At 45.0% G+C, this 70866-nt stretch overlaps 3 protein-coding genes across 7 annotated transcripts; 1 reads left to right on the forward strand and 2 right to left on the reverse strand.

The window, feature by feature from the left end:
- The first annotated feature begins 4928 nt into the window (after positions 1–4928).
- F12 (coagulation factor XII) lies at positions 4929–23428 on the forward strand. Of its 2 annotated transcripts, none has more exons than XM_054978340.1 (14): positions 4929–5041; positions 7573–7609; positions 12233–12332; positions 12756–12826; positions 13418–13525; positions 16569–16703; positions 17313–17417; positions 17974–18148; positions 18362–18462; positions 18550–18826; positions 18935–19071; positions 19787–19927; positions 20425–20573; positions 22522–23428. In XM_054978340.1, the coding sequence occupies exons 1-14, from the start codon at positions 4982–4984 to the stop codon at positions 22675–22677; spliced, it is 1752 nt and encodes a 583-aa protein (XP_054834315.1). In that variant the 5' UTR covers positions 4929–4981; the 3' UTR covers positions 22678–23428. The 2 variants fall into 2 exon arrangements, with proteins under 2 accessions (XP_054834315.1, XP_054834314.1); XM_054978339.1 differs by having other exon boundaries at positions 4930–5041; positions 18547–18826.
- A 9929-nt stretch (positions 23429–33357) lies between these two features.
- LOC129327617 (alpha-2Da adrenergic receptor-like) lies at positions 33358–34700 on the reverse strand. Its single transcript, XM_054976372.1, has 2 exons — positions 34646–34700; positions 33358–34601 (listed from the first exon to the last, which is right to left on the reverse strand). Exons 1-2 carry the CDS (start codon positions 34698–34700, stop codon positions 33358–33360), a joined length of 1299 nt encoding a protein of 432 aa, XP_054832347.1.
- Positions 34701–47242: 12542 nt separating this feature from the next.
- SLC34A1 (solute carrier family 34 member 1) lies at positions 47243–62548 on the reverse strand. 4 transcript variants are annotated; one of them, XM_054978727.1, is made up of 13 exons: positions 62462–62548; positions 61911–62027; positions 61009–61203; positions 58723–58851; positions 55246–55389; positions 53368–53479; positions 52834–53032; positions 51839–51934; positions 49619–49721; positions 49260–49427; positions 48934–49050; positions 48348–48472; positions 47243–48059 (listed from the first exon to the last, which is right to left on the reverse strand). In XM_054978727.1, the coding sequence occupies exons 2-13, from the start codon at positions 62011–62013 to the stop codon at positions 47511–47513; spliced, it is 2040 nt and encodes a 679-aa protein (XP_054834702.1). In that variant the 5' UTR covers positions 62014–62027; positions 62462–62548; the 3' UTR covers positions 47243–47510. The 4 variants fall into 4 exon arrangements, with proteins under 4 accessions (XP_054834702.1, XP_054834700.1, XP_054834701.1 ...); XM_054978725.1 differs by lacking the exon at positions 62462–62548 and having other exon boundaries at positions 61911–62332; XM_054978726.1 differs by lacking the exon at positions 62462–62548 and having other exon boundaries at positions 52834–53029; positions 61911–62331.
- Positions 62549–70866: the final 8318 nt, after the last annotated feature.

The following is a 70866-nucleotide window of genomic DNA, read 5'->3' on the forward strand; positions in this document are numbered from 1 at the left end:
CCCCTTTACCTGTCCACTGCCCCTGGTACTGGATTACCTTTTGACTCTACATTCACAAGGTCTCGCCTTTAGCAGCATTAAGGTACATATGGCTGCAATTTCTGCTTTTCATGAGCAGATTGATGGGAGGACTGTTTTTGCCCACTGGCTCTCTAAGCAATTTCTGAAAGGTCTGTTTAAGACTTTCCCTCCTAGGGCTCCACCGCTCAGTGGAGCTTGTCCCTAGTCCTTTCCCAATTGATGCTCCAACCCTTTGAGCCTCTGTCAACCTGTCCCTTGCCGCTGCTCACACAGAAGGTGGCCTTTCTGGTGGCGGTTACGTCCTCCAGACGGGTGGGGGAACTTACTGCCCTTCGCATTGACCCCCCATTTCTGCAGTTTTTCCCAGAAAAGGTTGTGCTCCACACCAGCATGGAATTCCGACCAAAGGTGGTTTTGAAGTTTCATTTACAACAAAAGGTGGTTCTCCCCTCCTTTTCCCCAACACCCTCTTCCCCGGGGGAACAGTCACTACACATTTTGGATGTTAAGCATGCTTTATTGTTTTATTTACATCGCACCACATGCATCAGGAAGTCTCCTGCTCTGTTCATGTGTTACTCTGGTTCTCGCAGAGGTCTTTTTGCTTCTGCCCAATCTATCGATGGATTGTGTCCACAGTTAAACTGTGTTACCGTCAGGTTGGAGTGCAGTGCCCTTTTTCGTTGACTGCCCATTCGGCTAGAGCACAAGCTGCTTCTGCTGCCTTCCTCCGTGGAGTCCCTCTTCAGGACGTCTGCCAGGCTGCAACTTGGTCTACACCAGACACCTTCATCAGACATTACTCTGTGGACGTGAATGCACGACGTGAATCAGCTGTTGGCACGGCTGTCCTGCATTCCTTATTCCACTGAACACTCACACCCGCCCCCATTGGTGAGATGCTCGCTATTCTCCCAATGTGGGGCTGCACAGAAGTACGACGATGATAAACAGGGTTTCTCACCTGTAACTGTTGATTGTTGAGTATCTTCTGTGCAGACACACATTCCTTCCCGCCTGCCCCGCTGTGAGTGCTGTTTTCTGTATGTGTTTGGCTCTCCGGTGGCTCAGGTGAACTGAGGGAATGCCGGGGACGCTCGAGCTGGTGGCCGCATTTTGGTGGGAACACCACCGCGCATGCGCGGCCCCACCAAGTGTCCCCTTTGACATCTCTAAAAGCTAGGCAAATCTTTCCGCGGCTGGCCTGCGCCTGCGCAGTCCCAATGTGTGTCTGCACAGAAGATACTCGACGATCAACAGTTACAGGTGAGAAACCCTTTTTTTCTTTCCCCCAGCTGCACTTATCATCCCCCACTCCCCACAGAAGCCCCACCCATGTGAAGGATTTTTGGATCCCTAAGAATGAAGAACAAATGGACAAGTGGTGAAAGTTGTATAGAGTTTGAGGGATTGGGTGACATTTACCTAGCCAGATGTCCCTGAGAGAGAGAAGAGTTGAGTGGCCTGTGCTTCAAGGTGGAAGAGACTCAAAAAGAGGTTCATGGGTGGAATGACAGATCTAAGCATCCACACATTTTGGGGTTGAAGGGCAGTCTATTTTATACCATGGAGCCTACCTTGGGGCAAGATTGCATCTTCTACCCCCAAAACAAAGATGTGAGTGCTTGGTCCTGGGGCAGGACAAAGGATTGTGAAATTGTCTCTGGGGCGAGACAAAGAGCTGTTGAATTTTTCCCAAAGTGGGACAATAAGCCAGTAAACCATCTCTGAGGTGTAACAAAGAATTAGGAAGGTTTGATTAAGTCTTTTCGGGCAAAACTAAAGTTATCAAATTATGACTGATGACCCATTAGGTGGATGGTTGAGGTTATCATCTCTCTAAACTGCCTAAGAATTGGAAAGTGGTTAAGATGAGGTCATTAGGGTGAGTTGCATTGATTAATTCAGGAACTCTGGGAAGGCCCTATTGTATCAGGTCCGCCTTGAGGGTGAGGGAGGGGGTCAAACTGGCCTTACCTGTTGCTTCCGATGTTTGCACGTTCCAGCAGGATCTGGCTTCCTGCTTGGGCAGCAGTTTCCATTTTGTCTGCCTTCATGGGCAGTGGCTTCCATGTTGTCTGCCTGCTTGGGCAGTAATTTTAATGCTGGAAACATATTTAGAGAAGAGGGTTCATGGCATATCCATAATCATAAGACTTCTAATATCACGGGGGTGGTTCTGACCACTTACAATAGAGTTGAGAGAGGATGCAGATAACCCTCCCCCAAGTAATTTTAGATAGGAATAAATTCTCTTTCCTCAATTCACCCAGGTAGGAAAAACATACCAGTCCAGTTCTGAATTTGGAAGCAAGTAACTTGTACGTCTGCTCCCCCACCCACCCAACACACACATTCCACCAAGGGGTAAAGGCAACTCTGTAGGCCATTAGAAATTTGGAGAAAAACATGTGGAAAGAGGGCTAATCTTCTCATCCCTGTGATGCAGTCCCTATCTTAACTGGAGGACCCTACAATTGCTATTTACCAGTTTAAAATGCTTGGTAGATTCTCTCTGCAAGGTTCTCACCTAGTTTGGCTCCAAAGTGCCCTGCCTTGGCTGGGAGCGCACAAGGAAGGGCCACATCAGGGAAGAAACTGACTGTTTTGGAGGGGAGGCCATCTGATTAGAGACACCTTCTTCCAACAGAGACCAGGGCCAGATTGAGCTCTTATTTACTGCAGCAGCTCAGATAGTTCCAGGTTCTTAAGACAAGGAGCGTCTCCTCAAGGGCCTGTTCTAGCTGTTGGAACCTTGCACTCTTGCAGCATTCTATGATTTCCTGGCAGACTCTCTGGCATCTCCAGTGAGTTGAGCTCAATTATTGAGCTTTCTGAGGCCGCTGTAGGGTTGCCAACCTCTATGTGGAGCCTGGAGATCTCCTGGAATTGCAACTGATCTCTAGATTACAGAGATCAGAAATGGCTGCTTTAGAGGGTAAACTCTATGGCATTATATACCACTGAGGTCCCTCCCTAAACCCCGTCCCCCTGAGGCTCCACCCCCAAATCTTCAGGAATCTCCCAGCCCACAGTTGGCAACAAGGGAAGGAGGTCTTGGAGTATATCAGATTCAGCTCTTGGGGGAACTAGGTTACTGGCTGTGGGGTTCAGGTCAGAGCTGCCTGCTATCGTCCCAAATTGTTCTTTCCTGGATGTTGTTTCTGGCTCAGACAGTCTTTCTCCCCAGCTGCCCCTCTCTTGTTTGGAACACCGCTGTATAATGGTCTGTGCGGCTCAGTTCCTTGTCAGAGATAGTGTCTGGATGGCAAAGAGTGGAAACAAAAGGACAAAGAAAGTTGTGAATTAACTGCAGGTGAGACATCTTTGGGCAAAGAGTCTTTCTTTCTCTGGGCATAATGGATCTGTTGGCTTATGAGAGTGTCTCCTTATGTTCTTCTTGTGTATAATGTATAACAAAGATTTCCAAAGAGATCATAACTCTTTGGTACGCTCTCATTCAAGGAAGTATTCTGGTCCTTCCTGCAAGATTTTAGTCCAGAAGCTATGAATTCACTATTCTGGAAGCAGCTGAGAAGAACCGCTGGCTTCCAGGTAGCTCAACGCCCAGCCTCTTTCAACCCAGATTTAAAGGAATCCTTACTTACAGTTAGATCCAGTGAACGAGACATGGTTCAATCAGAAGCAAGATACATCTTTATTGGTCCAGATTTATTTGTAGACTAGCGGTGAATTCATAATAGCTGTTGCATCCTTGCTTGAGGGGATAAGGTCCGAACAAAGGGAGGACAAGGACCATAAACTTTTAACACCTTCACAGGAAGCCTACAATAAACTTCTATATTGGAGGGGGGACTACAATTCCCATGAGTACCAATTGTTAAATGGACAGCACATAGTTCTGACTACACAGATACTGAGGCTTTCTAAGCTGTGGTTACAGTACAAGCACCTTAAAGACCAACCAGATTTTCCAGGGTGTAAACTTTCGAGAGTCAAGCTCCTTTTGTCAGATCCAAATAGGAAATAAGATCTATATCCCAGTTAGAAGATAGAAGGAATGTTGCAAAGAAGGGAGTCAGGATATAGTGGTAGGATGCAAAATGTAATCAGCTTGATTAGAACAGGGGAAGAAATGCTGAAAATTAGCATCTGTAGTAAGATAAGAATCCTATGTTCTTGCTCAGCCCTGGGGGGGGGGGCGGTCACTGTCTTTCTTGCATGGTTTCTGGAGCAAGACTAAAATAAGATTGGTAGCACCCTGGCAAAACTACTGGTCACATAGATATTAAATACATTCTTAGCACAGTTTACTAAATTTGAAGCTAAATATGAATGCCAGCTTTTGAATATTGTCTGATTTAAGTTGTTTCTGGAAATATTTGATGGAAAAGTTTGTCTTTGGAGAGGAAGACAGCAAAATGGGGCTGTTGTTAAGAGGAAATGCACCAATATGAAAATAGATAGGCAGATGAGGCAAGGCAATAGAAGCAATAGGTAGGCATAGTATGCAGCCCTAAACAGAATTATACCCTTTTAAGTCTATTGTCATCAATGGGCTTATAAGGATATAACTCTGTTTAGGGTTGCATTGATAATCCCTAACCTCCAGGTCCTCTGCCTGAAAGACCACCTTAGTTTTCTGAAACTTCCACAAATGCAGCCTACATATTACCAAGCTTTTGTCTTCATCAATACATATTTCTTCCTTCTTTCATAAACTTGTAGCTGCCATTCTCACAATACCAAAAGCCTGCTCTGCTTGTGAGGTAATGACATAAACACACAGAAAATGCACATGGTCTTGAAGGGAGGAGGGCATGAAATCTTTCAATTTCTGACTCCCAGTCTCTTTGCTTTGTTGCTGCACTGTCCTTCCCATTCTACCAATTAAATCCCACCCAAAGACCTTTGCCTTGAGCTGTATTGATCTAGGACTGTTTGCTTTGCCTGGAACAGAACACAAACCTCACCGCTTCATCCTTGCCCAGGCACTGCCATGAGATCCCTGCTGCTGCTGGTGGCGGTGGCGGTTCTGAGCCCAGTGGAGCCATTCCCGGTGAGATCCCAGCACAACCCTTTTCTATCTTCATCTCTCCCTTTCTGATTAGTTTCTTCTAGGCCCATTCTATCTTAGACCAAAAGTCTTTGCCCACTTCAACATGGGCCTAGACACAGGCACTTGTCCATTAGGCTAATAAAACATTTCCCAGGAGTCATGCTGAAGAGATGGTGGTGCAAGAGAGGGAAGAGGAGTTTTAGTAAAGGTTTCAAAGGTGTAGGAGTGGCTCAATCACTGGAAAATGGGGAGTAGACTTAGACTCCCCCAAATGCCTCTTGCCCATTCATTCCAGCCCTGTTCTTTGATCTGGTCCTCATAATTTACCAGCATCTGGGTGATGGTGTTCAGGGTTAGTGACTCAACTGATCGCAGAAAGAGGAACCAGGAAGCTTGGTTAGTTCTCATGTATTGTTTTATTACACAAGGTATGGCATCATCGCTCAATTATTTCAGAATACCCCAATGCTTTCCCCAGGTGTCCTCAGTGGAAACACTGCATTTTCTCTGCATTCAAACTGCTGTATTGTGTTGAACGGAAAATGTCACTGATTCCTTCCCCTCCCCACACACACCCCCCCACACTGCTAATTGAAGTAGTGTGTGGAACTGTGTGGAAGTTCTATGGGCAATGCCTGTGACTAGAAGTGGGCATGGACCAGAAAATGGACCAAAATTTAACACGGACCAGGATGTTTCAGCGTTCGCAAACCAGCAGGCTATGGAACGTCACAGGCCCCACAGACTTTTCACCAGTCTGTTGATCCATGGTCCATTAAAGCCTACCAGCAACGCTGGCAAGCGTCACGGAGAGTGCTTTAACATTTAAATCCCCCCTGTTCCAGCTGACTGACAGCCCACCAGTCAGCTGGAGCAAGGGGGGGGTTAAAGCGCTCCCAGTGGTAGCCAAGACCAATGAACTAGTCGGTTTGCAAACCAGCACTGGACCATGAAAAGTTTGTGGGCCATGGTCCGTGAAACACTACGGACCATGGACACATGGCCCGTGGGTTTTTCCCGGTCCATGCTCACCTCTACCTGTGACATCACTGGTGACTAACAACACATTCATATCCTCTTGCTGTGCCTATAAAATTCTGAAAACACATTAGAGGTTTTAAGTTATTCATTTATTTTTCTGCCAGTGTACTACTCCAGCGAGATGCAGTCTTTTAACCTCCTGATGGAGCCTGCTGGCAAAGATTGGCACGTCTTCCACCCCCAACACACAATATTGACCCACTCTTGTATGTACTTTTTAACAAATATAATTCAGGGCTTCATGTTTCCTTCTTCTGCACAGAAGCACAAATCTTTGTGCTTAAAAAAAATGCCAGTAGGGTCACTCCTGCTACATTTTATGGGAATGCATAAAGGAACAGCTGTGAAGGTCAGTGTGCTGAAGTAAAGAGGGAGAAGACAATGAAATTGCTCCTTTTTCATGGAGCTCAGCTTGGTGAGGAGGAAAAGGAGCCATTTCACCTCCTTGTCATTCCACACTTCAACCCCTCCTCCTCAGTGATTCTGTGCCCAGGGTCCAGAAAAAGCTGGAGCAATACAGAGGAGTGGTAGGATACTGTCCATTGTGAAGCCATAAGAAAATGGAGTGTTATGTGTGCCAGGTGATTATATTCTCCCCCTCCCCCACTCCATGAAAGCATTTAAAAGTGTCTATGAAAATTATCCTACAGAGCGCCTTAGAAGCTTTGATGATGGACCTTTCATTCCTTTTGAGGCCAGTTTAGTAAAAGCATATAGGCAGTCTTTTAAGTTTCACTGGAAACGACTCTTCAAGTCAAGGAGAAAGTGGAAAAGGTAGTATGACTTGTGCTGTAAAAGCAGGTATGCTGTAATAGCACAGGCCATTTCTGCATGGATTATCTACGCCAGGTTCAGTGCTGTTGGAAAGTGGTTTTTTTTCCTGCTTCCCCATAGCATCACGGTGCATTAAGATACCTCTGGGGATTTCCCCAGCTTTCTCTTGATTTTTCTAAAACGTGCTTTACTCCAAACTTTTATGTAAGATTGCAGTAAAACTTAGCTACTGCTCACATGGCAGCAAATTTCCCTGATCTTGTCCCTGTGGCAACACACGCACCAGAAGGCTTTTTATTATATTTAATTGGCACAGTATCATGATATTGATCTACTGCTGTAACAATACATGGAACAAGTTCTGTAAATACTCAGCTCTAAATTAAGGGAGGAGGAAAAGTCTCTAGCTCCTTCTCTTGCAGAGATATAAGGTAAAAGGGGTATCATCACAGAAGGGGCTAGAGTCTTACTTTAAAAAAAATGAAAGCTGAGAACTAACAGACCCTGTTCCACCCATTGTTACAATGGTATATTGATATAACAATATTCTAGTGCCAATTTTTCCAGGGGTTCTAGGGCAGAGAAACATTCCATGTGGAAGTCCTGTTGCCATTGTGCTTTATCTGCAGCCACATCAGCAATTGAGAAACCACAAAAGCTCATCCTTATGTGGAAACCACCATATTAATTTATCTAACTTATCAATTTTTTGCTAGACTTTACGTGGGAATCAACACCACAAGAAGCATGGCGGTGAGTATCAACTGTGCTTGCATCAAGGAACAGTAGCTCCTAGGACAAATTTCAAACATGGAGTCCTGTTGGGCCTTTAGATGACCCACAGAGTGATTAATTTCTAATCGCTTACTATAGTAGTACATAGAGTTGCTCGGTATCCAGTTGTCACCCAGGCAGTCTGGGATTTTCTTGGACTGCCCAGGTGAAACAGAGTAAAAATACCGAATGCCTGGCTCCTCCCTTGCAATGATCTCAGGGAAAAGAGGAGGGGCATGACCAGGGAAGAAAAGCAGGCAGTTTGCAAAGACCTGAGCAGTTGCATACCTAATCAAGCGCAAGAAAGTAATTTACAAGCTCCAGAGAGGTTGCTAAGCCAACAACTCTCTGCAATGAGCTTCTACAAAGCAAATCTCAGCCAGTGCAAAGCACAGCTCAGCTCAGCAAGCTCAATTAGAACCTGTGAAAGCAAGTCCAGAAGTGACATGGTTGTGCTGCCTGAGGGAGCATTTCTGTGCTTCATTTGGGGCTGATTTGGGCCCCCAATGGGCTGAATCAGCCCTATGCAGAGTACGGGAGCACTCATGCGGCCGGTGTAGTGACATCACTTCCAGAAGTGATGTCATCATGCCAGCTCCAGGGTATGTAAGCAAAGAAGACCTCGTGCCTGACACAAGGTAAGTGCCAGGGACTCCACTGTCCCAACGGGAGGTGAGGGGTACCTGGCAACCCTAGTGCATAAGTGAATTTGAATTCTAGGGCACCTGAGCAACCCAGGCTTTTCTATTTTACAAGGAGAAAAAATCTTCAGCCCACGAAAAGGGGGGAAGGAGATTGGCAAATGTCGGCAATTTGAATTGACTAGAAATGCTCTTTGCCTGGAAGGGAGAAATGCCACTTCCAGGAAATCAATAAAGAACAAAAATGTGCTCATATTGCATGGCTGGTTAGCATTGGAACTGAAGAAACAACAATGAATTTTTCCAAGGAGGAAGTTTAGTTGTTGCAAGCATCTTGAATTTGTCTTATAGATAATCAAGGTAATGATTTGAAACTGTGAATTCTATGGGTATTTTTGGCTCTAGGGTTTTCTTTTGCATACTCCTACTGGTGTTGCTGTAATTTGGGAAATGAGAACCTGCTCCTTGAACCCCTTATGTACTTGAATATAATAAATGGCTTCCCTTCTCATCTTTAGCTGAACTCTAACGTTTTATTTTATTTTTTATTAAAGCATTTAGAGTTGACCTGAAGAACCACCACCATCTGACATCCAACCATTCCAATTAGAGTTCTTACACTTCAAGATTCTCTGCTCTGCATAACAACTCTCTTTTAAATGCTCACGGGTCAGAGGTGGCCCTGCTACTGCTTTTCTCTGCTTCTCCCAAGCAGGGGCCCAATGCATCTCTCGCCATCTCCATACCTGTTTCCTCCTCGCAACAGTCTTGCGAGGGAGGACAGGCTGAGACTGTGGGAGCAGCCTGGTCACCCAGGGACCTGCTGTTGCACAAAAGTGCCTTCCCCCTTGCTCCTTCCAATTCGCCGAGCAAAAGAGAGATGAGACAGACAAGGGCTGATGTAAAGAACAACGTATATTTGCAAATAGGGTACAGGCTACAAGTGAGCTCAGAGTGTACCAGAGAACAAAGGAGCACATGCTATTTTTAAGGGCTTATAACATCATTTTGGAGAAACGAAGTCACATTCAAAATAAACATCTGATCTCTTTTACACCTTTAGATTGGCCATTCTCCATTTCTCAGTCTCGCGACATCTTTATTACCCTCCTTGTCTTCATGTTAGCATCTCTCTCTATTCTGTAACTTGTTACTTTTTTGCACACACACACTCTTTTCCAAAGGGGGGGGGGGACTCATAATTCTTCCTTTGTCTCTGCCTCTGCCTCTGCATTTCAGGAATGTCCAGTTATCTATCTTCTGAAGACTATACTTCTCCCTTCTTCTTTGGTATGTAGGCAGAGAGGCCCTGCAAGGACTAGTTATTTAAGACATGCATAGAGAATACATTTTATGTCTCTTACTAGTGTAAATTCATAATTACATGATTGATCCAAGGTCTCTACTAAAATTTGCTAATCCCACACTGCCTGCTGGCCAAACATGCTTCTGGATGCCAAAGGCTCTGTTGAGCCCTCGAGGCGGCTTCCCTAGACATGGCTTCGAAAGCTGTATGTGGGAGGGCCTCATTTTGCCTCCTCTCCCCCCTTGTTTTTCCAGAAGGAGGTGCGATGATGTCACTTCCAGAAGTGATGTCATCACACCAAGCCCAGGAGCATATGCGCACTTGGTGTGCACACAAAGATCATTCTTCATGTGAGTACCGCCCCCCTTTCCCGCTTTCTCCTGTGTCCAGTATTTTTGCAGAGACCATCTGGCAACCCTAGTAGTGCGATAATCAGTAGCCTTAAAGTAGATGCAGGGGAGACTTGTTGAAGGATGGGTTTTGAGGAGAATTGGCTAGTCACAAACAATTTTTTAATAAGAAATTGAGCAGATGATGCTTGAGTGCTGAAGAAGGAGAATGCTCAGCTCTTAGCGCTAAAGTGAACAAAAAGAGCCACAAAATCCTAAAGGGTTAGTGTGGGTGGTGGTGATGGTGATAGTCTTGCAAGTGTTTGTTTTTAATGGGAATGTAAAATGCTATGGAAGTCCTCCTGTGGGAGTGTTACAATATGAAGCACTCAGATTCTAAAATAGTCAGAAAAATGAAACTTTTTTTTAAAAAACTCGCTATAAAGACTATGACATAGACGTGTGGAAGAGGAGTGTATCCATGTCAACAGGGATGTCATGACTCATGAGCACTAGCCAGTTATACTCTCTCAGCCACAAAACACTTGATTTTTCAAACTGCATAATCCTCTGTCAGGCTTAAGCCCCACAACCTTGTACTTCCAAAAAAATAGTACTTTATTCTTCAGGACCAAAAGAAGGAGGGGGTATAATATCCAAGCAATTGTAAGCCCCATTACCTCTCACCACAGAAAAAGAAAGTGTTTGGGGAGAATCTAAATAAATCTGAGCCAATTATAAGTCCTAGTCTCAATACCAAGACTTCAAAGAAGTAAAAATAATACTCCTGGGCATGTGCAGAGCACCATTCCCTTGCTACACAATAACTACAAGTAACTACCTACTTAATGTTAGGAGATGAGTTTCTAGGCTGGAGCACATGGAAGGCAGATGGAACTCTGACATTTCTTATTTTAGCAATTAAAGCACTAGTTTAATAGCCATCATTCCCTTTCCTACCATTCTCGAAATTGTTTTGACTCTTATCCCACAAAATGATTCACACATATGCCCTCCAACATCTTTTGAGAGAAGAATATAGGTATCCATTAAAGGACTCACACTATGGTTATAAACAAATCATTTTTCTCTGTATAATTGATAATACATTATATGACAGATTTTTAAAAGCTTCCAGTACTTTTAGATACCTTTATTTTGTTTTCTTTCTGGACTCATAAAACTGCACTTCTATACAAATGTTACATTTTTTCAGAATATAAAGAAATCAGTAGTCACTAACTAAACATTAAATATTTCAACATGAAAAGTTCCTCACCAAAGCATACGGCATTTTACAGACAATAAAATATATATGGATGACATGCTGTATCTCTAGATCTGCCATCCTCTGTCTTCCACATAACTGAAAAACCAAATCAAACTAAAACAACCAATAATTGTTTTCAAAAATTGTTTTTGAAAACAAATTCCACTTCGACCTTACTGTTTCTGTCCAGAAGAGTGGTATACAAATGAACTGTTGTTGTTGTTGTTATACCTCCAAAAACCCCACTAGGAGTTGCCATAAGTCAACTATGACTTGAAGGCAGCATTTCATTTTCATTTAGAGGGAAGCAGGGTTGGTATGGGAGACCACCAAGGAAGGCCCTGCAGAGGAAGGCAATGACAAACCACCTCTGCTTCTCACTTGCCCTGAAAGCCCCCTTATTGGGGCAGCCATAAGTTGAGTGTGACTTGATGGCACTTTAGACACACGCAACTATTTAGATGCTTCTGGCAGTACCATTGACTGCAGTGGAAGGATGTAACTTTGTGCATATCATGTATCTGGATGAAATATTGTTACTGCCTCTAATGAGGCTGTGATTTTCTATTTGTGCTTTAGGGCTGCCAACTCTGGTTTGGGAAATTCCTGGAGTCTGGGGAGGGACCTCAGTGAGGTATAATGTCATAGAGTCCATCCTCCAAAGCAGACATTTTCTTCAGGAGAATTGATCTCTGTAGTCTGGAGATCAACTATAATTCTGGGGGATCTCCAGGCCCCACCTGGAGGTTGGCAACCCTTATAAGATGATGCTATGAGGAATAGAAATCCAGCCCTTACATTTTAGATTTTCATGCTACTTACAGTGCCTTTTGCCAGTAGTATCCTAAGGGTGCAGACTTCCCTATGCACAGAATAATTCCATGAGACTTATTATTTGAAAAGTTTGTTCTCTCGTTTCTAAGATACATGGAAGTGAGCAAAGCAGAGGGAATGGAACAATCATATGTGGGTTTTTATATTCCTTTTTGATGCAGTATGCATAACCCTCACTCTGAGCAGTCTGTCCTAAGCAGTCTGTCCACTTTTGCCTTGCAGAAATGGTTCCCAATGAGGAGCCTTGCCATTTTCCTTTTCGCTACCGACGTGAAATGCACCATTCCTGTGTCCCAGGCAGCATTGCTGGCCCTCAACCCTGGTAAGCATCTCTGGGGTAGGATGGAGAGAGGGGACTGTAGACTGGAGCATATCAACCTATGAAGCTGTCTTATACTGAGTCATGCTACTGGTCCATCTAACTCAGTAATGTCTTCTCTGATTGGTGGCAGCTGTCCTGGCTTCTAAGCAGAGAAAAGTCTCTCCCAATGTTGTACAGGAATCATTTTAAATTGGAGATGTCAGGGATTGAACCTGGGATCTTTTGCATGCAAAGCACACATTCTTACTTAGGCCTGCCCCTCCAAAGCATGCTGGAAGAGAAGAAGGAAATTATGTGCCTGGCCATTAGACCTACATCTTGAGGTGTACGGGGGGGGGGGGGAGTCATCACTTGCAACTTTCCATTTTGGCTTAGGTCCAGCTTCCAAATATTGGTTCCTTGACTCAAAGTCTTCCCTATCAGGTGTGCCACCACAGAGAACTTTGACCGAGACCAACAATGGAGGTACTGTGAGAAAGAGCAGAGGCCAAGAGGTGAGTCAACACTGAGAAGAGGACAACCTACCTGCAACATACGTAATGGAAGGCTCTCCACCATAGTGTTTGACCTCCAGTCCTCCACTCCATTCTATACTCCTTATGTACTTCTAGTCTTGTTCTAGATGGAATGTAAAATCTATGCCTTACTGAAGCTATTGTACAGTTTTGTTCAGTCACCTACAGCAGCAGAGTTGGAGTATCTGAGTAATCTCATCCTTGGCCTGGTTGAGGTTAAGTTGGGTGAGTCCCAACTTAACCTCCTTATTCAAAGACAGTAAAACTCTGAATACCTGGGCTAGGAGGCAACATCAGAGGAAGGCCTTGGCCTCTATGCCCTGTTTGTTGCATCTCCAGTGCTACTTGTTGGCCACTGTGTGAAACAGGATGCTGGGCAAGAAGGACCACTGATCTTATACAGTGGGGCACTTCTTAAGTTCTTTAAACAAGTATCACACGTTCATATGGTCACCAGCAGTGCTGTCCCCCAACAGCATGTGGTGCCCAGGTCTTGCTGTGGAATTCACATAGCCAAAATTCCCAGACTAGTTGCCTATTTGCATGACTGATCCTTACCTCTTTTTTCAGGACACTGTGACCCTAACCCATGCCGAAACGGTGCTAACTGTGAAGCTCGGCGGTCTGGGTTCCACTGCAGCTGTAATCCTGGTTTCTATGGGAAACACTGTGAGAAAGGTAACAGAGGCTGCATCCTGGGATTATGGGTCCTGCCTGACTTCTTGATAGCCTAATGCTGACCTTTAATAATTTGGCAAAACAAATTATGAACAACAAAAGGACTACCCTAGTCTTTGTACAAGGGCAAATTTGTTCTGAGTGCCAAGACCTCAGCCTACAGTGCACCAAACTAAATGGCTGAGAGCTGTTCCTTCACTGTAAATTGTCTGCTGGACTTTATAGTAGACATGGGCACGAACAGCATTACAAACGGAAAAAACCCATGAACAGACCATCATCTGTTCGCAAACAAGCCATTCCTGAGGCTCCAGTCTAAATGAACAAGTGGTTGTTGCAAGCCTCGTTCGTTGCCTTCGTCAGTCATTCATCAAGCCAGACAGTCTGGGGCCTTTCAATCAATTCCCCTGGCAACGGCAGGGACTGAACTCTGTCTGAACTCCTTCTGGCTTTCCTTCTGGCTTTAACCAATGTACTTCCAGCAGAGAGTCCCGTTTTTGCCACTGTTAAGAGAAAATGACAACAAAGGGGGAGACCCATGTATCATGCCTTTCCTGGGGTGCAATCTTTCTGAAACTTGGGGGGTCTTTGGAGGACAGTGAGGATTATGTCCCCTGCAAATTTGGTGGGCATTGGACATTGGGAAGGTCAGTTTCTGGGGTGTTTAAAGGACCCTATCCCTTGCACATGGCAGGAAAGGGCTGCCACCTGCCAGCTGATAGTTTAAAGGGATCTTTAAAGGGCCACGAACAACGAACATGTTTGTGAACACGGTCATGTTCACCAATGTTCGTTGTTCGTGGATGGCAATGAACAACGAACAGCTTGTTTGGTGGGTTTTTTCCGTTCATGCCCATGTCTACTTTATAGTCCCACCATCAGGTTTAACACCATCTTATTGTTATGGCACCAAATTGACCAAAGCAAGCTGTGATGGACTCAGCTTTAAATGCTAGGATTGCCAGGCAGTAAAGAGGGGAGGACGATAGACATGTCCTGCCCCGCCCCCTGCCTACGGCGTGGCTAGCCTTAGATGGCAGTTGGTGATAGAATGTTGAGGTGACAGTTCGTGCTACTAGAGGGAGGGGTTGACAGTTGGAGTAAACTGAAGAGTGAAAGGAGTTGGAGCCTGGCTTCTGACCAGAGAGGGTCAGCCAGAGAGTCCTTGGTGTGAGGAAGTAAAGAGAATGTGTACTCTTACAAGAGAAATCATAATGTTTATGAAGCACTTTTAGTCCTTGGACTAAAGTGGAACAGACAGCACTAACTTCTGTGTAGACACAAGAGATCTGGGGATTATAGTGGGCCAAGGAAGTGGGTAAAAAGGAGTCTCCCCTCCAGCAACAGGAACAGGGTTATAGCTGGGGCATAACTATAACTCCTGCCCAGTATCTTAAAAAAGTTTTGACTCAGTGGAGTACCCTGAGGTCTGCAGAAAAGGGGAAGCCATGCTGTGTAAGTGTTAAACTTGGAGCACCTAACTTGCGAAGGAGTGCCAACCTCAGAAAGAACTCACATTAACAACTTTTAAGTCTGATAACACCAACATCTCTCATACAAGCCAGCAACTTAAGAACCACACCAAGTGTTTTGTGCCTCACACCACTGAAGTGTTCAATCCAAAAACTTCTAAGAGCCAAGCTACAAGTGATGCCTGACATGAGGAGGACATGTGTCAGTTTCCTGAAAATTTTGACAGGAAGTGTAGGCACCTTGTTTGACTGCCACTGCCAAACTCATCTTCCCAGTCACTGGGGGCTGGAGTTTGCCAAGGAATTCACACAGTTAACAACATAAAACCCATCTAACTTGCAGAGTTGAAGTGCCTGCATAGAGATTGCTAATATTTACCACATACATTTATTACAAGCCAAGGCTGTTGGCAGCGGAGTGCAGGGAGCTCACCTTCTGCCAGTCCAAGGGAGCTCCTGGCAGTTGCCACTGCTCCAAGCCCCGTTACGCCGTTTTGCCGCTGGCTGGCAAAGCTGCCAGCAGCCAGGACAGTTGGGAGCCCTCTACCAGTGGCAGCGCAGGAAGCTTCCCATGCCTGCTTTGTGCCCGCCGCCTGCTGCTGCCTCATCAACTGGAGGAAGCCTCTGCAGCTACCCTTCCACCCTGTCTCAGACCAGAGAGCCACGCGAGATCTAGCAAGAGGCAGGGCATCTCAGGAAGCTTTCCATGCCTTGCCCACCTCATGCCTGCTTCGTGCCCACCACAGCCCACCCGGTCTTTGTGTGCCCTGCCTGCTGCCATGTCATCATCCGGAGGAAGCCTCTGTGGGTCCCCTCCCGCAGGATCTGGCAGGAGGTGGGGGGCTCTCAACAGCCAGCCAGAGGAAGAAAACGGTTGGGCTGGAAGGGATGCGCTGCCACTGGTGGGTGAAGCAGGCACAGGGCGGGCAAGGCATGGGAAGCTGGGAAGAAGCTGAGCTGGCAGCAGCAGTCAAACAAGGTGCCTACACTTCCCATCAAAACTTTCAGGAAACTGCCATGTATTCTCATGTCAGGCGTCACTTGTAGCTTGGCTCTAAGTTACTTCAGTTTTAAACACCTGCCTACATGCCTTCTTATTTTACCTACTTGTAAATAAACCTTCTGTTTCATTTTGAATCTCCATAGCTGCCTCTGTCAGTTTTTTTGTAAGGGAAGTGCAAACCCCTGATCTTTCCCCTACTTAGACTTGGCTGGGTAACCATACCATTTATATGTTCCTTAAGGGTGGGACAAGAAAGAAAGTTGAAGCTAAACTTCAACCACGCTAATAAATGCTTCCCAGCTCAGTATTCAGCTTCATACACTTGGTGAGGAAAAGTTTTACCTCAGAGTAAAGGAAGGTAAGCCCAAGCCTGAGTTAGTTGAGGGTTTCTAACACAAGCTTTTAATGACCATGAGATAGTACCAGCAGTTTTGAGTAACCTTGGGATTTGTAATGCACTCAAGTATGGGTCAAGGGTTTCCTATAAGTGAGGAGCTGCTGTCTCCAGAGGGCAGGTTGCACTGAGTGAGGTATCTTATCTGAATCCCCCCATAACCTTGCTTTGTAGAAAGCTGCTTTGAATCTCCGGGGCGCCTTCACATTGGTGAGAAGGAGACCTGGCTGCGGTTTCAGCCTGCTGGGCTGGAGGAGTGCCATTGTACTGGAAAGAAGAAGATGGGTTGCAAGCCTGTGCATGGAAGGGGTCAGTGTTTGGGGGGCAGGGGGGGAGGAACAGGAGATATGTATCACTTAGGCCACAATGTAATGCCTGGAGTTGGAGGGGTGGTTTAGATGAGAGTTACAGTGCAGGGATGGGGGTATTTAACAGTTTTCCTATGTGTCATTTCCCAAATCGAGATCACTCCTTTTCCATGAATTCCTGTTATATATCTAAAGTGAACTTCTGTACATCTAATTTTTATGGACAGGGTTTCAAGGCCAGAAAACACGATTTCCAGGGAACCATTCACCTTGGTCTCCCCATGCTATAGGTTGTAGAGTTATCTCACTGCACAGAAAGCAAAGGAGGGATAGAGCATAAAAGGAGTGCAAACACAGCCATTTGCTAGTGGAATGAATATCAAAAGAATAATGTCAGAACTTGAGAGAAGGAATGGAACAATTTCACAAAGAGTGACTTTTCATTGATTAATGGCTCAACAGGACAAGATCCATCATAGCTGAGACATAAAAAGGAGGCAGTTATACTAGGCTATTAAAGAAAGTCTGGACTGGTGTATTATCAGATGAAATGATTCTTGAACCAGGATCATCATTAGTAGATGTGTGTTTGTTTTCCTCTAACTCACAGCATGTGCAGACAACCCTTGTTTGAATGGAGGCCACTGCATAGTGCTGAAGCAAGACTGGGTCTGCAGCTGTCCTGGGAGGTTTTCTGGACCACTTTGTGACATAGGTACTCAAAGGGTAGAAATGCTTGTGCTTTTAAATTAATTTTCACTCATGAAACAATTGCCTAGACTGGGAAAAGTGACTCACTTTATATCTATACCTTGTTTTGGAATTTTTATGCTTATCACAGTGGGGAAAATTGAAGCTACTCAGGGTATTTCAAATTGGAGAAATGATCTGGGTGGGGGGCTTAAACCTCCCTTTCTCAGGCACAGGATCCTGATTGGAATCTAGTCTCCACATACCTGACAAAAAATTCCGGGAACTCTCATCATGGAACTCTCAGCATCGTGTCTAGTTGGCCCTTCTGCTGAGTCAGATCATTGGTTCATCCATCTCAGTATTTGCATATTATGGTTGGCAGTGACTCTTCAGGGTCTCATACAGAGGAAGATATTTCACTGCTGCCTGAGATCCTTTAACTGCTAAGAGACAAAAACACAGTGTTCTTCCTCTGGGCCATGGCCTCTGCCCAGAATGGTGCACTAGTGAGAAGTAGTTGTCTTGTTAGGAAAGGGCAGCCCCTACCATTTTTAATCTCTGGTCTTCTTGCTCTCTAGATCACTCTCACACCTGCTACAGTGGGAATGGGCACCTGTACCGAGGTATGGCTCAAAGCACTCTCTCAGGGGAGCCCTGCCTGCCTTGGGACTCTCCCATTCTGTTTCATGAGTTCTCCAGCAACACCGTGAACAATGCTGTCAGCCTGGGTCTGGGGGCACATGCATTCTGCAGGTGAGTGGTGTTTTTAATGTATATATACCAAGTAAGAGATAATAAGAGGGATATGATAGAACCATCCAGCTGGGGCAAAATTCCAGGGATGGGAACAGCCAGAACTACACTCAAGGAGTGGGGCATAGAAGAACAGGAACAAATGATGGAAAGGATAAGACTTACTGAACATGGATATTGCTTGAGAGAGAACTCAACACTTTCTTTGTGCAGAAACCCTGATAATGACAGCCAGCCATGGTGTTACGTGCTGCAAGGGAAGCAGCTCACCTGGGGATTCTGCAATGTCACCCATTGTCATCCCCACACTAACAGTAAGGCATGCCATTCTTTCTGGATGGAATGAATGGGGTGTTGGTGAATGAGCCAGAAATGAATGAGCCTTGCTACTTTTTCAGCAGATAGTGAGACCACAATGAACGTGGGACAGGATATGGAACCCGTGACAGAGTCCCCAGTCAGAACCAATGGTACCCAGTCTGGTGCTGGCTCAGTTCCAGGATGTGGGCAACGCTATACAAAGACATCCTCCCAGAGAAGTCGTGTGGTGGGGGGCATGGTAGCCCTTTCTGATGCCCATCCGTACATGGCAGCCATGTATGTGGGGGAGCAGTTCTGTGGAGGGAGCCTTATTGCATCCTGCTGGGTCCTGACTGCTGCACATTGTCTGGAGAGAAGGCAAGTCTTGCTATCGTTCCCCCGAACTACTAAAAGGCCTGATAGTGAATCTATAGCATCCAGCTCTGATGCTGAAGGACTTCACTGATCACAAATTCTGTGTTCTAGGCCAGATGTCTCCCAGATCTCAGTTGTGCTGGGCCAGGCCCTCTACAACATCACCACCAAAGGCTCCATGAAATTTCAAGTACAGGCGTATCAACTGCATGAGAACTACTCTGAGATCAACAAGCACCATGACATTGGTGAGAGCCTCTCCCTGTACATCTCTCTCCCCCACCCCCCAACCACATGGTAACCATCTTTGCTTATGCCCCATACATCCACAGAACATACAGTCCTACTTCTGTGCCTAAAACCTTTATGGATTACCTTTTCGTTCTCTCTGTATCTTCCAACCCACCCAGAAATGTCTTTGCTTAACCTTTCTAGAGTCTAAAGGATCCATATGGATGTCGGATCAAAGGTAGATCAGAAGTTCAGCTGGGCCATTTCCAGATGGCTTACCTGCACCCGGAACGTCGTGCCACGTTGCGGGGAAAACACGAAACATCGCGTTTTCTCGCGCGAGTTTCGCACGATGTCATGTGACGTCGCGCAAAACTCGTGCGAGAAAACACGATATTTCGCTTTTCCCCCGCAACGTGGCGTGACGTTCCGGGTGCAGGTAAGCCATCTGGAAACGGCCCAGGTTCCTTTCTTAACAGCATCACAAATTTCTAATCCATGAAAGTGCAGTGCTGGATTTTGGCCATGCCAGTAACCTACATATATATGCCTTGTGGTGGGGAGTTTCTCTTTAAACTGAGTCTGTTTCAAGTTCAGCCACTCGACTTAAGGACAGAGTATTTTCCCTCACAGGCACTCTCCACCACCTCTTCCCTAGCAATCCCTTCCCCCAAGATCAAGTAACTATACCAAAGGACTGTGGTGCTAACCTGATGCCTGCATTCTCCCCAGCACTGGTGCAACTGAAGGAGAATGTACCAGGACACTGTGCTGAGTTTTCACACTCCATCTCACCTGTGTGCCTGCCTGGTTCCATGGAGATATATGATGGCAATCGGTGTCAGACTGCAGGTTGGGGACATCTGTATGAAGGTGAGACGGAAGTGGTCAGAGCAAGATGTGGTGACAGGCCCTTCTCCTTTTCATACAAATCTAAACCTAAAATCCACCATCATGTTCCCTACTAATTTTTGCTGGTGTGAAAGGCATGATGCAGTCTCATCTGCTTCCCTGCCCCTCCCTTCTCAGACATTTCCAAAGGGGCCATTCATTTTGGAGGAAGCAGAAGAAGTTACAAGCTGCCTGCAACCTCTCAGTATCTTTCCAACCTACAGAGCCAAGATAATTTCATTCATGGTAGTATCAGTCCACAGGCAGCCAATGAATGTAATTGTTTTGTAGGAGTGTTCTCTATAGCCACAGGGCCAATGCAGATGACCGTATGACTTTAACTGAACAAGTTCCAGCCATCTTAAGGAGCATCATTACATCCCAAGTATAAAATCCTGATGCCCAGCATCCTTTGTTACAAACAGACCACATTTGTGTTCTGATGTATCTGTTTCCTGGGGCCCTGTTCTTTCCTTCAGGAGCTGACAAGCTTTCAGTGTATCTGCAGGAGGCAGATGTGCCTATCATTCCTCATGAGCAGTGCCAATCCCGCGAGGTACATGGGACTCGTGTTACATCAAAAATGCTGTGTGCTGGGTACCTGGATGGACGAAGTGATGCTTGCCAGGTAAGCTCACTGAGAAGTAAAAAGCAAGGCAACGCCGGGATGCCTCTGGCACAGTACTGCCCAGGTTTGGCCACTTGCTCAGGTAGATTTCCCTATACAACCCCATATTTGTAGAATCCAACTAATCTACAAGCTAAACACTAGCTGTATGTTGTACTAAAATCGTACTGAAGCAGCTCACCTAAAACTGTCAAATCTCTTTATCTACAGCCATGCTGTATTTCTCCTCAGTAATCTTCTTTCTCCAAAAGAGTCCAGTAGCACCTTTAAGACTAACCAATTTTATTGTAGCATAAGCTTTCGAGAATCAAGTTCTCTTCGTCAGATGCATGATACAAACTGGGCAAATACAGAAGAGGAGGAGGGAGAGGGGAGAGAAGAGGAGAGAACTCTTTCTTCTTTCTCCAGTTCGACTTCTCCACTTGAGGACTTCAGCTATTCCAGGCAATCACAATATCATTCTATATTTACGTTAAGAGTGTCTGAGTGTCTGCTCAATAGCAGATTAAATAACAGTGAAATCCTAAGCAGAGTTACTCCAGTCTAAATCCACTGCAATCAATGGGCTTAGACTGGAGTAACTCTGTTTAGGATTTTACTGTTAGAGTACAAAGCTGCCTCCCCAAAGATCTTGGAAGGGATTGGGGATTAGCAGAGCCTTGTGAATTTGACATATCATGTACACATTGTTCTCCTCTTAACTCCCCTCCTAGCCCTTCTCATGCACATTTCATTCTCATACCCAGACACTTGTGAACTCTTTGTAATATGATTGGGCTCCTTGCATATGTTCCTAATTCCATATCACATTTATTGGCCAGAAATTCAACCCAGTTCAGAGGCTGTTAAAATGTTTTTTCTCCTTACCTGATAAGAGTCCTTTGCAAAAAAAAGAAAAATCCTGTGGAAAGCAAAAGTGTCTTTGATATCCAGTCAGCCATATCCTTCATCCGTGGTGGATGCATCAGTGACACACTGAACTACTTTGTGAGAGTGGTTGACTATCAAGTTATCCAAGATAAGATACGCATCTTGGATACTGAAATTTAGGCAGATGTTTCACAATGAAAAAGAGACTTCTGACTTAACAGTTAGGTCACGCATATATAGTTAAGTAAAAGTCCATATGCCATCAGGGATCTATGAAAAAACAGCTGAATGAGAAGGGACAAGATGGATTGGGTCCACAGTACTGGGGAAGAAGAGGCTTAACTCTTTCCTCACTTCATTTTCCTGGATAAAAATACCCCACAGCTGCTTTTAATCCCAGTAGGGATTTTTTAAAAACCAGGCCACACATAGAATCACAGACTCATAGAGTTCAAAGGGGTCTTACAGACTATCTAGTCCAACTCCCTACCCAGTGCAGAAACTGCCAAAAGCATCCCCAACAGGCATTCATCTAGCCACTCCTTGAAGACTGCCAATGAGGGGGAACCCACCACATCCCTAGGCAGCCGATTCCACTGCTAAATTACTCTGAATTACCTTGTTCTTCTCTTTTTCCCTGCTGGGGCTAACAATAGCTGGAATGGCCATTTTAAGCCCCTAGCACCAGTACAATCAGATGATTTTTGTCTTTAAATACAAAGTAAAGAATCTCATTGCTGATCTCCAACTTCATGTGTAGTTTGGTCCCTTGACTAGGTGTTTGCCCAGTGTGTTAGATTTGTAATTCAGTTTACAGCCTTGCCCTTTAATAACAGCAACATTGCTCTTACCCTGCCAAATTGTTCTCTATCCATATTAGAATTCTTCTTTCATTTATTATAACTGCACATGAAAAGTGTTGTAATTATTGGGTGGGATTTGGAAAACAGTGAGGATAATCAAGTCCTCAAGTACCAAATGGTCAACTTTCAACCCTACTAATAATGTATCAAATGGTGGCAGCAGTGGTGGTAAGTCCCAGCCTTTGCTCACCTGTTTTTACCCCTCTATGCTGCAGGGAGATTCTGGTGGGCCCCTCGTGTGTGATGAACAGAATAGCGCAATCCTACGTGGCATTGTCAGCTGGGGCACAGGCTGTGCACAGAAGAACAAGCCTGGAGTCTACACTAACGTTGCTCACTACCTCAACTGGATCCAAAGCAAGATGCACTAGCAAATCAGAGTGCAAACACACAGAGTAGGCTAGACAATGGGTACTATACCGTCCAAAAGATGTCAGTCCTATGCGTTAACATAAAAATAAATCTCAACCACCCAGCAATATGGCTAGGGGCCATTGTCTTATTTTGACACCACCTTTTCTGACAAAATAGGAACATACACTAGTGTTATTTGGGATTGATTGATTGATTGGTTTTTCTCCTCCCACAACAAAACCATGCCAGAATGGCTGCTGAGGGCTGAACATGATGGATCTCCACCAGTTTATAAAAAGTAAATTTAGATCAGGGACATTTCAAAAGAAGAGATTTAACTCTCCAACTCATACTTGACTTTGCTAAGCAAAACCAAGAGCCCTGCAATAAGTATTAAAGCGTGTTAATTCTTCTCATGCACTGGAAGAGCAAGTCCATCTCTCCCCTTGCCCTTTCTTCTTCCATGCCCTTAGTCTTCCACCCAGAGCACTAATACAGCTGTTGCCAATAAACCCCATATTCCTATGCTCAGGAGAACATCCTCTATGCCATACTTGAGAGATGGAGAGAAAAAGAGCCTGAATTGGAATGCATGAATGAATAGAGCCATGGAAACTGAGGATCCATATGGTAGAGCCCATGGAAGCTCAACAGTGGTTATAAGCAGAACAGCTTTTAGCATGTGAGCACCAGGAGTACAAGAATAACTCAAGAACTTGAGTGTTTATGTACCATTTGGAGGAGCTAATAAAGGTAAGGGAGGAAGAACATCCCTCTCTATGTCCCTTTTTTTATAAATCACTCTGATCACCAGAGGGAAGCTCCTAGACTACCCCTAGTAAGAGACTCAGAAAGATGGAGGGCACATTTGCATTTACAAAAATTAAATGCAATCTTTATCACCCCTTTCTGACATGGAGACACCCTACTATATAAAAGGCAACCTGTATTAGTGACGACTCACTTTTTATCCTGGCCCTGGGGCACTCGCAGGCCCCTCCACAGGGATAAAAAGTGAGTTATCGGCAACACACCTTGCCTTTTTACTGCCACAGTAGCCTCCTTGGGGCCTCCAGAGGCCTGGGAAAGCCTGGCGTGGCAGCAGGAAGTCCTGGCACAGTGGTGTGGCCCTCCAGAGGCCCTGAGAAGGCCACTGGACAGTGGGAAGGCCCAGCCTAGCAACATGGCCTTCCAGAGGCCTGGGAAGGCCCAACCCAGCGACAGGAAAGCCCGGCATGATAGTACAGCCCTCCGGAGGCAGTTTGCTAGACCCCTTTGTTTACACAACAGGCTTGCTTGCTAGTACTAGCATAATTTTACTGGTGCTCAAACTTGCCAGAAGACAAATCTCTGCTATCCAGCCTTGAAATTCTCTCACCTTGTGTCTGAGAGTTCTGCATGTTTTATCAGAAAGCCAGCCGTCATGCTGCAGCAAATGTTCAGGATTTATGACTCCTTTTGGTCTAGAGCATCACAAACCCTTTAAAAGGTGTGAGAGTGTTACTTGTTGCTGAGAGTTGCTGTCAAAGAAGCCAGGTCAACAGCACAACGATAGAGCCCACATGAAGATTAACGCTCACTGCTGAATCAAGGCTAATTTCCCAGGGAATCTCATGACCCTACGGCTACAGTTACTAGCAATATTGAAGAGTATGTGCCAGATTTGGAATCTGCTTCCTAGCCACAGAACCAATAGGCCAGGGTAGAGGGCAAGATCTCAATCAGCTGAGCCTGAGCAAGCACTCTTCTCATTGCTGGCCCAGACAGGTATCAGTTCCAACTGTTGAAGCATTGCCTTGGAGCGGTTGTTGCCATGGCAGCAGGGTTATCTTCTCTAATTCTGCAAGTGGAATGTTGAAGGAAGACCCCCCCCCTATTTAGCACAAAATTTGAATACCCCAAAAATCCAGCTTCTGATTGTTTGGGGCCCTTGTGATCATAAACATAGGTTTCCTATGTGTGAAAGACTGCTGGGTCTCTATGTGTGTGTGTGTGTAAAGATTTTTTTCTGGCTCTTCCTTATGGTTTCCAGTCACATTCTTTCACATTAGCTATACATGTCCAATGCCCATGTTGATTTTACTGACCGGAGATCACTTCTTGCAAAAACCAGTTCACATAATATAGAAGCTATAGTATTGGACCCAGAATGCATTGTGCAAATCAAGCAGGATTATGCAAACTGATCAAAATGACATCTTCAAAAACTATTAATTTTCATAATTTATTTTAGATGCAGAAGTTATATTTTCTTGGCAAAGGATTTTTTTTCCCAGTGAAAAATTCAGACCTTTGGTTGAGGAGAATGAATAGGTTAGTGTTGAGTCCTAAGGAGATATTCTGCATGATGTAAAAAGAATTCCAGACACATTCAAGTATTTGATGTATGACCTCAATTCAAAAAGTTATGAAAATTGAGGTTTCAATTTTAGAGCTTTAAGCTAATTTTATCTCCTGACTGAAAATGCTTTTGTCACTTATATGTGAGTCAAAACACTGGGCGGGAGGGGGGCCTTGGGAGTTGTTCTACCCACCACCTTTACCCCTACCCCTACTAGGCCTCAGAAAGGAAGGGGATTTGTTTGCCACCCCAGGTCATCCTCCTCCTTGCTCATAGCTCCTTCCTTCCTTTCTTTCTTTGGTAGGCTACTGGCAAACACACACATCTGAAATCCATACACTTATTCCTATAAAAAACTTTGTATTTTATTCAAATCTTAACCTGTGAAATTCAAATATTTATCCTGTTGCATTTTAATTCCATTATCAAGTTGAAATGTTGCATTTCACATTAATTTAATGCCTTGTGTGGTCTCTCTTTCCTTTCTGCAGCTCTAAAAAAATATACTTCCAAGGGGAGTGTTCTATAACTTCTCAGGAAAAGGCAGGTGGTGAAGCCACCTGTCCATCTTTTCTCTTTTGTTCTGAACTGGGTGCAAAACGTTGTATTAATTGACACTGTGTTATCTGTACTTGATAAACAGCAGGAACAGAAAGAGAGAGCTTACAGAGAGCTTACTTATAGGAGCTCATGGTTAGAGATCTGGACAATGACAGATACCCAAGAAAATATATCAGGGAAGGATACAGAACAGCCAAAGAAATATGTAATATGGTTTTACTTTGACTCATGGGGCCATATATATTTATAACAAATCCAGATTTTTGTCTTGTCTCCAGCTGATGTTTTAGAAAGGTGAAGTCAGGTTATTCTATAAGATTGTTTTGTGAGGCAACCCAGTTCAGATGACCCGCTTGACTGCTCAGGCTTCTGCAGGCCAGGCTGACCTTTTGCTAACCTGTGCCATACACTACATGCCTCAGAGTGAGTCTGACCATTAGTCCTTCCAGCTCAATGCTGGCTACTAACAGTACCTGTCCAGGACTCAGGCAGAGAAAGATCTGTGATAAAGAACAGGCATGACTGGGGCAAGGAAAGCTGGAGACAGACCATAGTAGTTAGGTTTTTTTAAAGTACTCTGAGAGAGGCATCATTTCCCATGTGTTTATGTGTCACTTCTGGTCAAACAGGTTTATTTATTTAAAATAAGTATAAGTCCATCTTTTTTTCAAACAAATGGGACTCAAGGCAGGTATCAAAATAATGAAAAGCCTACAGAATCTGGCAGTACTTGTTTTCCAAATGCAAAATTTGGATGAACACACACAGCAGTTCTCTGAAAAGTAACTTTTGTCTGTCTCCAGCCTTAAGCAGGGAGTTTGTATGTGCAACTACAGCTGAATGTTCCAGAGTGCAGGAAGTGTTGCTACTGAGTGCTGGGTACAGCTTCCAGTCATCATCACAGCAAGAGAAACAGGTGACCCTCATAAGAGCCGTACCAGACCACCACTGTGACGGATATCAGAAGAATCTCTTTAAGAAGCCTGATGGTTCCAAGCTTGCTGCTTATTATCTTACAGAATCTCTGGGCTTGGAAGCTAAAGCGGGCGGAGGAGCTTGGAGCTAGGCCCTGGCCTTGTGGAATCCAGCTCCCATGGCGCTGACAGCTGTTTTTAGATGGGTGAAGGGTCAATATTTCAAGTTTTTCTATTTTGAGCCACAAAGCTGGGGAAATTAGTCAGCCTCTGGCCTCTGGGTGTCTGAGCCAAGCATCCTGGCCAGCCTGGCTCTCAGATGTGAGCTGCATTGCTTTAGATTCCCAGCCCAGCATGTACAGAGACCCAACCCACTCCATCCTAATTCTCCCAGGTCCATTTTTCATCTCCCAGTTTGCACATTTGGTTAGGCTTCAATCACAGCCTGGCCAGCCTCATCTTCTGGACCAGGATGGAAATTCATTCATAACAGATTTAACATCAGCTTGGCTCCTGCAGCAGACTCTCCTTTGTGTTTGGGTTCTGGCCTGCCCCTTTCCATTCCTGGACAATGGGCACAAGCCAGATTTATGGCAAAACTACAGCCTCTCCTTTTCCCCTTCCAGAAGCTGCTTTAGAAAAGGGTAACAAAGGGGCTTTGCTCTTGTCCAACAGAACCCAACCAACTGCTCCAGTCCAGTGTATACTCTCCCCTTTAATGTAGAGCCTTTTTGCAGCAGCAACCCCACCCCTCAATGAATGGAGGAAGAAGCAGTAGAGCACAGAAGGGGAGGAAGGACAGTGAATCAGCTGGCCATGCTCTTGACCTTGGTGCTCGTTGCATTGCAAGACTGGACCTGGTTCCTTCGACTGAAGTACAAAATACCTTTTAGGGAGAGTTCCTGTCTCCAGCCTTGGGCATGGTAGACACATCCACAACATCTTTTCCTGAACCAACACCTTGGCAGGGAAATAGCCAAGAGGAGGGAAGAGATGTGAAAATAACAATAAGGTCAAGGGGTAGCCAAGGAACATCCTGAGAACATATTGCTCTTCCTACCTCCTTGCTCTGCCATTAACTATACTGTTCCCTCGGGGACTGTCCCTCCACTCAAACATCAAAGACCCTTCCACTCCCATTTTCACCCACGCCAGCTGGCTTCATTTCAGAGATGCAGGATGGGAGGGGTTTATTAACAGAAGTATTTGAATGCAACCCAAACCAGATTCTCCCTTCTTGCCTGGGACCAGAGATACACACACACACACACACACACATACACACACACAATCCAGGCTTCAAACAACAAGCTCCTTTTGGCCAAATGAGCACAGAGAGACACACAAGACCCACCGAGTCTCTCATGCCCAGTGACAGAACTCTTTGCAACAGGATATTTCAGGGACAGATGGGGAAAATAAGAGTAGCCAAACTATCCAGAGTAAAAACAGCCCTTTGGAAAGCCTTGCATGAACAGGCAAAGTTGTCCAAGGCCAGTAGCATTAACGAGACTGGAAAGCATGGGTTCCCAGCTAGCATGTATATGGATAAAATGGGTCTGGAATGCTGCCTGCCACATAGGTTCTGGGGAAGGGGCTTCTCAGAACCTTTTCTAGAGTGCATCTACCAAAATCTCCACCCGACCCCCCTTCCACAAGCCTTGCACTCACTCAGATTTTAATGTTCGTGCTTTATAGTGATGTAAAAGCTGCTAGCTCTGCCAAGAGCCTTACAGACATTTTCTTCCAGTAGGATCACAACTCAGAAATCTGCTTTGTTCCTTTAAAGCTACCAGTTTCTCAGGAAAGGCAACCATGGTTTTGAATGCATACTCCGAAAGCTGACTTCTACTGAGTCAAACAATTGGTCTATCAAGATTAATAGCGTCTACTAGCAACAAAGCCAATTGTGGGGGAAAATACAGCGAGCTCTAGAAAGGGAAGGGTGGACAGGCGAGCATTCCCTTATCCTCTGCATTGATCCCAGCAGGATTGGGGGGGGGGGGATGGCCACCTCCTCTGCACCTGATCCTGGCTGAATGAGGGGGGGCATTGCCACCTGTTCCACACCTGATCCCTGCCGGGTGAAAGCAGGCAGGCATTGCCTCCTCCTCTTCACCTGATCCCAGCTGGGTGAAGGGGGGGGGCAGGCATTGCCACTTAGTTCACTCCTGATTCCAGCTGAGTGAAATAGGGGTGGGCATTTCCTCCTGCTCTGCACCTGATTCTGGCAGGTTGAATGGGAAGCGGCATTGCCTCCTGCTCTGCTTCTGATCCCAGACAGGTGAAGGGGTGGGGATTGACTCCTGCTCTGTGCCTGATTCCAGCCTGGGAGAATAGGGGCAGGCATTACCGCCTTCTCCACTCCTGATCTCAGCTGGGTGAGGGGGGGGCAGACATTACCACCTGCTCCACTCCTGAACTCAGCTGGTTGAAGAGGGGAGTGGGTATTGCCACCTGCTCCACTCCTGATCCCAGCTGGGTAAAGGGGGGGCAGACATTTCCACCAGCTCCACTCCTGATCCCAGCTGGGTGAAGGCAGGGTGCAGGCATTACCACCTGCTCTGCTGCTGATGTTGGCTGGGTGAAAGGGGAAGCAGGCATTGCCACCTGCTTTGCTCCTGATCTGAGCTGAGTGAAGAGGGAATGGGCACTGCCACCTGCTTTACTTCTCATCCCAGCTGGGTGAAGACAGGGGGCGGGTATTGTCACCTTCTCCACTCCTGATCCCAGCTGGGTGAAGATGGGGAATGGGCATTACCACCCGCTTTACTCCTGATCCCAGCTGGGTGAAGGCAGGGGGCAGTCATTGTCATCTGCTCCACAACTGATCGAGGCCTGGGCTTCCCGCCGTGGCATGCTCCCTGGAGGTCTGGCTGCCTGGAGGCACACCCAGGTAGGAAGTGAGTTGTCTTGAATATGTTTAGCCTTTTATATAGTAGGATTCTGACTGGAAGCAGCTCATCACAATCTTGGTAGACTGAGCTGGATTTGTGGACAAGCTAACTAATCTACAGTTTAGGGTCTCAGATTACAAAGGGCCTCTAAATACAAAAAGATTACTAAACTACCCTTTGGGAGTAATGTTAATGTGATCTCTTATGCCTGACAAAGCTTAGGGGCTCAGCATGTTCAATCTGGCCCTATAGGTTGACATCTTTCAGGTCACATACTACCTGATCTTTCTAAACAGAACACTGGGGACCGAAGAAGATTCTCTACCACTGAGCCACAAACTTTACTTTCCCCATTTCATTGTATGCAGCCCCACATGCTGTGCTGCCCCCAGAGTCTTGCTTGCTATGTAAGTGGGGGAGGAAAAGAGAATAAAACTAGGGAAGAAAGGGCAAGGAAAAGCCATGGCTGCCCTGTTTTCTGTTCATCCACTAGTTAAAATATCTGGCTTGCAGACTGGAAACCCTATTTTTTTAACCCTTTGACCCAAGTTTAGCAATGAGACTTGCTTAATCCGATGAACTACAAAAGGCCTATCAGAACCTTGAAAGAAAAGAAGTCTCTCCATCTGGGAAGGTGTAAGCTGAGCAGAGAATAGCCAGGCACCAGTTGTTCCCTGTCAGGCTTCTGGAACTGGGGCAGATTCATAATGGGGCTAATAGGGCCTGTCACCATAGATACCTGTCCAATTTAACCTCTCCTTTAGATTGCTCTGTTTTGCTTTTCAGCATCTGGAAAGAGTGGGTCGCTGCATGAGAGCTAGTATTTGCTGTTTTCTGTTACTTAAGTAATATTTGGGAGATTTAAAATGCAGTTTCTTGGTGGGTAAGGAGGATATGGGTGTGGAGTTGGTACAGAGTTCTTAGCTATTAACATTTCCCTTATTTGGAATGTGAGCTTGGTTCACATATTACATTATCCACTCACAAGGTTGCTCCTCTGGCAAAACTTGAAGGATGCAGGTTGGAAGAAGAGCATTATTTTCACACATTACTTTTCCAGAGGCCTTTAGAAAAGGGGGAAAATATGTAAACAAGAACCTGTGACTGGAAAGTGCAATGAGTGGATCAGCCCTTAGTAGTAAGGTTGACAGTTTCTCCTATCTTCAATAGGATCTGTCTATTAAATAGCTGCTGAATGGCCAAAAATGCAGTAGGTGAAGCTGTTCATACTTCCTTCATACTGGAAAGAAACTACATATGTTGACTGTCTCTCTGACATGTAGCAGATAAAGATCACCCCAAAGCTGGCTGGCAACTCTAGATTTAGATCCTGGGTATGAAGTAGCAGGTAGGTGGCTAAGGCTAGCTTCTCCTTATCTGCCCATCACATTTTATCCCGCTCTTCCTCCAAGAAGCTCAGGCCATCATGCGTGGGCGTCCCTCCTTCCAATTTATCCTCACAACCACCCTAGGCTAGGCTGAAAGAAACTGATCAAATAGCCCAAGGTCACCCAGTAAGCTTCACGGATAAGTGGGGGTTTGAACCCAGGTTGCCCCACCCCAAGTCTAATACCCTAACCATTGCACCATGCTGGCCTGCATTTAAGAGAGGCCTGTATGCTGTGTGTCTGTTTTTTTCTATTCTAACTTAACTTCTTCCAAGTTCCTTAGGGCAGCATGCAGATTTCTCCGCTCATCCTCTCCTCACAACAACCTCGTGAGGTAAGTTAGGCTGAGAGATAGTGACTGGCCCAAGGTCACCCAGTGAGCTTAATGACAAATTGGTACTTTCAACCTGAGTCGCCAAGGTTCCAATTTAACCCTCTAGCCACTGTCCCACTCTGATGGAATAACAAGAGGAAGTAGATCCCTAGAACTGATGGCTGGGGATATGCATTACAGAAGAAAAGCTGCTACGGTCTAATCTAATCTGTTGTTGAACAGATTAGAACAACAGTTCTAATCTGTTGTTGATCTAATTGCCATGAACCGGAGTAACAGGAAAATCCAGAGGTCCCCGCATAGCTGGACACAGACACTACCTAGGTTACAACCTCCCACTTACACACAAAACACCTGAAATGCTGAATAAATAGTGGGGCAAACATAGCTGGGGTAGCAGCTCCTGTCTGCTGCAGGCACCCAGGGGCCTTAGTGATCGTCTCAGAGCCAAACATTATCTCAGAAGCCCAATTCATTGCTGCATCTCTGCTTTACTTAAAGCAGGCAATAAGTTCAACACACCGTGAGTGACAGAAATTTCTTCTGCAATGCCCACCACTGGCATCCTCCCAGCAGTGCCAGCAGCAGGGTAATGTCTGCCAGAACCAGGTGGCAGGCCAGCTCACTCTGCATCTGGTCTCCTCCTTGCTTTGCTCAGCTCTTTCTGATTAGCAACCTGCAGACTGAGCAGAGATGCAAACCAATTCATTGCTGCAAAGAGGAACAGGAGATGCAGCCGCTTCATGTGGCAGAACAGTTCGTCTGCAGCTGAGGCTATGGAAAAACAGCAACTCTTGGCCAGTCTTTTTTTCTTCAGAGCTGTAATGGCAGGGGTGGGGGGTGAGGAGGAGAGATGCTAGCTGTGGCAGGCAGGCCCATTGCTCAATTCTTTGTTTTCAGAAGCAGCGCTCAGTGCCTCCAGGACATCAATGACTTTGCCTAGCCTCTTCTAGATGTTGGTCTCCAAGGAGGGTGTGGACCAAAATCTAGCATCCGAGGTTGCTTTCCCAAGGCAGCAACTACTATCTGCATGTCCCTCTGCTGTGAATTCAGGGGCATTGCTGACAGAGCACCCACATCACACAGTGGGAGGGTTTCCCATGCACTTTCGTCTCTCTCCTGATTTTTCCCTTCCATACAGCTATGCAGTGAGTCTGCATTGGCTAGCAAGAACCATTGTCATTACAGCTGCCATGGTGATGCATTGCCTGTTGCAAGGCAGTTTGCCAGTATCACCTTGGTGCTTGGCCCAAAAAAGAGAGCATGGCTATCTTTGTCATGCCCTGTTTGCCAGCTTCCCAAGAACATCTGCCTGACCACTGTTAGAGAGAGTGCAGAACTAGATGGTCTGATCTAAAAGCTATTCTTATTATGTCCATAATTCCATAAAAATCTTCTGTCCCCCCCCTTTTTTCCCCATACAGCACTAAGTGCCTGAGGCATGAAAGGTGCTCTGGAGCACTGTACGTCTTTGGATAGTTATAGCCTGCTTTTATACCCAACGGGAACACAAAGAACCATCCTGCAACATCATTCTCCCGTCCTCCATTGTATCCTCCAGTTTTCCTTATCCCTGAATGATGTTAGGCTGAGGGAGAGTGACTGGCCCAGGGTCACCCAATGTGCTTCCATGGCAGAGTGGGGATCTGGATCTGAGTCTCCCAGGTCCCCATCCAACACTAACCATTACACTACGGACACCCCTTACAATCTTCTCTAATACAGACTTTTTGCTCCTCATGATTTCTGGCCATTCTTCTTCCCAACCAAGCAGCAGTGACAAGGGGACATGACAAAGTTTCCATAGACTAGAAAAGAGTTCAGAGCAGATCACCCTGAGGTGGATACTGACCTCTGCAGTTGATGAGGACTTACACTCCAAAGCCAAAGTAGTGGACACCAGACTTCTTACTTGCTTCCCTATAGTAATAGCCAGTAATGATGTCAAGTGCAAAGTATTAAAATTAAAACTCAGCATTCCCTCCCCCCAAACTGAGGTAGGCAGGAATATATGCTCGACACTATGCTATGACCAGGCCTACCAGCCCTCCAGATCCTGGCCAGACATCCCAACGTTCTGGTTGCCTGTGTCACTTTTGGCACACATGCAACATGCATACTTCAGTGGCAGTTCTTCAGCACACCTTGCAGCCAAACTGTTCCTCAGCATCAAGCAGTTACCTTCACTAGGGCCTTACAACAACATTCCAGACCCAAGCCCCACAGCTCCAGACCCAAGCCTCCAACCCTAAAGAAGAACCCTCATTTTCTGCATGAAAGTTGGCAGGCACGGGAGAGAAGGTGCTGGAAGGCCCTGCGGAAGTCCCGATTGAAGACAGTGTAAATGATGGGGTTGAGGCTGCTGTTGCAGTAACCAATCCAAAAGAAGAATTTGAAGAGAGTCCTGGAGATGCAGCAGTCTTCCCCAAACACTGATTCAAGGCTGTACATGAAAAAGAACGGGAACCAGCAGAGCACAAAAGCCCCAATGATGACAGCCAGGACAAACGTGAACCTGCGCTCCCGCACTTGCACCAGTCGGTTTGTGGAGATGGACAAGTCCCTGCTTCTCCGCTGCTGCCGGCTTGAGGGAATTGACCAAGAAAGCCTCTGGGTCTTCTGTGATCTGGCACTACTGTTGCCAACTTCTTCTGCTCTCCATTGCCGAGAAGGCCGAGGCAAGCCCGGCAGGGGGAGAGAAACCTGCCCCTGCTCCAGACCTGTGCCCTGCACGTCTCCAGGGGGCTGGGAGTTCACTTGGAGACCGTCACACTTGATGGCAGTGATGAGGGTGGGATGAGAAGCCCGTCTTGCTGCAAGGACTATCGAGTTCCGGTGCTTGGCCACATGGTAGATCCGGCAGTAGACGGCAACCATGATGAGACAGGGGGCATAGAAAGAGGCAGTGCAAGAGACCAAAACGTACCAGGTGTCATCATGCAGCTGGCACTCCCAGTCCTGGGATGTTGACTTGAACAGCGGCGGCAGGGATACAAAGGCGGAAATGGCCCAGACAGCCCCGATCATGCATTTCACCCTGAGGGGGCTCCTTTTGAGGTTGTATCGGGCGGCTCTGGTGACAGCCCAGCATCGGTCCAGGCTGATGGCACAGAGGTGCATGATGGAGGCGGTGCAGAACAGCACGTCCAGTGACAGGTACAGGCTGCACCAAAGGGGGCCAAAGCACCAGTAGCCCATGACCTCATTGGCCAGGGAGAAGGGGATGATGAGGGTGGCTACCAGGATGTCGGCCGCAGCCAGAGACACCAGGAAGAGGTTCTGCGGGGCCCGAAGAGCACGGCTGGTGTACACAGCAAGCACCACCAACACATTTCCCATCAGCGTCACAAGTGCCATAGTCAGCACTGCCAGCAGAATGAGTGCAGTGGCCAGAGGGGAGTAAGGAAGGCTAGGGGGCACCATACAGCTCCAGTTGCTGGAAGCATTGCAGAGTGGCTCCATCCCATTTACCCCCAGACCAGGCCATGGGGGTGCCCCAAAGGGCCCTCACTGTTGCTCCCAGACTTCTTGGTCACCCAGGCCCACTTACAGTCCACTTCTAGCGAAACAGTCATGAGTCCAGGCGAGTGTGGCACCGACAGCATTCTTCACTAGGCACCATCCTAGACTGGAGCACAATCCCGGCATACATCTGGGTTTGTCAGATGTTACAGCAGACACTCCGACTCCTGAGAAGCCCCAGGGTGGCATGGGGGACCTGGGAGCACCATGATGGATTCCAGGAAAGTTCCTCAGACCCATATGTGCCACGAGCCTAGGCAAATCCACTGTCCCAGGCAGTGGCTGGAGAAGGTGCACATTCCCTCCTGGCACAGCAACCTTCTCACTTTTGTTGCCCGGATGGCAAACTTTTGCGGGGGGCAGGAGGGAGAAGCGCCCTTTCTTCCTGGTCGCTGCCGCCCTTTCCGTGCAGAAGACCGCAGCCCTCCAGAGCAGCGCCAAGCTCTGAGCTTCTCCGAGTCCGGTCTCCCTGCAGATCCCTTAGGGAGGGAAAGGAGGGGCGGACAACGCCGGCTGGTTGGCCGGCCAGGCGGCCGGCCTCCAGCCAGCTCCGACTGGTGGGAGAGACCGTTTGCTGCCAACATTAGCAAGCCCTCCGCACCGCGCACCCTGGCCCAGAGCACCTGGCAGCCGCACACGCCCAAGGGAAGGGCAGCGCCCAGACGCCTAGTCTCAGAAGTCTTCCCGGTTGGTTTCGACGGGACTCCCCTCTGTTCTGAGAAGCCCAACCTTCCTCAAGCAGCTGGGAGGGGAGCGAGACTGGACCAGGCGTCCGGCCGATAAAACTCTTCAGTGGGGAGGGAACTGGAGGGGTTTTTAAAACAGCTTCTTTATTTATTGCCCTAATTTTGGGGCGGGCAGGGGGGATCCCGTCTACGTGTTTTCAGAGAGAGACTCGAGTGTTAGGGCAGGCTATGGAAGGCTGGGGATCAGATGAGCGAGGGCGAACAGAAGCTAAAGTAGAGCAGGAGGCAGCATGTATACTCACCCCTCCGAGCTTCTGGGAAGTGGGGCGACACGATAGGGAGCTGCGTATTTATTCACAATTTTTTTTTGTCCTGCCCCCTCTAGCACCAGCCAGCCACAGGCGGCTTTTCTTTTGACTCTGCCTTAAGCAATGCAAACCAGCGGCAGGGCTGGAATCTTTCAAACCAGAAGTGCTGGGGGTTGAAAATTGCCAAGACCCCATAGTTTTGAATTTAGAATTCCACACACCCCGTCCCAGATGTGCGGCTACGATCGCTCAGTAGTGAAGGAAAGAATTCTGTACATGTTCAGGAGTACCGTCTCTATTAATCCGGCACACATTTCTGGTTGAAAAGACTCGAGCCTGGCAAACATTCGCTCAAGTTCAGTCGCTTCTGCATTGGAGAGCTGTCGCCTCCCTTCTCTTCAGGAGAGAGCTTCTAAAGATGCTCATTAAGTGCCATTGCTGGCAGGGCGATAGACCCCTCTAGAGTCCCCCGAACGCGGCGTCCACAAGCGCAGCCTCAGCAGTCTCATCGAGAAGCTTTATTCAGCTCAGCATTGCCACCCAGTGGCCAGCGCCATCTACGGCGGCTGATCTCTGTTCCAAGTACCCATGTTCTACCCCAATAGGAGATTAAAGACTAAAATACAGCTCACCTACTGGCTAGAGAACTGAGAGAGTGGATGGTTAACTGTTTTAAAGGGCATGTTTGAGCAATTGCTTGTCAAGGGCCTCTGTGAGCAATTTATAGCAACCATTCCATATTCACATCTAGAGTGAATATTAGCAATGCAAAGGCAGAAGTTCCCACAGAATTATTCATATTCTGCATTAAATATTGATTCTCCTAGAACAGCTCTGCAAGCAATTAATGATCCTGTATCTCATGCAAGGTTTGAATACACTTCTGTAATGCACTGAGCAGCAAACCAATGATATCCAACAGCTGCATCATCTATTGTCTTTTGGGGGAAGTTAATTATCTGTGTGTGTTTTACTAAACCTATTTCTTTTTCTTGTTCCTAGTGTGTGCACAATTTCTTCTGAGCCACTATAACTGAGATGATAGATAGAGATTTATTGGTTTGGGAATGTTTAAATATAGAACATTCTGCTTCAGTACAAGAAGCTGATTCTTTCTGGCTCACAATTACCACAATATAACCCTAGATCTGGTTGTTTATAGTTTCCTCATTTCAAAACTGGTTTATTAATGTTATTTTTGGAACTCTTTAAAATGATGTAACTACTTTTTTAAGGAGTAAGAAATAATTCATATGTCAAAACATAAGTGCTATTTTCAAACCTAGGGGTCAGCAACCTTTTCTTTAACGATGGCTATGTCTGAGTAAAGAAAAATGTCCGAAACTATTTTCATCCCTCCTACCTGGCATGTTACCAGTTTTTTGTTCTTTCCTATATAGGGTTGTCAACTGGACTGGAGAAAAATGTCTATCTGCTCAGTAGAGATTTCATGTATAGATAGGCAGCTGGAGATTTTCATGGCATAGAGGAAAATAGTATCAACTAAATAACATTAATCAGTCCTCTGTCAAATAGAAAGGCCTTTTTTTTCTCCAGGCAGTTGGCAACCTTAGTCCTAACAAAGACTAGGAAAAGTGTCAAAAATGAAGCTGTCAAAAATCCTATGAATAAAACCTTTTTAAAAGCATAGAGCAGATTTTTGTTGTGATCATGTACTGAGTCTTCTAGGGAATGCACAAACACCCAGTAAGCTTCGGGTAGCTCACAGTCTACCTATTGGAGACCCCTGCTCTAACAACTGATTTTCCCCAGTCTTGGATGGGTCTAGTTCACAGATGGGGCAAGGCCCTGCAGAATGGATTATGCCATGTCAGATTGCAGGTCTGTGGGGGGCGGGGTGTCCAGTTTTTAACGTTCCTTTGCATGTTTTTTAAAGCTCCAACCAAATAGAAAAATTATTGCAGCAGAGAGAAAAGTTCCATCTCTGGTCTTTATTTGCTGTTTTAATATTTGGAAGAATTCCAAAATGTGACTGGCAGTCTGAAGTGGTGCAGTCCATTCTACCACCTCATTCTACCATTTCAGCTCCCTTCATATGTGAAACAGGTTTAGAGATATAGAGCCAAGCTACAAGTGATGAATGACACTTGCCTGGCAAGTGAACAGACTCACGTGTATTCCTCCCTGTTCACTTGCTATTCACTTGATCAAGTGGCGAGCAAGTGAATGGCAAGTGAACAGGGAGGAATACACACGAGTCTGTTCACTTGCCAGGCAAGTGTCATTCATCACTTGTAGCTTGGCTCCCAGATTGCCATCCTCACAAAGCAAACTAGGTGTCTCTGGACCAGTCACCATCTTTTAGCCACAGAGTTGTTATGATGCTACATGAGATAAGCCTCTTCTGATCTTCCTGGATCACGCTTTTATCCCACAATTACAACATGGTTCTGTTATCCATCGTATTCTGGGAATGCAGCTGGGAGGTTAAATGTATGTCCATTTTAATTAAAGACTTAAATACAGTGTATATCTATTGACAGTAGCAGACTACTAACAACTCATGGCAACTTCAGGTCTTGTATTGCCTATTTGTGAAAGAGGAGATTCATTAAATAATTAATATTTGCACTGTAATGCACTATGCCAATAGATGCCATGGCACCTGCTTATGTGTTTCCTGGTACCTGCTTGCTTCTCAGGAATAAAGTCCAAACAGTCTTGAACAGAACAGAAAGAAAAGAAAACTTTGGGTAGCTCCCTACCAGCTGACTAGAAAAGCAAAGAGCTTATAATGGGCAGGTATGTTTTGAGTTTGTCTTCATCCCATTACTTGGCCACAGAATTCTTTCTTATGGCTATGAGCATGGAAACGTCTTCCCATGGCCATGCTAGATGCAAAACACCCCCCTTTTTGGAAGTAAAGCAAACAGAATCACTTCACAAACCAAAGCATTAATACTGGTTTTTTTCTCTACCATACTGGAGGATGAGGTCTCTCAAAAGTGTCTAGAAGGCATCACCTTTGCATCTGCATGGACCAACCATTCAGAAGCAGTGACCGTTGTAGGAGGACATGTGGCTTGGGATCTCCCAACATTTTGTGAATGACTGTGCCCCCATGGCAGCTATTTTGTTATAGTTCCTATTCAGGGTTGCCAGGTCTTCTGCTACCAGCAACTCTTTCTTCCTGCTGCCAAGCTTTGGGTGACAGAGAATTTTTTTTTAAATGTTGCCATCATGCACATGGTGTGATATCACTTCTGGGGAAAACCCAGAAATGATATCCCCCCATTTCTAGGGATTGCTAGAAACTCTGTAGTTTAGCACATAATATCCAATGATTCCTAGAGCAATGTGACCTCACTTCCGGTTCCCCCCAGAAGTGACAACATGCCATGCATGGTTCCAGAGTGTCTCACGCCATTTCCCACTGGGTGCTAGCCTATCATTTCTCAAAACTCCAAAAGTGCTATAGGCTCAATAAAGGTGGGGAGCCCTGATATAAGCAGTTAACTGGTAATCCTGCTTCTTTCTACTCAGTTGTGCATAGATTCAAGATTATAGTCTATTTAGCTGTCTTTAGGATTATATAGATTTAGTTGATTTACTATCTATTTTGTTTTTAACCAATCCATTAATTCAATAGTCATTAAAACATATTTTTGCAGTTGCTCAAAAGAACTAACATTTTGGAAATAATATCAATTTCTGTTGACTAATATGAGTCATAAAGGGGGCAATCCTGTTCCCAGTTAGAATCCTAATATAAATCTGGTAGTTATTAATCTGATTGATGTTTTCAGACCACTTAGGTTGCCTGGATGCCATGATGGCAAACTCTTATTTCTCATTCTAGAATACACCAGCTGCATAGGAATTCTACAAACAGATTATCCTAATATATAAAAGGGTAAGCATATTCAAGACAACTCACTTCCTACCTGGGAGCAATTCCAGAAGGCGCTGCTGTGGAGGAAAACCCAGATGAGGCAGCCAGACCTCCAGGGAGTGCACCAAGGCGAGAAGTCCAGGCCGGGATCAGTCGTGGAGCAGGTGGCAATGCCTGACCCCTGCCTTCACCCAGCTGGGATCAGTAGCAGAGCAGGTGGCAGTGCCCATCCCCCATCTTCGCCCAGCTGGGATGAGGAGCTGAGGTGGCAATGCCCACCCCCCGCCTTCACCCAGCTGGGATGAGGAGCAAGCCAAAAGAATTCCTAGGGAATAATATTCAGTCCACGCCCAATACCTTCTCACAGCTGGGATCAGTAGTGGAGCAGGTGGCAATGCCCAGCCCCACTTCAATCAGCTGGGATCAGGAGCAAAGCAGGTGGCAATGCCCATCCCCCCTTCACCCAGCTAGGATCAAATGTGGAGCAGGTGGCAATGTCCGCCCCCCCACCTTCACCTGGCTGGGATCAGGAGCGGAGCAGGTGGCAATGCCTACCTCACCTTCACCCAGCTGGTATCAGGAGCAGAGCAGGTGGCAATGCCCTCCCCCTGCCTTCACCCAGCTAGTATCACCCTCCAATTCAACCTGTCAGAATCAGGTGCAGAGAAGGCGGCAATGCCTGCCCCTTCTTCACTAGCCAGGATCAGGAGTGGACCAAGTGGCAATGCCCGTCCCCCTTCACTTGGCCAGGATCAGGCGCAGAGGAGGTAGCCATGCCCCACCCCCCCTGCGCCACCTTCATCCTGCTGGGATCAGTGACAGAGGATGAAGGAATGCCTGCCTGCCCACCCTCCCCTTTCTAGAACTTGTTGAATTTTTTCCTGCATCAGGCTTTGTTGCTAGTTAAAATATAAAAGCTGTTCTTTATTCCACAGGAATAAAGTTTGTATCTTTCTTTTTTATCTATTTAAAAATTTATGTATTTATTTTTAAATAACACTTCATGGCTCCCATACAGAATAGATGCTGCAGCTCCAGAAACCTTGCCTGGGTGATCAAATGCTAGTCCAAAGTTGCTGAAGAGAGGCTGCAGAAAGTGATCTTTGCAATACTCTGCTACTGTGTGTGTGGTGAGGGGTGGGGGATCCATTGAGGAGGGCATCATGTATGTTTTTGAAGAATACTGGAACTCATGCCCTATTGCATCTAAGTGTTTATTTGGTACTTGCCAGAAATTAAAAAGAAAGGAAAGTCAACCTGAAACATATTGTTTAGCATATCTGGGACAGTGAACTCACCTTCATAACTGGTTCTGAATCTTAAATCTAAAGATATTTAAGTTGGGTAAAGCATAATTACAAATATTTTTGGAAAGTTCTTCATAGTGCCTTGGGATGGATAGCTACGGTTCTGCCTCTCCTTAAGAACAGTTAATGGGAACTGTCAGAATGTTGGGTACAGGGACAGTTGGAAAAAAGCAGTTAACGTGAGAATTAAGAGAGATGATGGAAAGCTATGTAATGTAGAGTGGAGACAGGTTTCTAAGCTAGACAGCAGTTTATGTCTTTCCTGGCTGTGAGAGAAACTTTATACTTTGTAACAAAAAGAACTGAAAATGGGAATAAATTTAAGATCAAAAGTTCAAGAGCAGAGAAACTATCTTATATATTAATAGCCATGTGCCCGTAATCTGAGCATAATTAAATTTGGAGACCAGAGCCATTAATGGATAAGATAGATCTTCCTATTCACTTGAAAAATGCTCCAGGCAGAAAAATTTGAAATCTAAAAAAATATTTGGGGGATTTAAAAAAACCCAAAGATATAAGGAGCACCTATAGCTTTAACCAGATGTCCTCAGTGGCTGTTGCTAGGCAACCATAACAGTTTATTCAGTATTCCAAGTTTGGTTTCTGTCAGAAAAGGCAGGAGGAGAGGGCAAGGCCCATTTTAGGGCTGTTTTGGCCTTTGAGGGAGGTCTCACTGGGGCTGGGCCCAGAAGTAACCTTTGGGCAACTTGATATTAAATAATTTGCCTGATTCGCCCAGTCCTGGCTGCTTGCTACTGTTCAACAGCCCTCCAAATCCAGTGTAGTGTAGTAGTTGCAGTTTCAGAGCAGGAAACTCTGCTGTGTAAGCTAGGATCGCCAGGTCCCCTTACCTAGCAATTATCTTGAAGATATGCCTCACATGTGCACTTTGTGCATGCATTCTTCCAGTGCCAATGTGATGATGTCACTTTCAGGAGTGCACTCAGCATGATTATGTCACTCCTAGAAATGTCATTGTCACACCCCGCTGGGAGTGAACCTGCTACAAGCTTCCTGAGGAGGTATTTTGCCTCCCAGGCCTGTTCACAACACCTTTTCCCCATGCCAGGCAAGTGAGTGGTGTTGGGGGTGGGGGTGTCAGGTACTTGTAATCACCTGTCATGCTCATACTTAGTATTTCTGTGGTGATTATGGTCTGATACTTCTTATGCTTTATATTATGGTTGAATGCTGAAGGTGTACTTTGCTTGAACTGCTGAGGTTGCTAGCCTTATCTCTCGGACCTGCGATAGGAAACTATGGAGGGGAAGTGTTTGTTCTCACTGTTATCTGTACACTCCTTTGAACTACATTAGAAAATGTTCTCCTTAGTCTGGGAAGAGACAGTGGCACGGCCTTGAACACCCCCATTCATCCTGCCTGCTGTTTTCCCTGCTTTAGCTGCTTTCTCACTGATGCTAAATGATGTTAGACAAGGGGGGAACTTAGATGTCGCCCGCACTTTTGGAATCTATATTTGTTCGATGTTTACATGTAACTGTTATTCCTGGCAAAGATGGAGTAAGATCATGATACTAGTGGCTTATCAATAAAGATACTATCACGGACTTCCGGAATGAAACAGCGACACCACAGCAGCTGAGTTCTATGAGCTCCCTGCTGTGACCTTCCTGGTTCCTTGGGACCTGAGAATTCAGACCCCCAAGTCCCCCCCCCCGAGAGGGGAGGCAGGCTGAAACAAGGTGAAGAGCCCAAGGGGTCTGGCAAACCCCGAGAAGTCTCAGCACTGGTTCCGAAAGCAAGGACCAACTGAAGGGCCTAAGGCCATGAAGCTGCGGAAACCGAAAGTCCCACAAGATTAAATGAAATTTACAGCGAATATAAGCAGAGTCCAAACAGGACAGATAAACTTCAAGACAGCTCAAAAGATTTATGACCCCTTCTACCAAGTAAGCAGATTGTTTTTATGGCTTTATGAGGGCTAGCCAGCCTATTTGCGAAGCGGCTGCTGGATTGAAGCTGGGAAGAGGAGGGGGAGACAGAGAGATTGTAAAGAGATCTTCTCAGCAGACGGCTGGAAAGCAATACACTTTCGAACATAATTAACAAAACAAAGCTTTTTACCACTGTGATGAGGAATTAGCCATAACACATATAAGCAATCTGAAATGGCTTCTTGGGAAGAAGATGTACTTACCAAGAAGCCTCCAAACGAATGGCAGAAATATTAATTAAAGCAGATGGGATATTTGGAGCGGAAGTGGATAAAAACAAGATAAAAAATGTCAACACAGAGCAAGTCTCTAAGGAGACGGATCCATTTGAAAGAAAAATAGAACGAAGTGAGACAAATTTACAAAATGGGGAAAATCCATTGAGTCTACAAAATGGATGGTTGTACCAGTACATCATCTTCAAGATATAAGGCAGTACTAAGAAAGGACCAAAACCACGAAGCAGACCTGTAAAGAGAGAATCCAGCATTTTACTACTGAATGGAGAAAAAGGAGTGCAGCGGTCCCTCAGGCAGAGAATTAAACAGAGAAGTGACAACATTCTTGCTGAACCTCCCCTGAACTGGATGGAAGATAAGAAAATTCACCTTCGGCAGCACAGATGGAATAAAGACTGGATGTATCATTTTACAGGAGAAAGAAGGGGGGGAAAGGACAAATTCCAGAATGAATACCTCATAATCCAGACCTAACACCTTGTCTCTATGGAAGGGGAAATATGGATTATGATCTGATTCTTTCTGTATGTCAAATGATATACCTTTACCATTATGAAAATCTAAGTACACAAGTTTGGAATGTGAAACTGTGCTTTAGCCTTGTAGCCTATGTAGACATTCCAGCCTTATTAATATGAAAATCTAAGTAAATAGCTCTGGCTGGACTTTTCCTTTCTTGAATCAAATACTGATCCGGCCTCCCTACCTCTACCACTATGAAAACCTAAGTACACAAGTTTGGAGGGTGTGGCCAGAACAGAGGCAAGAAAGAAGAAAACTAGCACAAAAATACTTCCTTCTTATATAGATGTATACCATTGTTTGACTGATATTTACTGTTCTGCTTTTCTCACTTTCTGCTCCTAGAATGACTCATATATAATATATATAAAAGAAAAGAATGTTAGAAATGACATAAGGAATAGGATAAGTAGATTAAAAAGCATAACAATTAAATAATGTTTATGGAAACAAAAGGGAAACTTGAAGGTATATGGGGCATTAACTATATATTTCGTGGCTTTTTATACATGGATTGATGTATATCTGTCTTGTGGTGAACCTGCTAAAGTTTGACTTCTTGTTGTAACCCCTTCCCGCTACTATAAAAACCCAATAAAAATTGATACAAAAAATTAAATAAAGATACTGAAATATGAACCAAAATTAAGCCCGAACCAGGCCGGTCCGTGGTTCGCAAACCACGGTTCATCAGATCCCATTTCTGACAAATCTCCACAAACTTTTAGGTGGGTTCATTTCGTTCATTTTTTAGTTGGTCACTGCAGACAGCCTGGTGCCAATCAGGGCTCATTTTGAGGGGGAACGCGCAGGAACACAGTTTCGGTAGTTCTCCAAAAAGGTTACATGTCAGGTGGCCCCACCCACCTGCTTTTTGGGCATTTTGGGCCCGTTTTGGCCTAGATCAGGGCCGAAATGGCCCAATTCGGGCCCAAAATGGCCAGGATCAGGCTCAAAACAGCCAGGATTGGTCCCGAAATAGCCATGATTGGGCCCCTGATGGGTGGTGGATCACTCTCCCGCTCAGCAGTGGCCCAATCCTGACATTTTTGGGCCTCTTTCCGGCCATTTTCTGCCCAATTTCGGCCCTTAGTGGCCAGGATAGGTGATGTCAGGGGGTGGGGCATATGCAAATCAGTTATGCTAATGACACACTTCCAGTGATGGCAAGGGATGTGGCATACGTAAATGAGTTGTGCTGATGAGTTATGCGAATGAGTTCCTGCAGCTCTTTTTCTACGAAATGACCCCTGGTGCCAATCAATCAGTTTCCTAGGCAACAGGGGATGGACTTCCTGCGGACCTTCTGCTGACCCGGAAGTGAACTTCTGCAGGCCCGGAAGTGATTATTTTCTGACCTGGATGTGACGTTTTCATAAACCAAACAAACCGGTTTGCAAACCAGGGGCAGGTTCGTGAAAGTTCATGGTTCGTGAAATTTGATTTACCACGAACCGCACAGTTCGTTTTTTTTCTGGTTTGTGCTCATCTCTACTGGTGACATCTCTAAGGGACCCTCTGTGTGTGAAAGGGTCAGCTCTCTCCCTAGTAACAAGAGACAAGACCAATAGTGAATTTTGACTGCCTTGGCCTGCCTGCATCCCGGAACCTGAAGAAGAGAGGTTTTTGTATGGGAGGCAGTGTGAAGGGATAGCAACATACCTTAAGTGTACATTTTTCTAAAATGAATTGAATGGTTCATGCTTCAAAAATTAGAAGGAACATTTTTTTTTGTACTATTAATAACAATCCAGATTTCTGCCACCAACAGCAAATCTATTTGCCAAGTTCTTCTCCCTATTTTTCAAAATCTTTTAAGTAAGGGCCAAACTAAATGTGATGGCATTCCGTGGACACTGCTGCCATTTTAAAGCATAATGAGGCAGCTTAAAAAATGCCATGAGGCCAATCATGCTGCGTGGTGAGATGAAGCACTCTTGTCCCCCCATATGCCTTTCCAAGAACCGAAATGGCTGCATCCCCCTCCTGCAGTTGTTTTGGCACTTGAAAAGGGGGAGGGGGTGGAGCACCTTATCCTGCTGCACTGCAGTCCTCATAGCATTTTTAAAAATCACATCATTAGGCTTTAAAATGGTAGTAGTATCCATGGGTTGGATCAATGGATGCCAGCATGTCTAGTTTGGCCCTAAGACCAACACTTTATATGCAGTAACAGAAATATATCCGGAAATTGCTTCCTTTTAATGGACAGAGGTTTTAATTAGCCCACTGGCTGTTAATCTGCACTGTAATAACTCAGCTGTTATTTGGACAAAGTAAGGTAGGGACAATGATAATTCTGTTCCAAATTTTATAAATGATAAACATCAATATCTTTACAATGTGGATTTAAATTTGAACACATGAAATTCTGACATATAGTTTGTCTGAAACCAAGGAGTTACATAATAAAAGAAATCTGTTGTCACATATACATGTTTTATACTTTCAGAGGCTGGGCTGCCATGGTTCTGAAAATGCTGATTTATATGTTACATTTTTAGAGTAATATATACTAACACGATTCTGCCCTCCAAAATCACTTGCAGATGCAGTCACACAAACGAAATATTCAATAAAATTGAATGTTGCCAGGATTTTTCAACTGGATACAGGTCCCTGTGGCACATAAAGGAATTGGGAGTGGGAGGGAGCACCATGTACACTTTACTGATTCCTAGTAATACAAGAGAAGGAGTCCAGCTCAGGCTGCAAAACCATTACTATGCTATAGTCTGTTTACGCCTACACAATTTTCATAAAAACCCTTTTATTTTACGATTTGAGAAGCTAGGTATGTTATCAAATGGGCAGAAAATTAGAAAGTGGCCAGAATTAGAGCAAAAGATCTATTAAGGTAGAGGCAGCTTTGTAATTTTATCAATTTTTAAAAAATTACTGACATGGAACTATTGTGTCAGGTGTTGTGATGTTCCTTACAAGAAGAAAGAGGTAGGCAGGACACTATTAATACTATATTGGTCAGTTAGGATTGTGGAGAATGCTCTCCAAGCACCACTACTCAGTTATGTCTAATATTGCAAATATGTTGTGCATCCTGCAGATTGCTACATAGGGCAATCCCCAGTAATGGCAGGAACAATTTCTTGCCTCTACCACACAGAACATCTGGAGCATAGGCATTCCAAGATTCATCTGGGGCGCCTTATCCAACACACTACACACAAACACTCTTATACATGAGAGGTGCAAACACAACTGCAAAGGCTGAATTTTAGCTTTGCACACACACACACACACATATATATACTATGACAGTTACGTGCATAATCATAGGGCACACAGACATCCCATATGAAGTCACACACAATAGCGGATATATCCACAATGCCTGAAAATGCAGATGGACAGGAAGGAACCCCAAATGGCCATGATTTGGGGTGGAAATACACATTACTGAGTACCTAAGGATGCTCAAATGAACTTCATTTCATGTGTCCCCCCTCCAACTTTCCATGCACTCACACAGTCACACTTCAATTTGCTCCACATGAACACATTCACGCATTCAATATCAGTTCCTCCACAACTACTAAAAGTATCCCAGTTTCCCCCACATCTATTCATTGAAATGCAGATCTTGACACTTTCTCACACCTTAAAGACATGCAAATTGGCAAGTCAAAGGCACCTACAGTACTTGATCTCCCAGCGAAAACAGAGTTGACTTGGCACTTTGCCCTCTAGAATCACTTGCGGATGCAGTCACTTGCGGATGCAGTCACACTCCTGTGAAAGCAGCATTCACGTGCACCAAGCAAAAACAGCCTGGACATGAATTGAGGACTACACATACAATCCTGCCCTTGAGTGTCCTTAGGTACTTAGTAACATGTATTTCCACCCATAGTTGCAGCCCCACACCACTCAGACCAAAAACACTCAAACCCTTTGCAACAGCAGTTGCACCTTCATAGTCTTAGAGGATTACCATGTAACTGTTTTTCTGGTGAGCAGGACTGCCTGCCGGAAAGAAAGGGAGCTGTGCTTCATCATAGGTCACAATCGGGTAGCACTTTGCATTTGCAATGAATTTTGCTGGGGTGAGGGGTTTGGTGTTAGAGACAATTCCTCCAAGAAGGTGATTGCCGGATTGTGCAGTCCTGCTTTGGCTTTGATCTGAGGAGACACCTCACTGCACTCATCTTGGTTGCCTGAGTCAGTGCAGCACAGCGTGGCTCTGGTGATGACCTCATCCATGGGTTGCAGGGAATGTAGCCAGTATGGTAGGAACTCCCAAGTCCGAAGCCACCTGGGCAATCGACCAGGGCTTTGGGATTGCATGATGTTGACAAAGGCCACAAAGGAGAGAAGGCTCAGGAAAGGAGCTCCCACACCTATCAGGACCTGCCACCCTGCCATAGAGAGTCCAAAAAACAGTGAGGGCAACAATAGGAAGCAGATGATCAGGTAAAAGACAGCAAACCAGCGATATTTGGCTGTGCACTCTCCTAGTGCTCTGGCCATCTGGATTGGCAGGCGAGTGCAAGGCAAAGGGTACCACAGTAAGATTCCAGAAATGTTGAAGAAGAAATGGCACAGAGCAATCTGGAGGGGAAAAAAAAAACAATATCAGTAAACTATCAGGAGGCAACATTGGGCACCTGATGGGATGTCAAACTAAAGGGAGTAAGTCATGTAAATTATTACATTCCATTTCCCCTTGATTCTTTTAAGTCCCCCTCTACTCCAGCCTGTAGTCCTTGTTGTATCAGCCTGTACAGTTGTGCCAAACCACGATTATCTGGTGGCAGTAACAAAAGATATCAATAGCTGTGGAAAGATTACCCTTGAGGCTAACTCCAGTTCAGCAGAGTGGGGAGTAAACTTGCTCACCTGGAAAGCACTGGCCAATTTGTCTCCAGGACTCGTCAAGGCAGCTAAGATAGCAGTAGTTGTAGTTCCAATGTTGGAACCCAGGGTGAGTGGGTAAGCCCGCTCTAAGCTAATCACCCCAAGGCCTGCTCAAGGAGGGAGAAAAAACAGTAAGCACAACATCACTTTCCTTCTGCACAATGCACAACTACAATACTGCATCCAGCCACAGCCTCTTGAGATGAGCTACCTGTATCATTTTCTAGCAATAGCTATATTGCATCTCAGCAGCAGCAGCATGTTTTGTTTAACCAAATACTATTGCAAAGCCCTATGTCTCATGATCTTTTCAGATGCCAGTCTTTCTTATATCCTATGTTAAACATGCCCACAAACTGCAATACTTTTCCCTATCATGTTGAACAGAAAAAGGAGACACATTACACACTATAGGCCACTTTTCTCCCCTATAAATTGCAAATATGGTGAGTTCCCATTGCACACACACAACATGCTTTCTACCCTGGCTTTCCTTGCCCTTTCTCCCATAGCCCTCTCCAGTGTATTTGGTTCCACAAGAAAGGGAAGTGATGACATGTCAACTCACCAATTAGTGGTGTGATTGCTGAAGTGAAGACCGAGCTGCTCTGGACAAGGAAGGTCATTCCAGCACCAACAAGCATGGCGAAGTAACCGGTGACCCAGCTGAAAGGGGATGGCAGATCTGCCCACACCAGTGCCAATTTTAGAAAGAACAAGGGGACATAACTGAGTCCCACATATGTATTCTGCCATGAGAACCCAATTGTTGCCTTTACAGAAGCCTGGACGCCTGAGAAGCTCAGCTGGAATCCAAGCACTTTGACCCAAGACACTGCCAACACCTCTATGGAAACCAGGAGTCCTCTCTAGCCCTGGCTTCAGTCAACCCACCTGTATTGATGACCTTCTGGATAGCTCTGGCCACCTGGCCTTTGAGCACAGAGTTGAGCATTTTGACCAGCATTATCAGGCAGGTGCACAGCACAATCAGAGAGCCAGCCAGCAGCATGAGGCCCACAGCTAAGTCTGGCAGAGAGGAGTCCACAAACAGGTGATTGCCTGGGTGAAGGAGCAGGGGTCAACACGAGATGCAGAGAGTAGATTGGCACCAACCCAGTTCTTCATGCTTGACTCTAACAAATTGTGCCCTTCCTGATTTGTGAATATCCCTTATTGCCATCACAGGAGTGGCACATTTACAGCTGCCATTGTTGACAGGGCCCTGCTGCCCAAAGGTTAACAGTTCTTACATTTCTGTTGCTTGAAACTGCTGAGGTTCCCAGCATTTTCCAGACTACTTGGGACAAGGGAGCTGCAGTTCAAAAGTCTTCCTCTAGTTCCTGTGGAATAAATCTATAAATAAAGGAGAGTGGGGAGGAGGGAGAGAGACATCAGGTCTTTAGCTCATTAGCTTTAGCAGGTGCTTTGTTGACACAGGTGAGGAGTCAGTCATGCATGCTGAGAGGACAGAAGCAGTCTTATAACTGTTCTATTAATATTTGCTGGCTATATTTAAGACATTTTGGTAATTTCATCCCATAAAATATTCTCTTTGTTCATTCTGTCTTGTTTCTTCTAGATAAAATAACTTGTCTTCTAAAATGCTAATTCCAATATCATTCTTCCTGCATCAGGTTTCTTTCTTCAAAGTTCTGCCTCATAAGAGATTGGTAAACCATCTACATGATCTCTTTTTTCAACTAACCGGCTACTGACCTTTAAGCATCATTAGTTGCTTTGTGGTTTATAGTATATACCTCCTACAATGAGTAATGTGCAATGCCCATCTTTATGCCCTACTCTATTGTCCTAATCCCAACCTAAGCACCTAATTACATTTGAGTATCTACATCAGTGATCCCAAGCACAGTGATTGTGGGTACCATGGTGCCTGCCCAAGTGTTTCCTGGCAACCATTTACTTGTTTGACAAAGCATCTCTTCCCCAAAGCAAAGAGCCTGTGTTGGCTTCCCTCCACTTCACTGGAGCAAGAGGTGGTTCAGAAGAGGTACTCCTTTATGTCCACATGGAGTACCTATTCAGAAACAGCTGTCTCCATCATGGGAGAATGCTTGGCTTGGAACTTCCTAACATTTTGTGGAACCTCCCAGCATTTTGTGATTGGGCCCAACCACATGGCAACAATTTCATGATTGATCTCACTACTCTATGCCAGCCATTTTTAATGTCACCCCTACTTGTTCTGAAAATTCCAAAAGCACCTACAGGTTCAACAGGTTTGGAGACCCTCGAACTGCCTGGTCTCTGTGGAAGAGATTCTATTATTTGCCCAATATCGTATAGTCTTGGAAACTTCAGTTTAAGGGATAACATGTTACATTGAAAATAGTTCTCATCAACCAGGAACTCCGATCTTGTTTATTATTTGAAGACCAGGTTTGGTCTCTAACCACAAAACTTATTGAACTAGGCTAACTTTAAAATGGGCCCCTCCAGCTTTCCCTTTAATATCAGTTTGATCTGCAGCAATTATCTTGTGATGTTATTTAGCTCAATGCCAAAAACAGCTTCAACTGACCATTTCTACATATTAAACTTCTATTAGAGTGCCAGGACCCTTTTTCCTGGACAATCTGAACATGTATTAAAATGTGGATTTGTACATCTACTATGGTAATTTAACAGCTCCTCTCTTACTCTTTGCTGAAACCTTAGGCCTGAGCCATTATGTTCAGCTAAAATCACAACACAATCCTGAGATAGTACTACTTCAGACAATATGTAGGAGTGATATTTTGTATGCTCCCCATGTCAAACCCCCATTAAAAACTAGCCTTTTCCATTTTTGTTAGTAGTTTATGTGCAGGGAGTTTTTAACATAAAGGATTATGTAAAAATCTGAAGTTGTATAGTCCCAGAAATACTCTGTCATATGATTTGTCCTTTAAACAGTGCATTAGAATGAATTTTCTTCTATTTATAACTACACCACTGTGATTTTCTTTTACTAGATGTACAGACATTTTCTAAACATGCTGAGTTTCTGTCCCCGCCCCCTCCGCCCAGCCCACATGAGTTCAGTCAGTCCATTCAAACGCTATGGTGGGGTTGAAATACAACTATTAAAACTGATGTTCCTAGCTTGATTCTGGTCCATTAAAGGCTGGGCTGCGCCACTTGAGGGAAGGCAAGGACCTTTCCTGAGCATCTTGGACCCATGACAAAAGCTGTTCTCCCTCACATTCTGACAATGCAGCTCAATTATCACTGAAAAGCTAGATGTGTTCAGTACAATTGTGTTTTGCTAGTCCTGAGTGCATACCAATCATCCCCTCTCTAAAATGCCATTGGACATGATGTCTTATGAACTGAGACTTCTCCCGTGTACTTTGGTGTTGAGCCACTAATTTGAAATTCTTTGTTGCACCATACACAAATTCTGACACTCAGCACTACATGTCCATCCAACCCCCATCCAAGGTATTCTGTCCCTCCACTAGAACTCTCACCTGTGGTGCTGGTGCTTCACACCACACCCGGATCAGACTCTTGTTCCGCAAACTGTCATCACCTACAGCAATGCCTGTAATTACTGACTTATCCAGCTGTTGGTAAAAAAAAGAAAAGGGAAAGGGCATGGAAACATGCTGGGAGAGCCCAGACACTCTTGAGAGGAATGGGGGAAGAGAAGAAAGCTCCTGGCTTAGAGGTCTGGGGAGATCTAATTTGCTAGACAAGCAAAGCAACAATGATAGTATTGTCCCGGATTTATAGCTGGATTCTAAGGGATCTGGCATAATATCTGCCTCTCACACTGTAAGATCCTAAAATAGCTCACATTATAGGAGAATGTTATGAGTGTCACATTCCCTCTACAAGCATGTTGTAGTACTCAGGAAAACAACTGGATGAGGCTTGCAACTGGGTGCTTGCCCTTGTGAGGCCACAATTTCACTCTGTGGACAAAGGACTTCAGACATCCAGGCAAGAGTGAAGCTTGGGGAATCTAAGAACTTCTATACCCATTTACTGACACTGCAGGATCTTCTGGGCCCTGACTGGATCTGTTTTGGCCTTCTGATTATCTAGGAGCCTATTGCAAACTTTTTAGGGGTCATCAGTTGAAACTATAACATTCTGCAAAGCAAATTCAACTTCATTTGCTTCACATCACCAACAGAATGTCTTGGTGTTTTCTCAGTCCTTTGCTTCCAACCTTATTTTCTTCTTTTCCTGACTACTAAGTTGCCTCTTGGACATCAACCTCCTGTGACCACATAACTTGCCTCAGCTTGAAATGGATTAGCCAATGTGCACTTCAACTGATCCCAGCAGATTGCAAATTGACTTTAGACAGTGGCTGGTATCCACCTGAAGCTCACCAGCCAGAGAGGACTGAGAGGTGGAATGGAGAATTGGGACATTGTCAGGCCCAGGAGGACATAGCCTGTTCTTCAAATAAAGAAGAATTCAGAGGCCATCCTTGATTGCCAAGAACACAGACCTGAATAATGAGACGGGTGAAGGGCTCTGTGATGACCTTTAACAGCTCCGGGGCATCCTGTCCAGTGCGGAAGTTGAGAGTTGCCACGGCAACCTTGGTGATGAAGTGCAGATAGCCACTAACCATTTCAAGAGGCAACAAAACCAGCACAGACAGCCAGTTGAAGCAATCATGTATGGTGGCTCCTGCAAAGGCCCTGCTAGCCAGTAGAAAAGATATTGTTGATATGAGGTATGAGAGATGTAACGTTGCCCCTCATTGCCAAATCTTGCCCATTGTTCCTCTGCTTTTCTTGCTTCATGCTCCAAAGTACTAAACATTCCCTTTAAAAAATGGGCTTGTTCTTTACTATTTTAGCTAATGCCTGTAGGTCTCATCAGTTACATTTACCTTCTGGCCTTATCATATAGTGTCTAAGTACCATCCCCTCCTATCTTGCACCTAGCAATGCTGGCTGCCCATAGATCCCACCCCCATTTCCAATTTTCACACTCCCCTAGTCCCTGGCCACTTTATGCCCACTGTAGTACTCACCTCTTAAATTCATTTCGGTCACCAGCTTGCATGAGTGCCACAATGGTGCTGGTGACTGAGGTCCCAATGTTGGAGCCCATGATGATGGGGATGGCAGAATGTACCTCCAGCACTAGGGGAGTAAAGGGCAAAGAATGTATATGGAGACCTCTTACTCTGTGCCCAGGAAGAGACACCAGAAACACTGAGAGCCAAACCACATGATACAAAATACACGAGGCTATGCGAGTGTCTAGAATCATGTATGTCCCTACCTGCTCAAGTCCATTTTACCCCGGGTGAACATGCATCCTGTAGCCCTAGTCTATGCATGTGTCGGGTAACTGGTGTAGTCGTGGTTGCAAGTATCAATGGTCATAATCAGCAAGTCATCACTGCAGAGTGTCAATTTTGGGCAGCTTCCACTTCCCTCTTTTTGCCCTTAGATCTGGCTTACACCCAAACTATTTTGCTTTTAACCTGGCATGTTTTAAATTCTCCCGTTTTCTAGTTGATGCCACCACCTCTCTATTCCTCCTTCCTGCACCCTCCTCCCCCGCCTTAACTTCCTCTTCCTCCTCTCCATGCAGTGTCTTCAATCGGGATAAGGAGAAGGTGGGAAGAAAGATCGTGGCAACATGATTAGCATCTGAGCAAAAGTTCAAAAACATGCCTGATACATGAACCTGAAAAGGATGGGGTGGGGGGTACTTGTTCTCCAGCTCAGCAATACAGAGCAAATTGGGTAAATTTTGGCCATTATTTTCAATGGGAAATGCGATCTAGGGGGCTGTGGTGGCATTTTGCAAGCAAAATCCTCCAATTTTGCAGGGGATCTACTCTTCACTGTCCTCTAAAGACCCTCCAAGTTTCAGGGAGATTGGACCCTGGGAAAGGCATGATCTACAGGTTTCCCCAGTTGCTGTGAGTTTCTCTCCACAATAGGAAAAAAATGGGGTAGCTGATGGCATCTTTTGGGGGGGGGCATAAAATGGCTACCCAAGGTCCAATCTTCCTGAAACATGGGAGAGGGGCTTTAGAGTACACTTAGAAGTAGGTCCCCTGATAATTTTGTAGATTTATTTTACAAAATGCCACCCTCATCACCCTGGATAGCCCCCATAGTTTTCCCTATATTGGAGATCGGAGGTGGCTGGGGACAAACAGGCAGGAAAGAGTTGATTCTGGCTGACAGCAAGAAATGCTGCTGTGGCTTCCAAAGTGGAGATTTCCCACCCACCTTTGCATAGATGCCCCCCTTCCTGGCGGGTCGAGGTTCAAGATCTAAGCAGGGGTGTGGAATCCCCATTTTTAGCCCTCCCCAGGAAACTCAGTGGGTTCCCCTCCCCCCTGATACATCCAATTGAGTAAACAAGTCTCCCTCTCAGAAAAGCTGCAGAGGAAGGTTTGAGCATGCGCGAAGAGAAGGTGCCTCATGGGATACCATCTCTCATCTGGGAGGAATGGAGAAGAAACACAGGCCAGTCCGAGCATGGGGTAGAGTGCAGATCGAATGCAGTGTGGCCACGATGTGCGAGTGAACACGAAAGAAATGGAGAAACATGTATGTGCGTTCATGTGTCGTACGCGTGTAATTCATCTTGTGTAGTTTGGCTCTGAGTGTGCTCTCAGTGCTTCCTGCTCTCAGTACCCCCAACCACTGCTGTCTCCTTCCTTCCCAATCCATTTACATCCCCAATAGACATTCCAGTCGCATCCAGTTAAATTCAAAAGTATCTCATTATCATACAAAAAATGCCAGTGTTGCCAAGGGAATTGTATCCAGTAAGCCAGAAGTCATATAGAAATTAAGTTGGAAGAGAGCAGAAAGGCATCTGGAAAAATCCTGTCCTTTGTACTTACAAACCCCACTTTTGTCCACCCACCACCATCACTTACATCCTGAAGAGACCATGCTGACAATGATGGAGGTGGAGGTGCTGGAGCTCTGAACCAGGACAGTGACAAGGATTCCCACCACAAGCCCTGCCACTGGGTTGGAGAGGATGGCGTTGTCCTTGAAAATGCCCCCTGCAACTTTACCTAGAAGAGGCAGATGCTAGTGAATTAGGCCTGTATATGTGGCCTCTGGTAAGATCTAAGTGAATCCACGCTTAGTTACAAAACAACTTCATGGCCCAGAACTCCGTGATGGCATATACCTTACCCACATGATGGAACATACCTTACCCACAACATTTCCTTGCCTCTTCAATTAAAGGTAGCAGGGCTTCAAAAAACCTCTCTCTTGTGAATTGCTGCTAGTCTATAGTTCTTTCAGAGGGGGGCAACTGAGATCATGAACATGGAATGGGAAGGTTAAATAGGGATGCCAACTCTGGCTTGGAAAATCTCTGGATATTTGGGGGAAGTACCTAGCAGGACCTGAAACCCTTCCCCCATGCTTCAACTTGTTGCCCTGGCTGCTATTTACCACTAACAACCTGGATTGATGAATGTTTCTGCCACAGTCTCATCATGCTGAACACCTTGAAGTATACAATCATGAGATATGCTGCTGGGTCAGGGCAGGGCCAGGTTAAAACATATTGAGGCATGCCAAGTTTAAGAGGCTCCATAATATTACCCAAAATGTGTATTATTTTGACATTGAAATAGTTTTTTTTAAAAAAAATGTATTTGGAGGAGACTTTAAACAGTCTCCCAGCTACTGATGTGTAGCTGTAGGATTAGTTGCCAACCTCCAGGAGGCCTGAAATTCTAGAATTACAACTAATCTACAGACTACAGGGATTGCTTCCCTTGGAGGAAAGGACAGCTTCAGAGGATGGATTCTATGGCATCACATCCCTGCTGAGCCCCCACCCCAAACTCTGCCCTCCCAGGCACTGCCCCTCCCAAGCCAGAGTTGGCAACCCTACCTCAAGTGTCTGCTGGGGGAAGGTACTTCTATTTCCTCTCCTGTTCTTTGCCCTTTCAGAATTGCCCTTCCCCATCTGCTTTTCTCCCTGCCCTGCCGGAAATAAGAGAGGAATGATATCATGCATTTTCTCCTGTGGATAGGGTTGTCAACCTCAGTGAGGGTCCTGTAGATCTCCCAGAATTACAGCTGATCTCAAGACAACAGAGATCAGTGGTGCCCCTAAAGAATGGCTGTTTTGGAGGGTGAACTGTATGGCATCACAGTTCACTGCTGAGCTCTCTCCCCTCTTAAAATTCTGCCCTCCCCAGGTTCTGCCCCCTAAATCTCCAGAAATTTCCCAACACAGTTGGCAACCCTATGGATGAGACAGCAGAAAAGAGTGTGTGATGGTGTGTTGTAACATGGGAGGAAGGGAAAGGGCCAAGCAGTCCCATGCCATCACTGCTCCTCTTCCACTCCAGGATCCAACCTCTCATGTGCTTTTCAGATCAAAAGAAAATGTCAGGAGAGTTCTTATCATGCATTTTCTGTAAAGTGACCAGTTTGGCCTCCAGCTGTTGGTCTAAGGCAGCTTCATATGCACCGTGTTTTGGAGCTATTTACTATGCCCATTTGACACTGTCTGTTGGCTGCTAATGTTGTCTCTGTGCATCCTACCCCTACTATGGCCCCCCTCCTCCCCCAGGCCCAGCCTTACCAGCAGCATGGCTGTGTCAGGAGGTCACCTGTCATGCCCAACCAGATCTTGTGTATTGTTTGTGCTCTAATGTTATGGGTATAGCTACAGGCTGATTATTTCTACAGGCTGATTATTTCTTGACTGTGATGTGAAGGTATGTGAAGGAGGGGCTGTCTTTACTGTCTCTACTGCTAACTATGTGTTCTCTTAACTTCCTCTCTCCTTAGCCTGGGAAGAGATGCTTGCACAGACACTCACAGCCTTGAGGCTTCTCATATATCAACGTTGCCCTTCCTGCCTAGATGCTTCTGTTTGAACATAGCTGACTGTTACCTTAAAGGTGTGGGAATTTGAGAATTCACCTGTGCTTATATGTCTTATGCTTATAGGAAAATATCATTCCTGTCAAAAATGGAGTAAGACACTGAAACTGGTAGTTTATTGATAAAATTCTTTAACTCGTGCAGTGAAGTCTTTTTAGAGTTACCTGGAAGATCCTTACAGGCTGGAAAGATGGGCACAAGGGAGCCACCTACAGCTTGCCTAGAGCTTCAGAGGAATAACCAAGTGCAATATCAGAAAGGACTATATCATGATGTCCAGAATAGTTTGGTGCTTGATTAATATCCCCCATCCCACTAAGGATCTTGAGATCCTGATTAACAAGACTTATTTTTCCTGTCAAAGTAAGAATACCTCTCTCAAAATGTAAGAGATTATCCTAGTAAAGCCTGGAGTAACTGAGAGCAGGGGAGAGACAGAGGCACGGGTGATGCAGCAGTACACAGGTGGGGGGAGGGTCTGTACAGGGAGTTCTGCACAGAGAGCACTTGGTCACAGGAGCTCTCTGTGTTTGGTGTCTAAGCCTTGAGCACATTCAGTTTCTTCACAGCCATGAGGGCCAGAAACAGGATTGCCAGACTCCAGGTGGGGCCTAGAAATCTCCTATTATTATAACTTATCTCTAGATTATAAAATCAATTTCCCTGGAGAAAATGGCCGCTTTGGAGGGTTGACTCTATGGCAGTATATCCTGCTGGGGTTCCTCCCCTCCCCAAACCTTCCCTTCCCCAGGCTCCATCCCCTATATCTCCAGGAATTTCCTACCCTGGAGTTGACAACCCTAATTGTCTAAATCTAAAAAAGTACCAGTTTTGTGCCAAATTCTAGAACATGCACAAGGACAATTTTTCTTGAAATCTAGAAGGCATCAAGAAGGAGTAGCTTCTTGTGAAGTAGCTTCATGGAGTAGCTTCATATAGAAAGGGAAACGCTGTGAAGGCCTGTCAGTAATATCTAGCAACACGAAAGATGACAGCTGATTTATGTACAGGGAGTTAAGATTGACAAGTAGGAGGTCCTAAACAAAGCAAAATATTCTTGTACCACTAGCAAAATACAATTATGCTGCTGGTGAAGTGGCAGGACAAAGCAAACCAGAAATGCTTGCAAAATGTGTGCTAGTTGGAAGAGTTATTTCCTAATTCCACACACAAATAAAGCAGCTTGTTTGGGAAAGATGCTGAGGACGATTCTGGCTATTGATCTTGGATGTTTTCATAGGAGCGCTTGAATCTAGCAGGAGCCACTCCTGCTACAGTATAAGGCAGGACCCAGAAGCAATATAAGAGTATCTATCTAACAAAGTATCTGAAGAAGTGAGGTGTGACTTACAAAAATTCATATCCTATCACAAATTTTGTTAGTCTTATAGGTGCTACTGGACTCTTGCTCTTTTCTATCTATCTGTTTCATTCCCACCCATGGTCCCAACAAAACAAGCAAGCAAGAAGAAGTACATCATGACCCTCACCTCCTGCCAGCTGGAAAGCAGAGCTCAGCACATCAAGGGAGCACACAAACAGGTACAAAAAGCCAAACATCAGGGGCACCTTGAGAAGGGACATGAGGATGGATTTGGTTCTTGCACATATACCAATTGCTGCAAAGGAATGATATACATAAACACCAGATGTGCATAAGTGTATCTTGGACAACCCAAGCTTATTTCTCCTCTTCCCGCAACATGCAATCACTCCCTATCTTTCCTTCTTTCCCCATATAGAGCTTTCCCCTGAATCCGTGCAGGGAATGTTTGGGCTCCTATAAAAGCCCATGGTGGAGCTGTCCCTGTCACAGGAGTAGTGATGGGGAAAAGGGAAGAGTTAAAAGCAAAGGCACAAAATGACTGTCAGGGTCATCTTATGCCCAGCATCTCATGTATGAAAAGATCTTTCTGCAACAAGAAGGAAATGGGTGGGGTGGGGTGGGGGGAGAGGCATCATTCCATCAGGCTGGCATGGCAGTTCTAAAAACAAACCCACTTCACTTCCATTCCAGCTTGGGTTGCTTAGTAACAGTAAAGAACCTGCCAATCATCTTTCTATAAATGCTTAATGCTTCACAGCAGGAAAATGGACAGAAATGTGTGCAGCAATCCTACAGTGCCCACGCAATCAGCATGAATGATTGAGAATAAAACCAAAGAAGTGCATTCTAACACAACACAAGCACCTTAACTCTGACCCCATGGCAATGCAAGATAGAGGGTCAGTGCAGTTTTGAGTTAGTTTGCACAATTTTTGCCTCAATTGCTACTCTTAAAAGAGGCTACCCTGTGAGAAGTGTACTCCCTCAGGATTTATCAGCTGGAAGCAGATTGTGTGTAGTTGTTGGCGTTATGCAGCCTCAATGTTTAAATTCTAACAAGTAGGGCATCATTACTGATTCATGACCAAGTTCCATCTATGGCTTGCATACAACACTGTTCAGGCATTCTGACAGTTTTTATTTTTATAGGTGCTTGTATTCTCTGGGACAGGGCTTGGGGTGCCCCACTCTAACATGGAAGCTTACTGGGTGAACTTGTGTCAGTCAAACTCTGCCTAATTGACTGCACAAGTGGTTGTGAGGATGAAAGGGAATAGGAGAGTTGGAAATGGTCTTATCTGAGGTTGGATGGTGAATTTAGGATGAAATATCGGGCCCATGTTATGGGTTATGTGGAAATGCTAAGCAACCTGATTCAGATAATATTGTTCATTCCTTGTTGACCAACATTTAATAGGCCAGTGGTTTTCTTTGTGCTGCCTGATCTGATGCACGTCCTAAGACTTAGTCCCAATTAAGCATGTATTGGAGTAGCGCCTTAAAAGGAGAAATAGTCACCAAGAAAATGTTGAGCAGTTGCAAAGTAGGTCAGATTGACCCACAGTATCATCTAATCTAAACACAAAAGTTTCTGCCTGTTAATAATTGTCAACATGATCATATGCCAGCTGAGGAAAAATTTCCCTAACTTGGGTCCTGTCCTAGTCACCTCTAATCTGGAGGAACTGTGTGTGACCTTTTTCTCTGACTTATTTGCATCAGATGCCAGTTCAAGCCATCCTGAGTCCACCTTGCAGCCCATGAAGTGAAAGACGTCCTTAGACGGCAGCAGAGAAGCTGAAGAGAAAATGAACTGGGCACATCCCATGATGCAAGGGAGTGAACAGACCTGGCCATACAAGTAAGGACTCCTGTAGCCTGGCATTATTTCTTGCTCATTTGCCTGAAAGGGAAGTTGGCAATGCTCTTTAAATCAGTGATTTCTCTTAGCTAGGATCAGCACTGTACAACAAGACAGGAGAAGGCCGCTCAGCAAAATGCAAAATGGAAGAAGGGCCAGGGCAATGCATTTATCTTCACTTTCTGGGTAAAGAGTTTTCTTCACTCTCAGGGTGGCTTTAGATAAGCCCCAAAGACTGGAAAGACTCATTCTCCCCATGCTTCAGGATGTGTGGGATGGTGCTTCTCCCCAGGGAAGATACACACATTTCCAGGCTTTGGATGAGATAAAGAAACATGGCAAGAAGAAGCATGAGTCACTTACAGTGCGGTCCTAAGCTGAGTCAAACCCTTCTAAAACATTTTCCTTCAATTGACTTAGCAGGTTGTAACTCTGTTTAGGATTGCACTGCAATTTGTATGTTCTTCATCTTCTCCAAAGTTATCCTCATTAAAAAGTTGAAGTGAATATTGTGTCTGAAAGACAGTCGTTGTATCTACATCAGATGATTAACATTTAGCTCATTCTGAGCTAAATAATCTAAATTACCTGGGTTTTGCATCTCGTCCAAGCCTGAATGGGAGTTCTGCCATGGTTTGGAAGAACAGATGTCCAATTCATATTTCTCTGTGCTTTCAGTCAAAAGCCCAGGAGCACTTGGGTATAAGTAGTCAAAGCCTGGATAATTCACAGTATTGACAGTGGGGAACAGATGTGCTCGACGGTCAGAGAGCTTCTGGAGAACTGTAGAGGAAGGAGTGCTGATTATTCACCAGTATCTCTTGAACTTCATGCCCTCCTGCTGTGAGTTCACAGGAGGGAAAAAAACTAGTACCATCCCTTAGAGCAGTCCTAAGCCCTTTCACAGAAATGAGACCTGAACGGAAAAGAATTCCCATAACTATCACTACCCAAAAATGGAGGGCCATTAGTAATCTGTATCACCCCATCAAAGTCCAATATCACAAATAGCAGGCTATACCCAAAACACTGTCTTGGAGAAAACAAAGGGTTGCAACAGTAGGCTAGGAAAATATAATGTCCAAAGATGCAAACTATCCCTAGCACCATATTTAACCTTTCCCATCCGTATAGTGCTGTGGCTCTTGTACCCACTGTGATTTGAGTGTGGAGCTTTTCTGCTTTATCATGGTAACACAGGAATCTTAAAAAAGAGTAGCCGGCAGAAGCACCACAGCCACATGGAGAACAACATATAAGGCAAAAGCCCTTTCTCAAAATAAATAAATAAATCCCTCTTGATGGGTGAAAATGTCTTGGAGTCCTAATTGTACAGAAAATAAACACCCAGATTGAAGAGGAAAGATACCAAGAAGGCAGAGTGAAGGACAGAAAGGACAGAACATCAAGTCCGTCCCAAATACAGTGTGGTGAAACATTCCAAGGCCTTAGAATTCGTAGAAGGAAAGATGAACCCTTATGCTAAATACCTTGAGGGCTGGGGCAGTAGGTGTAAGGTGGTGTATGCAAGGCTCTTCCTCCTCCTGCAGGTCGACGGCATTGAAGTGGACTTTCTCTTCCATAAGGTAGCATGATTCTCTGACAGTCTGAACAGACATAGATCATAAACATGGGACCTGTACTAATCTCTTGGTTGAGAGGCAGTTCCAGCTGCTCCACCCGCATACAGTCAGAAGGCTAATCAATAATGGATTTTCCAGGCTCAGAGATTACCATGGATTGAGTAGACATGACTTCAGACTGTCTCTGTACTGTCTCCAAGGCTACCCCTGAGTAATAAAGAGGGATCCCAAACTGAGAGTTCTCTTCTGGTATCCAGAAGTTTAGCTGGGTACAGCCTCATATTTCAGGACCCCTGCCTTGCATTGTGCTGTCCATCCTTCATTCCATAAATTACTCTGGACCTCTCATCTGAAAGCCAAGAACCCATTGGTTTAATGACAGTTGCCAACCTGCCCCTCTAAATTGCTTGGTCTCCCCAGTGCTACCTGAGGCACTTGGTTCCTACAGGTTCTCTTACCTGCTGCTGATTAGTCACTCAGAGCATCATCTCACAGTAGTTCCTCACTAGGCAGTCTGGCTGGAGAAATACCATGTGTCCTTTATACAGCTGATAGGAGCAAAGTCTAAGGAGTCTTGTGTTATCACTTGCAACCATTCCACATTCCCCTCCCACCTAGACATTCTTTTAGTTAATTGCTAACCTCTGCATCACCCTCTGTTGTGAGGTAGGATGGCTTGTGCTATGTTGGAAAGACTGATATAGGTTGAAGAAAACAGGAATCTTGTGGTACATTAAGACTAACAAAATTTTATTCCAGCATACATTTTTGTAGACTAGAGCCAACTTGTTCAGACTAAATACAGGATATATAGACTTTGTCCAGGACACAAATGTGCTCTTAGTTCCATGGATACTGGACATACCTCTCTCTGTGTGTTCAAATCTCATAAGAGACACCCATTGCTACTTCTCAAAGAAAATCCCATTCTTCATTTAAAGAAGAAATCTCATGGTTCATCTAATATTAGTGATCACTAGTGGATGTTTTTTAAAGAACTGAACCAAAGCATCTCAGTTACATTACAAATGAGACAAAAAGTCTTTAGAGATGTGTTAACTTACTATGAACAGGAAGAAGGGCAGCCAATTTCACATTAGAGAGTGAAAACATGTATAGAGTTCTGTAGCCTAGCTGAAGTAAGAGTCAAAGAAATGTGGACTCTGTAGTGGAAAATCTAATAAATGATCTAGCACTTCATCATTTCTTATCTTAAGGCAAATGGAGCAGGCTATGGGAAAGTGCAATCAAGGCAGAAGCAATAATGGCTGAACAATCATGCAGATATTTTGTTTGTTTCTTTGTTTATGGTCCACCATTCTCACTGAAACTCAAGGGGGATTACAAAGTTCAGGTTGTATGTATGTATGTATGTATGTATGTATGTATGTATGTATGTATGTATGTATGTATGTATGTATGTATTTTATTGTAACAGTCCTTAGACCAGCTATACATAATAAAATCAAAGCATAAAACAAGATAAAATACATTGTTTAAAATTCATAAAAAATGAATTTTCATTTTTTTCATAAATAAAATACATATACTTCAAATAAAAAAGTTCAGGTCAATACAATCAACAGCTAGGACATTCAAAGAACAATACAATAGGGTACGGGATTTAGAAATTTGAAAACAAGCATCAATTTGTAAGCAAGCATAAATCTGAAATTCAGCAGTGAAACATTGCCAAAACAAAGCATAAATAATTAAACAATGCATATTTAACAATGTGAAAACTATCTAGTAGGAGTATAATCTACATCAACAGACAATATCCAATAGTATAGGTCACAGTTTCTGTCCTTTTACCCAAGAATCTCTCTGAACCATTTCTTCCAGCACAACCCTATTACTTGAGTAAAAAAGCCCTCCTGCATAGTTCAATTTTGCATAGTTTGTGGAAAGTTAAGAGAGTGGGAGCTTTCCTGACCTCCTCAGGCAGGCTATTCCATAAAGTAGAGGACACTCAGAGAACATACTTGTATGGGCAGCAGTTGATTATGCCTAACTACAGAGTGGTATCTGTAGAAGAGGTTGGCAGCTGCAGCATAACATCTATGAGGATCACCATGGCCTGCCTTTGGCCCTATGACTACTAATCCTTGGGGCTGCTTAGTAGAGTGATATCATTCTCATCTGCTCCTCTCTCAGAGATGGTATCTCCTTACTGGCCTACCTTCTTTAACAGCAACTTGTTTAAACAGATGCAGCCATCACTTTATGGTTACAAGAAAACATACTTCCTTCCCTGCTGTCAATGATGATAGTGCATAGTAGATCCCTCTAACATCGCTAACAGCTGGGATAAAAAGGACCAGAGATGTATAGAACTCATCTGAATGATAATATATATGGATATGGACTGCACCCAAATCTTGCATTCAGTGAATTGGTTCAGCAAGAGGAGTTGCAGGTTCCTAATGTGCCCATCCTCAGTCAGGGTTATATTATTTTATCTTTCTAAAGTGTTTACAAACACTCGGTGTGGTACAAAAATGAGACACAGACACTACCCTCAGTCTTACTTCTGGCCTGTGTAAGCTATAAATACTTCATTTTGACAGCTTTTAATATGAATCTATTAAGGCCACTATCTTGTGTTGTACAGCTAAGGACTCCATACTAATTGGGGAAGCAAGAAAAGTGCAAAAATAAAGAACATACAGAACTGCCCCTTGCTTTGCATGAGGCCTGCTTCCCTTTGCATCTCCTCTGCAGCTCTAGTCCTAGTTATCCATGTGGCTGTGCACCTCTGCTGTGCCCTGAGAACAAACGTTTCTCTCTTTCCTTACGTGTTGTTACTGTTTCCTTGACTAGAAAAGGTTGCATCAGCCCTTCTAAGGGCCAGGTTGACTATTTTCTTTTCCAACTAGGCAAGGTGCGAGGTGGCAGTGCACTCCATGGCGATGTCTTTTTGACATAGAAATGGTTCAAGAGCACATTCCAGAATGCCTAGGAAATGTAGCTTGCTTTCTGCTATGCATTGGGTTAGAAAAGACTCGGGCTGCCAATTCTAGCTTAGGAAATTCGTGGAGATTTGAGGGTGGACCCTGCGGAGGATGGGGTTTGGGGAGGGGAGGGATGTCAGCAGGATATGATGTCATACTCTATGATAGCATGCACTGTACAAAACATGCATTTTCTCAGGGGAACTGGTCTCTGTAGTCTGGAGATCAGTTGTATTTCCAGGAGATTTCCTGGAGGTTGGCAGCCCTAGGAAAGACTGCAGTCCAAGATGGTACAAAAGAGGCAGCAGAGGTACAGTTTATCAGCTATCAGGTGGGAAACCTTTTAACACATTGGTATCCAGCCAGCATGGTGTAGTGGTTATAGTGTGTTGGACTAGGATCAAATCGCCACTCTACCATGGAAGCTTGTTGGGTGACCTTGAGCCAGTCACACATTCTCAGCCTAACCTACCTTATATAATTGTTGTGGAGATTAAATGGAGGCAAGAAGAATTATATCAGCCACCTTGGGTCCAAATTGGGGAGAAATCTGGGGTATAAACGAAACAAATAAATAAATCCACCTGAACATGTTCATTCTATCCAATTGCAACCTAGTCAGAACAGGATACAAACATCTGGGCAGATGAAAAGACATTTTGTGGTATCATTCATGTGTTTTGCACTTTCTCTCTCTCTCTCTCTGTATAGATCCAGAGGAATTAGCCATGTTAGTCTGTAGTAGCAAAATGGCAAAGAGTCCTGTAGCACCTTTAAGACTAACCAACCACAGTACTCTTCATCAGATGCATCCGACGAAGAGAACTGTGGTTCTTGAAAGCTTATGCTACAGTAATGTTGGTTAGTCTTAAAGGTGCTACTGGACTCTTTGCCATTTTTCTCTCTGTATATAAAATGTCAAAATGTATGGATATGGGAAAAGCTACCAAATTCCAAGGCCACAGTGATCCCAGCTGTTTTCAAAAGAGCTAAATGTCAGAAGACAAGAATAGAAAGTCTGTTATAGTGAAAGCAGGATTATTTTTATAATAACCCCTTACCTTCCATAGTGGGAGGGAATAAAGCAGCACATTCTAGACTAATCCTGACTGGCAACCTATCCAGGTAACCAGTGCCTCAAATGACACCTGCATGCCCCATTGTCTGTGAAAGCTAAACAAATACGGGGAAGGAGGGAAAATAATATCTTTTAATCTCAGGGCCACACAGGATAATAGGGATAACACCTCCCTTGCTTGCGTAGTACATACTTTCACGAACAACAAGTTCAAGTGCCATAACATCAGTTCCACTTCAGTGGCCAGAGAGGGCAGAGGGAAGAAATACTAGCTACCAGCAAGGCAGAGGCAACAGCAGCCATTCCTCTCCTGCCCCTTCTGACGTAGGAGTTTTCTAGCTACATCCCTCTCTGAGACTTTTCAAGCATAGCAAAGAGCTGTAAGGCAGCCTCAGGCTTTGGAAATAGGAGCTCTACCATTGTCACATGAATAGCATTGTCAGCAAGCAGCTCTACTGTGCAACCCCCCCCTTTCCCATCATGCTCCTTTTCTCCTTACAGTTACTATATGGTCCCAGAACCATTTCTTCAGAGGCCTCAGGAAGTGCTGGCTTAACCGTTAGGCCAGCTATGCAGTAGAGCAGGAATCTCTGTAATCAGTGCTTTTTAAAAAAGAAAAAATGGTGCTCATGCTCGTATAAGGTTGCATTGATATCCACCAGTTGTCCCCACAGGGTTTCCAGTTCTGAGATGGGAAATTCTTGGAGATATGGGGGTGGGTTTGGGGGAGGGGAGAAACTGCAGAAGAGTATAATGCCACAGAGTCCCACCTCCAAGCAGCCATTTTCTCCAGGGAAACTGATCTCTGTTGTCTGGAGATCAGCTGTAATTCTGGGAAATCTCCAGGCCCTGTCTGGAGGTTAAAAAGAAAATGGATGGCCTCTCCCGTAATTACTAGCACAAAAAGAGAGGAGTCCCCAAGGGAGAGTAAAAATTGTTCAACTGTTTGTGTATACTTAATGTTTACTGTATGTCTTATTCATTGCATACATTGCTTAATAAACATACACATGTTTAAACCAAAGCTCAAAGTTCTTGAAATTATTCACAAAAGCAATCCTGTGTCCAAGTGGTCCAAGGTTTATATTCCATTAATCATGGGAGTGCTGAAAAGTAAAGTCCGGGCCGTGCGCCCAATCCGGGGCCGGCTGCACATCAGATTTCGTAAATTCCTTCTTCAGGGGCGTGGCCTAATAATGATAGTAATGAAACAGTACAAAGCAATCAACATCTCCCCCATTAACATTATCCAAAATCCGACCAAATCATTTACAATACTGACCTCTGTAATACCTCTTAAACGTTTTACACAGACGCTCCAAGGACAAGGCGGCCGTATCTTCAATAGCACGCCCAGAACGCCGTGTGAGAACCAATATAAGTATATTTCCCCCTTAAATTCTTAAAGGGAACGCATCCACATCTCACATCCCATTACAAAAAACAAAGCAAGGATAAATCAAGATTCAGACCCAACAGATGTTTAGTTTGTAACGTGTGTATCCAAAATGCTTCTCTTTGTAGCAGCCTTGTGTGTTTAAGAGGTATTACAGAGGTCAGTATTGTAAATGATTTGGTCGGATTTTGGATAATGTTAATGGGGGAGATGTTGATTGCTTTGTACTGTTTCATTACTATCATTATTAGGCCACGCCCCTGAAGAAGGAATTTACGAAATCTGATGTGCAGCCGGCCCCGGATTGGGCGCACGGCCCGGACTTTACTTTTCAGCACTCCCATGATTAATGGAATATAAACCTTGGACCACTTGGACACAGGATTGCTTTTGTGAATAATTTCAAGAACTTTGAGCTTTGGTTTAAACATGTGTATGTTTATTAAGCAATGTATGCAATGAATAAGACATACAGTAAACATTAAGTATACACAAACAGTTGAACAATTTTTACTCTCCCTTGGGGACTCCTCTCTTTTTGTGCCTGTCTGGAGGTTGGCAACCCTACTTCAGGGCTTGAGAGAGAGGGGAGGCATAAAAGGTGCCAGTACTCAGTATCAATAAGTACCACCACAAAAAAAGTCCCCTTACACATCTGCACTCTCTGCATACAGTACCTCTACCCTAGAGTTTTGCCAACTAGGCTTGCCAGACTCCAGGCAAGGCTAAGTACGGTGGAGAGTGGACTCTATGGTATTATAGCCCACAAACAGTGAAATCCTAGCAGAGTTACTCCAGTCTAAACCCATTTGAATCAATGGGCTTAGACTGGCCTAACTCTGCTTAGGATTTCACTGTAAGCTTCCTTCCCAAACCCTGCTCTTCCCCAGCTCTACCCTCCAAATCTGGAATTTTGCAACCTGGATTTAGCAACGCTATTGTCAACTTCCTTTTTTAAAAGAAACCCTGCTACTTGGGCAGGACCTGAGGGCAGCTAATGAGCGAGTTCACTGAAGTCTAGTGATGGAGAGCCCAGCATTTTGGCAGGTCCATGGATAAAATCCAGAAGCACACTGTCTTTCCTAGATCCTGGAAAGAAGCACAGTCATTTTCAGTGGGGCCAGGGGCACAGAGTCCAGTTCAAAACCACTTATGTATGTAAAGTTTCCAGCTTTTTAAAAAATAAATTGCTGAAGGGGAAAAAGCAGTCTTGCCACCTTGCTCTTCTGGCAGTTGAAAAAAGGGAGAGATAACGGTACCAGAAAAATATCCCCAATCCTGCTTGCCATGCTATCCTGTTTACTGGGTCTCTCCAGACATGCAAGTTTTTAAAGAGTTGGGTCTGGGTTCCCCAGACCCATCTCAGGTTTCCACAGCAATACCATAGTTAAAAAGTAAATGGCTGTTAAAAAATAAAAGAGAGCCCAAATGGCCTCAGAATGCCTCCACAGGGGGGAGGGTTGGCTCCTCCCTCCTCCCTCAACCTGGAGCAGAAAAAAACAGGGTGGGGGGACTCCCTTCCCTACTATTTTGACATAGGGAAACATAGGGAACTCTTTAAAAACCTGCACATCTAGCTTGGCCCTTAGTGGAGTCCCTGAAGGTATGTGTGTGTAAAGTGCCCTCAAGTTGCACCCGAATTATGGTAGCCCCCAGTAAGGGGGTTTTCGAGGCAAGTGAGAAGCAGAGGTGGTTTGCCATTGCTTTCCTCTGCAGAGCATTCCTTGATGCTCTTCCATCCAAGTACTGACCCTGCTTAGCTTACAAGATCTAATGAGATCAGGCTATACGATGCTGCCCTCCTTCCCCTCCCCCTGAAGGTGTTAAACCCATATAACCCCAGCTCCGATCCCTTTGCCCAAACTCCACCCTCATTAGTGTTTATCATTACTTGTTATCCATGTTCTGGTTGCCAATTTTCCATCCACCTGACAAGCTCTAGAACAGCCAGAGGGATACCCTTTATTAAAACTCCACTACAGTCTAGCCTTGAAGAGCACTTGTAACAGGGGAAATATGAGGTGAGTGGCCAGTGCCTTGGAATGGTATCAAGCTACTAAGATTCTAGAATTCTATTTCTTTGTATTATTTGTTTAATTAAAATATATGTATTCCCACCTTTCTCTTGAGCTGGTATTAAGAGTGTAAAAACCATTTTATAAAACAAACGTTAAGAAAAACAGACATAAAATCAGTCTAAAATCACCTTATGCTATTCACCCACAGATATTCCTCATTTGTCCAGGCTCAGACTGCCCCAAAGCTCTCCAGAACAGCTCTGTTTTGCAGGCTCACTGGAAAACCAAAAGCCCCTTCTCCCTCTTCCAGAAGGTGGTCCCAGAGGCATGTGGTGGCCACTGAAAAGACTTGAGCCTGGAGTTGTTGTCAAGTGTGCCTTGGACACAGGGGTACTGACAATAGACCCTGCTGGGAACATCGAAACTGTCTCATGGGAACATTCATGGAAAGGAGGTTCCCAAGTATATGAACCCTAGCTCATATAAGGCTTTTCACAGCCCTGGTCCAGCACACCTATGGGACTGCCTCTCTCCCTATGTTCCTCCGAAGCAGCTTTGCTCGTCTGAACAGGGTCTCCTGCAGGTGCCACACTGCACATGGATGAAATCAACAGTTGCCCGTACACGTGCATTCTCTATGGTGGCCCCTACCTTATGGAATAGCCTGCCTGAGGAAGTCAGGAGACCACCACTCTGCAAACAATGCAGGAGGGCTGTATTGTAGGGAGATAATCTCAAAAAGATGATTCACTAATGAGTTAGGGACCATAGACTTCAGCATTATGTTGCTTTATGCACTATCTGTTGCTTTAAGTATGTGCTCCTATGTACTACCTGTTGCTTTAAGTATGACCCTACTGGGTAGTTTTATGTTGTCTAATGTCAGTCCTAGAATTGCTTCTGCTGTGTTTCAGCAGGATTTTTGTTAATGTTATGTCTTTGTAAACTTACATTTATGTACCCTGTGCCATTGTTTATCGAAATGACCTTGATACTGACTGTGCTAATTCCACACTATGTAATCTGCCTTGAGTTTCAGTGAGAAAGGCAGACTAATAATAATAAATAATAACATTCAATTTATAAACTGCCCTTCAGGACAACTTAACACCCACTCAGAGCAGTTGACAAAGTATGTTATTATTATCCCCACAGCAATCACCCTGTAAGGTGGGTGAGGCCGAGAGAGCTCTGGAAGAGCTGTGACTAGCCCAAGGTCACCCAGCTGGCTTCAAGTGAAGGGGTGGGGAATCAAACCTGGTTCTCCAGATTAGAGTCCCACCACTCTTAACCACTATACCAAACTATACATGATATAAATAATAAAATAAATAAAAGTAAGCATGAATACTTTCATTTGGGCCCAGAAACTAATCAGCAGCCAGTAAAGGGACCTCAGAATAGGAGTAACAGAATC

The sequence above is a fragment of the Eublepharis macularius genome, chromosome 4 (genome assembly GCF_028583425.1).
Source record: "Eublepharis macularius isolate TG4126 chromosome 4, MPM_Emac_v1.0, whole genome shotgun sequence".
Lineage (NCBI taxonomy): Eukaryota > Metazoa > Chordata > Lepidosauria > Squamata > Eublepharidae > Eublepharis > Eublepharis macularius.

Excerpts from the sequence above, each read along its gene's own strand:
- F12 (XM_054978339.1), top strand. The coding sequence starts at position 4,982 with ATGAGATCCCTGCTGCTGCTGGTGGCGGTGGCGGTTCTGAGCCCAGTG. Across the intron at positions 13,526-16,568 it reads TGGGAAACACTGTGAGAAAG|AAAGCTGCTTTGAATCTCCG; the intron begins GTAACAGAGGCT and ends CTTGCTTTGTAG. Across the intron at positions 19,072-19,786 it reads CAACAAGCACCATGACATTG|CACTGGTGCAACTGAAGGAG; the intron begins GTGAGAGCCTCT and ends CATTCTCCCCAG.
- LOC129327617 (XM_054976372.1), bottom strand. The coding sequence starts at position 34,700 with ATGCTGTCGGTGCCACACTCGCCTGGACTCATGACTGTTTCGCTAGAA. Across the intron at positions 34,602-34,645 it reads TGTTTCGCTAGAAGTGGACT|GGCCCTTTGGGGCACCCCCA; the intron begins GTAAGTGGGCCT and ends AGCAACAGTGAG.
- SLC34A1 (XM_054978725.1), bottom strand. The coding sequence starts at position 62,106 with ATGCGGGTGGAGCAGCTGGAACTGCCTCTCAACCAAGAGATTAGTACA. Across the intron at positions 61,204-61,910 it reads CTACTGCCCCAGCCCTCAAG|TTCTCCAGAAGCTCTCTGAC; the intron begins GTATTTAGCATA and ends CTTCCTCTACAG. Across the intron at positions 48,473-48,933 it reads AGCAATCACACCACTAATTG|GCCTTGGGGTGATTAGCTTA; the intron begins GTGAGTTGACAT and ends CTCCTTGAGCAG.